The sequence below is a fragment of the Antennarius striatus genome, chromosome 13 (genome assembly GCF_040054535.1).
Source record: "Antennarius striatus isolate MH-2024 chromosome 13, ASM4005453v1, whole genome shotgun sequence".
Lineage (NCBI taxonomy): Eukaryota > Metazoa > Chordata > Actinopteri > Lophiiformes > Antennariidae > Antennarius > Antennarius striatus.
In genome coordinates this window covers 4,606,735-4,668,437 of record NC_090788.1, presented here as the reverse complement: position 1 = coordinate 4,668,437, position 61,703 = coordinate 4,606,735, and the positions used below count along the sequence as shown (strand labels likewise).

The window sequence follows — 61,703 nt, the reverse complement described above, 5'->3', positions numbered from 1 at the left end:
TCATGTTATAACAGAGCAACAAGCAGACATGATATTTTCTGTGCAACTGTAACGTTTGTAACTTGAATACGTAATAAATTCAGTTATTTAACATTAAAGTTACATCTATTTATTATACTTTACACTGAGTAACATGTAGTTACATTTATAAGTTACATCTGGCCCTTTGATTGCAGCCATTATGCTGAAAAGGAGTTTGACAGCCCTGGTCTACATCTTATTTAAAACAGCATTGTATGGGAGTTTTATTTTGCTTTGTTTTTCTTCTTCTTGCCATTAATCAATCCAGTTCATTAGAATCCGCTAATGTGAACATTACAGTGGCTTTCCAACTGTTACGGGGAGGCACTTATATTTTAATCTTGTTTTCCAATTACAGAGGTGTCACACGACGTGTGGCCACAGACCATTATTTAGTAAAGGTTAGGCGTAACTTTGGTGTATTGCCACCAGCTGAGCAGCATTTCTTCTAAATGTCACGCCTTTCAAAGTGAAGGGAAGGAGCATTTAATGGCTCCAGCATGGGGAAATGTAATTTTAAGGGTGTTTGTTTACATCCCCGGCTATTGATGATTGGCCATTTCAGGATCTATCCATCTTCTTCATGGATGATAAAGTGATGCTGCTTCTTTTACCCCCCCCCCCCACTCCCCTCTCATCAGCCTCTCTTGCAGGCTGTTGGTGTATAGTCATGTTTGTTTCAGATGGTGCAACCCCCACCACCCCAGAGCAAAGACTCCATCACTCCCATATAAATACACTCAGATTCTCATCAGGCAAATTAAAAAAAAAAGAAAAAAGGTTATTCATTCAGTGGGAATAAAACGGGAGGTGGTGACGGAGAAAGGCAGAGCGACGTGAGGAGAGGGAGGGAGGGTTTGGTGCCAAATCAGCTGCCCTCTCCTCTTCCTCATCTCCTTCATGAAGCGCGTTCCTTCCGTGTCCGACTGGAGGTTTTCATCCATCCAGCAGGACGCGCGCATCTCTGGAAAGACGGCGGCACCTTGGAGATGTTACCGGGGGCGCGGAGAGCTCTGGATCAGGCTTGATGACACCATTTGAGCTCCGGAGGCTGAAGAAGCTAGGAGGAGGAGGAGGAGGAGGAGGAAGAGGAGGAGGAAGAGTCTACATGCGGGGAAGCGGCTCCCACTGCTCCAGTTAAGGTCTGAAGCGTTTTTCTCTCCGGCGCGCACAGACGCATGCTTGTCCGGTGATAGAGGAGTCCTCTCCACTGAGAAGTTTCATCCGGACAGAAGTCTTTTACTCCACACGGTGTAGCATCGCGTTTACTTTAGAAGAATAGGGACTGGAATCATCATGAGAAGAAAGAATGGAAATGAAATACAGAATAATTGCAAATTTGGGATATTTTTAACTATGGAAAAACAGGAGCGCAAGAGGGTGAGATGCTCGTAAATTTCACACCGTTCTCTGGAAAACACCAAGTTGAGTAGTGAAATAAAAAAGGTACGTTTTGAGCTTTTACCTTTAAAGTGACCTTGATTAATTATTCCTTAAGGAATCAAGTAAGAAACAAATCGTTGTTTTTGTTGCTGGAGGATATTTGACTGACAAATGAGTTTAATCCCTGCAAATGAGGAAAAATGAGGATTAAGATGACACATACCGGGAATGTGGATCATCAACTCAACTGAAAGTGTCCAGAGTGATTTAGTGAACATTTTGTAGATTTTTTTAAATTTAAATTAAAAAAAACAAATAAAAACTGCTGTTTTATCTGCCTCTTTAGTTTGAAAAGTTGACTCCAGGTTTCCATTTCCTTGATATTTAAAATCCCAACAAGTGTGTTTGTGTGTAATCTGCATCCTGACAGCACCAGTATCAATAGTAAGTCAGGGCTCAAGGAAAATCATTCTGCATTTGAGTTCTATTTTCTGGCATCTCTTTATCTTCCTACTCTTCTTTTTAAGTTGGATGAAAAAAAATCTGTTCGAGTCAGATTGTTTGAGGTTGTTTGAGGCTGCTTCGGATCAGAAGGCAATCTCCTTTCAAGAGGACGGAATGCTGATGCAGATCAATACACAAAGCAGATCCTCCATCCAACGGCATCAGCCTACAAAGCAGGAAGTGAGTGCTATGAAGTTCCTGCTGATGGTGATGGTTCTGCCACTCCGCTGAATTACACCAAAAGAATAAACAGTAAACAGAAAACGGAGCCGATCCCAAACAGGAGTTGTTCATTTAAAGCCAAGAATAAAAATAGTGGTTGATCAGAAAGAAATATTATTTATTATTTATTATTTATTTATGATTAAAGATGTTTTTCCTTCAGTTTGAGACTCAGGAGTAAAGAACTGTTTGCAAATTCAACGACGCAGCAGTCCCAGAGAGTTTTGTCATATTTAAATCTGTGCTTGTGATTTAGGAACTCAACGTCCACCTGGTCACAGCCAATCAGAATCTTCCAGTGCTCTCTCTTCTCCTTTTTGATTGGCTGATTTATATTCACGTTCTATACATTAATATAAAGCGTTGGCACCTCCGACTGAAGAAAGCTGTTACTCCCCTGAGTGAACTGTGATGAAACTTTGGTTTAATAAACTAGTCATTAGTCATTAATATAAATTCTTTGAAGGTTTTCCCACCTCCCAAATCCCCCTCGACTCCACTACTCTGTCATAATAATCGCATGCAGCAGCAGACACCTTCATTATCAGTCCCTAAAAGAGAAGCGAATGCATCTTGATGCACTGGAACATGTACAGCATCATGTGATGGGAAGCCCCCTCCCTGTTTGTTCGGCACTCGGAGGGGGTGTGGGGGGGGGGGCTGGAGATGCAGATCTCTGTGGATAACAGCAGAGAGAGCAGCACCGTGTCTAAACGAGCCCCCCGACCCCGACCCACGATGATGAATTCACGGTTGTAAACTCAGGGTGCAACTTTCAAAGCCTCTCACTTCGGAGGCAAACAGCTGGGGAGTGTGTCGGCATCTTAATGTGTGTGTTGTTGTCAGTCAGGATTGTGATCTGAATGTACAGTAGGTGTGTGTCCCTCATCCAGATGCAGGACGTAGCCTCGGGCGGCGGTGTTCAATGCCCCTAAAAGCTCTTCTAACTTGAGGTTAAAACAGAAAGGAATGTGGTTAAGTTGAGAAAAAGATCTAAGAGGTTTGGTTCTGTTGTGACCTCTGACCTCTGACATCCAGCTGGCAGTCTCATTGCAATTACAGCTGGTTTATTGTCTGGTTTGTTGCTGACGGGTTTGTGGCTGCAGAGATTGTGTTACTTGTGTGTTAAAGGTGATTCCAATCAAAATGATTGAGAATGATTTTTTTTTTTCCAGTTTGATCCTTTTACCTCAAGCTAAGTTAAAAATCATCTCCGCGCTGCTTTAAACGCACTTTTTCTTGATGCACCTACCGTCTGCGCTGGTTTCCTGTGTGTTGATATCACCTTTTAAATGTAGAAACACAAACATTCTGGTGTCACTTCAAGGCAAAAGGAGAAGCCGCCTCATTACCGGCGACAACCGACCGCACGGAGAAACAGTTTCTCACTTTGATGGTGACAATAATTGGATTAAGCTAATTACACGCCCAACAGAATATCACTGTTTTGATGGCGGTGACTGTCATTCGCCACCGGCTGCTGATTTGCGTCGTATCACACGAGAATGTAGTAATTATGACACGGTCATACAATCATCTTCACATGATTATTACTTTGATTAGGCTCATGTTGAGTGGATTGATTCTGCGATAAGACCCATGAATTCTGATGAGTGTTGATTACCTCCAGGGAAACCAGTGTGTCATTATTTACTCCATCAATAAATGGAGTATTTAAAAAAGCAAGAAAGTGAGGATGTTAACTGAGCAAACAGCTTGTTTAGATTATTCTCAGACTCCCTGCATAATGAGAGTTTAATGTGTATGATATGTATAACTATTTAGAGCTCTTGTGTGCAGAGAATGACCTCACCTGTTTATTCTAACACCAACTTGAAATTGGTTTCATCTCATTATTCATTCAGTGAAAGATTTATTCCCAACATTGAATTGGAAGAATTTTTATTGTCTTATTTTATTTCCAAAGTTAATTCAAAGAGTGGGCTCTGACGCCGTGTTTTATTGTTGTGTAGAAATGACATAACATGTTATTTATTTATAACAGAGGCAGGAAAAACAGTCACTTAAAATGCATGACTGCAATAATTATATAATGAATATGAATAAACATGTTTATGTCTGTATATATTGACTAAAAACACATAAGTGTGCATATAAAGATGCCATAATGTGATCTAGGCATCATAATAAGTTTACTTAATGACACTGGCTCCACATGAAATGGAAAAATGATAATAAAAACTTCCCATTAATGTAGGTGACATAAATATAATTTTATTAAAGCCTTTATGTGCCTCCACATGGATTTAAAGTACTTTGTTTTTTTTCTCCTTGTGGTGACATGTTAAAGGTCATTTATTTAATACAACATGGATGTTGTTTATAAATGAGTATTTACAAGACATCTATAGTTTTATTTCACCCTAAAATATTCATTATAATCTATAGTTTTTATGTATCCTACCAGTTTCATTTTAATATTGATCTGAATTTAGTGAAAAATGTATTAAAGCTTAGAAATAGCTTTTTAAATTTTTTTTTGCTGTACTGTTGCTTTGATAATAACGTGTGCTGATGGAGTGTAAAACATGGCGCCGTCCTGACCTCATTAATACTTTTGGTGAAATGCCAAACTTCACACCATCTGTACTAGTAAACATCTCCTCAGTAATGCTTTGTAATTTCATACACCCACCTATCAAGTTACTCACTGTACCTGTTGCAAAATACCTCTGAAGAACATTCAGATGTCGGGTGTTACTATAGGGAATACCTAAAAAACAGAACGCTGAATTCACTCCCATTATTATCTTTAGTGTTTGGACTCAATTCTTTAGACGTGTTCTTGATGACTGTTCTAGTATTTGTGACCTTGAAAGACTTTAAATATTATCAGAAACTCCTCACCAATCAGTTAGAACTAAAGAAACCTGTTGGATGAGTTGATAATTCTCCTTCACCTTAACTTCATTATTTTGCAGAACTTATCCAGGCTTATGATGCACGGAAAGGCTTCCAAATATAGATTTCCTCCCCTTCTGGAAGAACTTCATTAGTGACAAGTAAATTCAATAATCATATTGCAGCACCCGTTCTAAATGTGCCGGTTCAGGAAAGATTGCCAGGCTCCTTCGTCGCCGCGCTCAGATTTAATCGCTGTGATCGACCTGCAGAGCAGGAAGGCCCACGTCGGTCCCCTCGTGGCTCCTCCACACCCACATTTCTTATTCTGAGTCCTCAGCCGACAGTACAGTCTTTGCTCCAGCCTGGAGTGGTTCTTTCCAGAAGGAGAAGTCGTGATTGGTCTGTTTGTTATTCTCACGTCTCAGAACTGACCTGACTGTGGGTTCAGAACTCCCTCACCGGCCGTCATGTGTTCCATGACCTCATGACCTCACTGGTCTCTCTTTTATGTGCTGCAAAGCAGCTAAATCCGGTTATTATTCACCGCAACGTAAACATGATTCACTTTATAGCCGCCATTGATTTAAGCACACAAATAAACATTTAAGCCTTTTATTATTAGATATTTACTGAATGGCAACATTTAAAAGCAGAATGGGACCATTTAACATTTCAAAAATGTCAAAATACTCCTTTAGAAAGCCTGTTTAGAGTTTGATATGATTATCCATGTTAAAAGCAGAAACACTGTAATCTAAAAGTATGAAAAGTTCCATAAAGGCCGAAACAGAAGCGAGCAGTCCACAGCTAACTAGCTCTCATCACACAACTCTCTGTCGTCACTTAAGTTCATCTGGAACTAGAACACGAGCTCAGAGGAGTTCACAGCTCTAATCAACATCCACCAATTATCAGCGAGAAGGCGTTGTAGTCCGTACACGCCACAGCCAGCTAAAGAAGCCATTCATTAGGGTGAATTTGCATTTTAATAGAACGCCTGCACGTCTTTCCGTATGTGACACCTTTGAGAGTGAATCGCCGTCTCATTAACGGCCGTCAGTGTGTGACGCTGAACGGAATCGTTCTGATCCTCAAGGAGATGAACAGTCGCAGTCAGAAGATCGAATACTTCAGTAATAATTCCCGTGTCTCATCCTGATCAGGTGCACGCAGACCCAGATAGTGTTTTTAATACGATGGAAATATTAATGACTGCTTGTTATTCCAGAAGAGACCTAGTACCCCAACACGCCTGAATTTAAAGGCAATTAAGTGAATCTGAGGTTGGGAAGGAGCAAACAGTCAGTAAGCATTAGGAGGAATAATGTTGTGGGCTGACTCATCATCTGTGGATCAAAATCTATAAAAGTTCAAAATTTCAAAAAATTATGAATTTGTTCAAGAAAATAGTATAATAATAATAATATAATAATAATATAATAATATAATAATAATAATAATAATAATGATAATAATACTAATAATGATAATGATAATGATAATGATAATGATAATAATAATAATAATAATAATAATAATAATAATAATAATAATAATAATAATAATAATAATACTAATACTAATACTAATAATAATAATAATAATAATAATAATAATAATAATAATAATAATAATGTGAACTGAAACGGTAACTCAAAGCGTGGCGACTTTAGCTCAGGGCAGCGTTGGTAAAGGTGAGAGTTCTCCTAGTTTGCAGGTTCTTTTCTGTAAATGTAGCTCCAGTGAATGGTATAAATGGTGATAATGGTGATAATGGTGATAATGGTGTAAATGCAGTAAATGTTTTTGCGAGCTCTCAGACTGAACAAGCAGGATGTCTGCACGCGTTTACACATTAATATCTAAAAATATCCACATCCATTGTGTGTTTGGTGGAGTCTTCACAGGCACAACGTGTTCAGATATGCAGACCGACAGAGGTGGCAGGAACTGGAACTGATTAACTCATCATTGATACAAGCTATTGATAGTCACATCAGCAGTCAGTATGGAATCCTAATCAGTCCAGTTTCAGACATAAGACATGAAATTCTTTGGTGCATTTAAATTTACTAAATCCCTCTTGCCTCCTCTCTGTCCGCTGAGGAATATTTCTACTCTGTTCTACAAGAACATGTTGAAAGCAGAGGACCCCATTCAGAGTGGCCTCCTTTCATGTGCCCGTCAGGAAACAAACCCACAATGAACAGACATGCTCTCGCTGTCTGGACCATGTGATCGTAGCTGGTTACGCCACAGATAAACAACGCCCACGTTGTGCATGGCTCTCTCAATTTTTCAAGTCCCGCTCATACCCAAGAAAGAATTCCATTTGTGGCGCTGTGACATTTTTCATGTGATTTATTCTATTGTCCTGAGTCCTCCGGCCATGGGTGCCCCTCCGCCCCGTCCCCTCGCCATCAGCTTTGACAATCCGGGCCTTTGTTTTTGCAATGAGAAGCAGCATTCTTCCAGAGGGATGACCTCCTCTGTCTCTACAGGGGCTGGCACCGGGAACAGGCTCCTTCCCGACGACGACTGCGTAGTACCAACTGGATGCTCTGAAGGAAATCTGCAAGTTGTCACCCCTCTGAAACAGACTCTCCTACCCCTCGGGAAGAGGGTTTGATGGACGTCTCTGTTTATCTCAGTGCAGCTAGGGTTTGCAACATCATCAACACCTTCATCATTAACTCAGTACAACAGGATTCGTCTGTGAAGCAAAAGTGGACCATCGCTCGTCTCTGTGAGTAAAGATCTGCTGCCGTTGCTTCAGTGCTGACTAGAGGCCCACTGCAGAAACAATACTTCTCTGTTTTGGCACAACAAATCCAAAACTGGGACACCTCCTGGAGGAAAGAAGCTGAGATGAAAGTTACTGAAGGCACTGATGTCAGAGGCCCTAAAATCCAGAAGCAGCTGAATTAGAATTCTGATCCAGCTGCACATCAACACATCAGACGCAGCGTTTACCTCCAACCCGGGTAAAAAAAAAAAAAAAGGACAGAATGAACACCGGAACCTCGTCCCCAGAAGGATAAGATCCGTTTCACCTGTCAGGAAAAAGGTACACTTAAACTGATTTACAGTGTATGTTTGAAATTGTTTTATTTATTGATCAATGGAAGAAAAAAAAAAAGAATATTATAAAATATAGTTATTACAATTCAAATTTTTATCTTTAGTTGAGTCATTAATACCCGCAAGGGATTCTCTTTTGGGAATGAAACATCTACTCCATTAAACAGATGGTATCATCAACATATCTCCATCAGCAAATAACACAGTTTACAATAATAGAAAAAATGAACCCCCCTCCAAAAAAACCCCCCCCCCAAAAACAAACCCCAGCAAAGTCAATAAACTAGGCATCGATTGAGAAGGCTGCTGTGACACCATCGCATTAAGTTAGGGTCAAACCAAAAGCATAGCAGGAACACGCAATGCATACGTGAATAATATTGACAATAACGTGTATTTATTTCCCATCATGTACTGTTAATTTTGCACCACTATGGCGTCTTTACGATTTTTCTTTCTGAACAAGAACCCTCTCCGCTTCTTTGATCTCAGTTGAGAGGTGCATTTTCGATGAGACAGTCTCCTTTCCTTTCTCCAGAAGTTGCGTATTTCACGTGTTCCTTTTCAGTGTGGATATTTCAGTAGAATTCCCAGGTGTTTAAAATCCCCTCATATTTATTACTGGGAGTTGGATTGATGAATGTTTTGGTGCTCTCATGTCACGTGGGGTCAGTGAGGATGGGTGAAGCTGCAGGAGTCGGCACCACCCCTGCCGTGTCCTCAGCCGTCCCTTCTCCATTTCCGTCTTGGTGCTCCTGATGTCTACAATGATAGAGCGTATTAGTTTGATATTTGTCTTCAGATTGTCTCTTTAAATGGTCTCTTCCCCACTAACCCAGTCTGATCCCCTGCTTCAGTGTGTGTTGGTACCTTCCTGAGCCGTGACGTCTGCTAGGCGATCAGGACATCAATGGTCGGGCTCTTGGACGTCCCCACCGTATCACAGCCTCTGAAACTCTGGTGGCAACGCCAGACGTGGCGTCGGGTCCCCCACTGGACCCCAAAGGGTTCTCTCCAAGAACCCTTTGGTTCTTGGAGAGAACACATTCACCTCAGGCGAATTGTCCGGGTTCAAATCCCCCATAGGTGTGAGTGTGCGCGTGAGTGGTTGTCTTTCTACACTGGGCTCTGCGGTGCGCTGGCATCACACCCGGAGTGTACCCTGCCTCACGCCTCCAGTCAGCTGGTATAGGTTCCAGCTCTCTGCAGAAGAAGTGGGTATAGAAAATGGATGGATGGATTTATATGATTTTACAAAACTATAGAGTTTGGGGAGCACACCGGCACACCTTGGTTCAGGATTCTCCACCCTCCTGAACAATTAGTGGTTCTACCGGTTTGATCCTGTCTAAACAATTTTTAACTTATTTTTTTGTGCCAGTGATACCACACTACACTGTACCTCTAAACTCTCTCTGTACTGGTTCACAGACGACATCTAGTTTAGTTGGGGAACATCGACTCCTGCCAGGGTGTATTACCCCAGACTTTTCGACATTTTCCCTTCCTGTCCGACTTTCTCATTATATAAAAAAAACGTATTATACTTGTTTTGAACTGGTGCCGATGGTAAGTAATCAAGCAAAATTTTACAGACCCACATGCTATGCCAGGAAAGTTATCAGGCAGAATTTAGAAATATTTCTGGATTATTGACTCTGTTGATTCCAGGTTTTGCTTTTAGGTGAACTTTTTTTGGTTAATTTTGTGGACTGCACAATTGTTGTGGAACTGGAGATGATGCTTGTGAACTATCTTAGTTCTTTATTACAGCCACGCCAAAGGAGATGGTACTTTAGCGTTGATTTCCTGACTACATTATTGCGAAGGTAACTTCATCTACTAGAAAGGAACTCGTATTATTTCAGCAATTATTTGAAACTGTGTTATCTGCTTCACTAGATACGCTGACGATGCCATCCTTTTCATAGAATATAGCTTTCATTCCCAAAAGAGAATTCCTTGTGTATTAATAACTCACCTAAAGATAAAAAGTTGACTTGTTTTATAGTTGTTATATGATTATATAATTATAGTTGTTCATCATCTAAAGGATGTCGCACCGGGATGTCGCCGCAATAATTCAGATTCTGAGACAGATTTCGAACATTTTAAAAGAAACGCCTGTTTGGATTCTAAATGTGGTTCTGACTGAGTAGTGCAGAAAACACTCATGTGGATTTCTAAGGATTTAAAAGACATATTTCTGAGATGTTTGATATCAAAAGAGACATACTTATAGTTCTCATGGTGGTGTCATACATTTTAAACAGTCAGTAAGAGGCTTCTGATCCTTTTTAAGTGCTGGGTGAGACTGCCATCATCCTCCACTTGTCCTCATCCACTCCTGGCTCTTTGATCCAGTGGAGGTCTCTCACTGCTGAGCAGCAGATTTCAATTATATTCAATTAAATATTTAACACCAGATTACTGTACAAGAACGTGAGTGTCGTCTACCATCAGGATGGGCTGACGGAAGATGATCAGGACGTCATTGTCGATAGCGGCGCTATTAACGTTTCTTTGTTTTCATCATTCATCACCTCCACAAAGGAAAGAAGTCACTATCTTGTTTTGTGGAATCCTTTGGTCTGACATCCATGTAGATTTTGTATCCATAGAGTTTCCATCATTTTAGTTGAACCACAAAATTTTTGAAAGTTCTCCTGGAATTGCTCATCCCAATCTCCTGGATTGGGATGAGCACAAAAGAGGTAATGGATTTTCCTTATATTTTTCTTTGAATATAGAAAAAAAAAACACTGAATGGATTTTGAAGGAGTGTGTGCACACTTGTTGGGGATGTGTGTGTTTCAGTTCTGGGTTTTTTGATCCTGGTTTTATTATGATGTAACCATTTTTGCCTGATATTTGTCAACGATTGACTGATTTAGTGTAAAGGTTATTATCTGTTTTCTGCTCAGTTTTTCTTTCTTGTCTGTTCTGCATTCCTTACCTACCTGCTGTGTGATTGCCTGATGATACCCACCTGCCTCTATTTGTCTCCTCTTCCTCGTGCCACCTGTTCGTCAAGGTCTCATCACTCTGTGTGTGTGTTTCAGTGCGTGTTTCTGCTCCTATTTGTCGTGATGAATGCGGATCTCAGCTCTACAAAGACGTTGCAGTGTGCACCCTTGAACGCGTTTCTGGGTTCACTCAGTAGTTGGCGCCGTCTTTCAGATGTGACCATTTTCCAACAACATCAGGTGGAATCAGGTTGAGATATCTGCTACACAATGCTGTTAAATCTGATAACATTTGGTTGTTTTTTTGTTCTCTGATCAAAATACACATAATTTAATATTATGATTTGCTGCAGAGGCAGAAAAATCCCCACAGAAATTTCCCCACTGTAGGACGAATGAAGGCTGATCTTATCTGAGGCTTATCTGACCTTAAAAGACAATCTCAGTTTTTATCAAAGTACTGAGTTTGCTGCAGTTTGTTTGTGCCAGGGCAGAAAACAAAATGAAGAGAACTGCCCTCCTTCATCTCATCTTATCTTCGGCTGTCTCTCCTCGTGACCCACCGTTGTTCAGGTCAAGTTGAAGGTTAGATTTGTGTCATCATGTCTTCTCTTCTTTGTTGTAAATGATAATTGCTTTAGAGACACATTGGGCTCTGCTTTGGGGGTGCGCCCTGCTCTTGGGGTACCACTGCCTGAAGGGATGAGCTGACTGCCAGCCTATCAGCCTAGCCTCTTGTTTTTAATACGTAATGTGATGGACAACAAAGTAAGTGCACCTTTTGTTCCCTAACAATGTAAAAATAATCACCCCGTCTGTATCAACGAATCAGTGACAAGCTGTTCAAACTTGACCCTGTTAAACACCCTGATGCAGGAATAACCTCACAGAACCTTTGATCCCTTTTAATCAAGGAATAATTCTGTCTAAAGACTTATGATCAACCAGCACATGATTTGTCTCATGAAGGGAAGGGGAACAAAAGCACACACATTGTTTGGAGCTGGTGTTATCGAGATCACAGCTGGTGTTCGTTGAAGGGAATAGAAGACCCGATGCTGGTCGTTCCCCACTATGTCATCACATAGCTGACATAAACCCTACCTGTAGAATTTGTAATCATTAGTTCGATGGTTGTTTAGGAAGAAGAATATCTCACTGTAATAAACCACATGGTTTTTGAATTGTGTGGTTTAGTTTGTCATGAAATTAATAGACAACAATACATTTCTGGTTAAATAAAAGAGGTGAAATCAACAGAAATCAAACTCAAAGGACAAAGTCGACTCCAGCAGAGCCTTTAAACAGACTGATCAGAACAATTAAATAGAAAAAGGTGACATAAAACATAAAGACCTCGAATTGTACAAAAGAATCACCACACAGTTGTCAGTCTTTATAGATGAAAGCATATAATCATTCTTAGAACCAAATATTTACTTTATTTAAGATGTTCCCGGATATATGAAAGTTATTTAAATGTATAGCTGCAGATTAGCAGCACAGCGAACCTGTCAAACATATTCCGCCCTCGTTGTTATTTCTGCACAGGATTAATCTGGACTGTTTTACTAAATGATGAGTGACACCCACGTGTTGACGTTAAGCATAGGCAGGTTTGTATTATTGACTTGTTGTTTTTTTATAATCTATTTAACATTTAAGGTGGTGTCCAAACACCTGTGACAGGTGAATAAGAGGAGCCATCCTTGGTTACGGGTTTCGCTCCAGAGCCAAAGCCGTCTATATATGACGTACTGTCAATTCTGATATCGACTTTTTAGCTGTTTCAGAGCTCTTTGAGCCATTAGCTCATATGTTCTGTTTTCTTTCATATTGCCTTTCCAAACACAATTCCAGGTTTGAGATTTGTGTCTCACATCTAGTGTATTTTGATTCTTTGGGATTGGGAATTGAATTAACATAAATGATGGGTCATCGGATTAAGAAACTGTCAACTGTCCTGAGGTTGAAGATAGCATGCTAAATACAACCACCGCCGTTTAATTTAGAAGTGATCGCTTTCAAGGAGGCGATGAAACACACTTTAAATGCATATTTTTTTGGCAATAAAAGTCATTTTAAACATAATTCTATAATCAAATACTTACACAGTTGCAATCAGCTCTCTTAATCCGCTCTAAACCATCTTCATTATTCAATAAGTGACATGTAAAATCTGGAAAATACCATTTCTAAAAGTCACTTCAGGTGACATGGGCTGAACTCTGGAGACGGATGACTGACAGGCCTCCACCCTCCGCTTCACGGCATCCTGTGTGTGTGTGTGTGTGTGTTCTGTGTTGTGTGCCTCACAGGTAGTGGCATGACTCAGGACCGACCCTGGAGATGCCGAAGAGACGAGACATTGTTGCCATAGTGTTGATCGTGTTGCCGTGGACACTGCTCATCACCGTTTGGCACCAGAGCACCATCACTCTGCTCGCGCCTCGAAAAGGCAAGAGTAAAAATAACCTTATTGTTGTTTGGTTTGATGAGATGAAGGAACAGTTTGCCCCGTGGTGAAGTCTTACTTAAATTATCTCTGGTGTTATTGGAATTCTGGGGTGAAATTCTTCACTCCACAAGACGTATGTGGTGCTTTGCAGCGAGACAGTCGAGCTGCATTCAGAGACCACAGACTGCCGCCAAAGGCTGAGCACAAAAAAATGTTCTTAGCCAGCAAAGATTTCAAATTTTACATCCAAGAATATGAAATTATCTTCTTTAAAATTGTAATTATTAATTTGTTCATCTCTATTTGTGAACTGGAACCAACTTTTCATGACGTTTGCTGTATAGATGGGTAATTTCACTTCTTTTAAGCCATTTTTTTTCTCCACAAATACGGTGTTTATTTCTCCTGTTTTCTTTCAAAGTGTGTCTTAAACCTTGGAGTTACATTCCCATTTATACAAAACATCTGAATCTTGATTCTTCCAACCTTTAAACAGGATGTTAATAATCCTTTCAGATCAGTTTGAGATTTACATGATTTTGTAGACATGGATTGTTCTGTAATGGATGCAAAGAGTTATTGAATCCACGCGGTCTCACTCCACTCGTTCCACCTCTAGATGACAAACAAGAAGGTGGCTTAAATTTTGCCCTGAAGGAGTCGTGCTCGCTTCACAATCGGGACATCATCGAAGTGGTTCGCACCGAGTACGTGTACAGCCGTCCGCCGCCCTGGTCCGACCTCCTGCCCACCATCCACGTCATCACCCCCACCTACAGCCGGCCGGTGCAGAAAGCAGAGCTGACGCGTCTCTCCAACACCTTCCTGCACGTTCCCAACCTGCACTGGATCCTGGTGGAGGACTCCCAGAGGAGGACGGCTCTGGTCAGCCGTCTCCTCCAGGACACAGGACTCAACTACACCCACCTCAACGTGGAGACGCCCAGGAACTACAAGATCCGTCCAGACGCTAAGGACCCCAGGATACCGCGGGGTACCATACAGAGGAACCTGGCCCTGCGGTTGCTCCGCGAGACCTTCACTGTGAACAACAGCCAGCCGGGGGTCGTCTTCTTTGCAGATGATGACAACACCTACAGCCTGGAGCTGTTTGAGGAGGTACTGCAAAGCAAAAACCCCCACCTGACAGATTCGATTTGGGATTTGTGTCTTCAGTTTTAGTTAAATCTGTTTTGTGGATGATCTCTTTTCCACCTCCAGATGCGTTCCACCAAGAAGGTGTCCGTTTGGCCCGTGGCCTTTGTGGGCGGCTTGCGGTACGAATCACCTAAAGTCAACAACTTAGGCAAAGTGTACGGCTGGAAGACGGTGTTTGACCCACACCGGCCCTTCGCCATCGACATGGCGGGGTTTGCAGTGAACCTGCACCTCATCCTGTCCAAACCTCAGGCTTATTTCAAGTTACGAGGGGTGAAGGGAGGCTATCAGGAGAGCAGTTTGCTCAAGGAGCTGGTTGACCTGAATGACTTGGAGCCCAAAGCTGCTAATTGCACTAAGGTAAGAAAACGAAGCTATATGCGTGTTCAATTTCACACGCTTACATCTGTAAACATCGTTAAAAGTATGAAAGAGCGGTCGTCCTTCAGCCGCATATCTGTTTCCAGCTAATTAAAAGTGTGCAACGTTCTGCCTTTAACTTTGTATAGCATGTGTGGTTCCTGTATCGTAAAATGCAAATAAGAATTTGTGTTTAAAGGTTCCATCAAACTGAATATTTCTGCTCATCGCCATCCCTTCCCCGCTGCCTGCAGGTATTAGTGTGGCACACACGGACGGAGAAGCCCGTGCTGGTGAACGAGGGCAAGAAAGGATTTACAGACTCTAATGTGGAGATATGACACTTTTCATCTGACACAGGTAATAACTACAGATTTACACATGCAAAATGAATGTGCACCCCCCCCCCACACACACACACACACAGTGATTATTTGGGGGACGGACCAAAAGCTCTGTGCAGCAGGAAAGCAACGTCTGACCTTTTTTAAAACATGTTTAAATGATTGTTTCCATGCAGAACAAGAGTTTGTGTGGGTTCTTTCCAGGTTTTCTGCCACCCCCACCTCCAAAAACATGCAATTTAGACTCTGATCGGTTGTACTTTGTTTGAACCTGCATCCCTTCACCTTGTGCTGTTGTCGTTCCAGGGAGGGATTCTGTCTGAGCTCGAACCACGCGGCTCGCAGCGCCGTGAAGCCAAAGCCATGGTCACAAACACAACCACAGCGTGGCGGCTGCAGCTTAGAGGTGGAGGCACACACACACACCTGTCCAGCCTTGGGATGGGGTGGGGGGGGGGGCGATGTAGGCCGTGCGTGGGAATCGACCCGTTGCATCAAAGCACGACTGCACAACAAAAAAGCTTGTTCCGCTCGGAGCACACGCTGATGCTGGAAGCTGCCGGGAGTCGCCAAAAAGAAGCTCGCCCGCCTGAAACTGCAGGAAGAGATGGCACGGCTAGCGATAAAGAGCCCTCTGAGCGCAGACAACACCAGCCAACCATCCAATTAGCATTAAATCGGAGCCCTTTGTTCTGATGGGAGCTGGCTGTCTGGCACAGGGCTGCACCGAGGAATAAAAGGGATCCTTGTCTGAAGTGAGTCGGCGCTGACTGACGGACAGCACTGAGGGGATCTGAGCCCTCCCCGTTCGTACTGTACAAAAGTGAGCTATTTAGATAGCATCCTGACTAATTAGGAGTCCCGCTCCTCCTCAGAAGGCATTCACATGCTGAGCGCTTGAAGAGCCCAGAGGCCTTCAAAGACAGAATTTATTACAGCAGAATGCTCTCAAGAAGTTGTTTACCCCCAAGCTCTTGTTTATTCCCGATATGCTGTAACAGACCAGGTATACTCATATTTAAGAGTCAGCATTCCGAGGCTTCTACCTAAGCTAATAAAAACTCCACTGAGAGAAGGAAAGAATTATTTATTGTTTTACAGTTATTCTCACCGAGGATGGCCGGTTTGTAAGTCATGATTGAATCTCCGATCTGACTGAAAACCTGCTTCTGTTTCATTTGAATCACTGCTATTTTTTTTTATTTATTTTTTTTTAAAAACCAATTGCCATAAAAATAAACATTCATTCAAATACCAGGCATGATTTTCTTCCCAATGCAGAAAATTAAAAATGTATTAACTTAAAATGAGTTTAAAGATGTAAAAAAAAAAAGTCACTGTAATTGAAGGAAATGTATGTACAGTATATGGCTATAAACAGCTCGCGCTGAAACACGTCTCTGTGTCTATGTCTATATGTCAACATTATTAGAAATGACCATATTGACAAAACATGTCCCTGAATTTTATAATTTAATGTAAAAACAATTTTATAAATATTTGTCAAAAGAACCACGTTTACACAAACACACACACACACACACGCACACACACAAAAAAAATCCAGGTGGTGATGTCACTGGATGTCCGCTGCCATGCCGAGATCAGGTGTTTCTTCAAAGTGGACCTTGTAGTCGCCCTCCTGCTCCTCAAACACGATCACCTGCATTTGGAGGAAAAAGGTTGAGACAAAGGAGAGACGCTTAGATTCAGGAGGTAGAGCCGCCGTCCTCTTATCCAAAAGTCGGTCCAACAGCAAACTGCTCAATCCCAGTTGTTCCACTGGTGATTGTGTGCTGGTGTGAATGTGGATGAGCCTCAGGAACACAAGCAGGAAATGAAGGAAGTAGCTCCCCCGTGTGGCGAATCAAAGAAATTACAGCTAACTAGTACGTCCAGTCTGCGTTCTCCTCTTCACACCAGCAGGAGTAACGTTTAACAGCTTTCAATCTCATTTAAAGCACATACATGAACACGTCACACATTTTTATACATTTTTACCCCACCTGATTGATTCCACTGTTGAGGAAAGGACCCGGGAGGTAAAGGTTCTGCTGGGGGCCGATGGACCAGTAGCGGCCCAGATTCGCCCCGTTGATGAACACCACACCTTTCTGCCAGCCCTGGGAGATAATTTACAATCTGATTTTTTTTTTCTGCACAAAAAATATACCTAGGATGAAAAACTATATGATTTAATCTACTTACTGGAAGTTTGACAAATGTGTCGCTCGGGTATCCGTAGGCAAATAGCCTCCCCATGAAAAAACTTGGGAAGGTTGGCGATTCAGGCAGAGGTTTCCAAGCTGCCTGGTAAAGACTGAAATAAGGGATCCACTTCAAATGCATTATCACAGCAAAACAAATTTTTTTTATATGTGATGCTTTAGATTCAATAAAGTGTTCAAACCTATCAATAAAGCTGGGTTTCATTTCCAGGCTGTATATTGTAAAATCCCTCAAGGGGATATTGTTTAATAAAATGTCTCCCACAAGGCCTGCAAGAATACAAATAAAAATTGGCCTGTATGCTATTGACTGAGTGCTTGACTGATTTAATAGCAGGCAAAGCAATGAGCTGCTCATCGTCTGTCGATCACCTTTATGTTGTTTATCAAGGTTCTTTCCTCGGTGAACTCGTCCACAGTTTTCCACCAGTAAACTTAAAGTACGCCGACCCTGCAGAGAGTGATGGATTTAAAAGTCATTTGCAACTTTCCACGGCTGTCATTTCAGCATTCATCACATCGGATGAGCGCCTTCATCGTCCAGGATGATGCCGTACCTTCTCATCAGAAACAGCCAGCTCCAGGCTTTGCCGCTTGAAAAGGCCGATGTAGCTCCTGTCTACAAAAACCTGAAGGGAAAAGCTTAAAATATAATTGGCCTATGATTCAAAATGATTGAAGTAAGGATTTTTTTAAATTCAATAACGCTGAAGGTACTTTACGAACCATCTCTGGCGTTTTTTAAAAATTAATTCTAATGAATAAAAAAATAAAAAAATAAAGACTTTTTCTAAAGACAGAAGTGTTTTATCTGGCCCTCAATAGCTAGAGAAACATTAGAGAGATCTACACTTCGGACTGCCTCTCTAATATTTTATTTGTGCTGTCTGACACTGGTGAAATATCTCTGAAAGCACTGCTCATGGCGGAAATTGCCAAGAATACCACAATCTGTCACTTGGTCTTTCAGGGCAGCAAAAATAGAAATATAACACCTACACCCAAAAGGGTGCAAGACTAAGAATATCTTCACAATTCTCTGTGAAATCTGCTCAATAATTTTTAGAGTAACTAATAGTAATGGATAAAACTAGGAAAATGATTTCCGTGTCATCGTGTACACTGAGAACTCACCAGGGCTCGGTCTCGGACGTTGTCTCCAGACTTTAACAGCCCTCCGCTGGTGATGCTGGTCTCATACAGCGTGTATCCATAGGACTGACCGTTCTTATTGTTCACGGGGAGATTCTCCATGCTTATTGGCTTGGGTGACTTAAATGGCTTTGCAAGAAAAACAACATAAAAATGACCACCTTGATTGAAAAAAACTAAAGAAATTTCATTGCAAATTTAGGCGAAATGTAATCTTACATAAAACGTACTCCCTCAGTGAAGCTCAGAGCATCCCATAATGACAGGTGCTGGTACATGATGGCCGGCTCATAAGCCTCCTTGTAATGCTGTGCTGGCATGTCAGGTAAATGGTCTTCTTCTGCACAGACAGGTCAAACATGGGGTCAAGCAGAGGTTAGTCAGTCACACAGTAAGTCACAGGCGACTTACTGTTATATCGAGACAGCAAATCCTTCAGCAGGTGGTACTTTGGTGTGTATTCCCCAGCTTCAGACAAGGGAGCATCATAATCTGGAAAGAGATGAGTTTTCAGGTGCTGCCATCTGCTGGAGATTAAAGGTCACTGCTGTTCTGTGCAGAATAAGGACCATGTTCTCTCACTCTGACACAGCAGTGCCTCAGCATTATAATAAAGTCTTTGTACATTTGCATTCAAAAGACAGCTGGTTTGTTTGCTTTGGAGCACATGACGGAGGAACCAACCGTAGCTGGGGACGAGCGCTTTGTAGGACGGATCGCCGACCGCTCCGCTCACGAAGCCGAAACTGGAGCCTCCGTGGAACATGTATAGGTTGATAGAGAATCCTCGCCTCAGCATCTCTCTCACGGTGGACATCATGTCTGCCAAAAAAGTTCAACATGTTCACTCTAAATAGAAACCGAACGTTCCCTGCTGAGAAGAAACCACAGAACAGTTGTGAAATAAAAAAAAAAAAACAAGACATCCTTTGATTGCCTGTTTCTGAGCTGGTGCCAAATTCAAAAGGGACAAGAGGTTGGAAACACACATTTGCATTTATATTTACATTGTTGGCTGCTGGTGCTGCTACTGTAAAAAAGCAAAGCAGAAGAAAAATAAACAAGCCCCCAGAGGGAGACAGGGTGATTTTTCTTTAAAGCAGCTGAGAGTGACTTTTTCGAGATTCGACAATGTGACCAGTTTGTGATTCCCATTCCCAATATCTGATTTTTAAGTCAATGGTTTATTTCAACTCAAAACAACAATTTTCAACTTTCTGGGTGGTTAGTGGTGTAGAAAACTAAAAGAAGAGATAAAGAAGAGCTACCAGAATACACATTTAACCCAAGACTTGACCTCATCCTGGGTTCAGTTGTGCACAAACAAAAAAACTTGTCTTCAGCCAACAACAAACCCTGGAGTGTCCCAGTCTCCTTAAAAGCACGAGCATCGATAAAAAAATATTTTTATCTACAAGAAATTCCGTCCATACCCTCTGGTGGAAGCACATGGTGGAGTTCACCCCACACATCATACCACCCGGTCCAGTAGTCCATCACTATAGTGGGGCTGTTGGGCTGACAAATAATGCAGAAAAAAGTCACATGACTATCTGAATAGACCCGGACCTGCTGAACTGATCTAGATAGGTGGGATTTATACCTGGATGGCGCTCAGAGCCTGGATGTCTCTCTGGCTTAATTTCTGCAACTTCACTGATCTGACAGCTGCAAGATAAGATACAGAGGTGTGTATGTGTTTGCTTATGTGTGTGTGTGTGTGTGTGTGTGTGTGTGGTAATAATACCTCCATCCACGCCCCCAGACTTTAATGAGTCCTGGTTGTCTGCTGTGAGCAGGAGCTCGCTGATCCCTCTGGACTGTAATGCCTTTCAAATAAGTTATATCATTTTATCAATAGCAATCCCTATTAGCACATGCATGCTATGATGTGTTGTTAAGACGGCACTGCAATCAACCAATCACATCACCTCCTTAATGAAAACCATGTAACTGTCATCCTTTGCAAAGGATCCGTACTCATTTTCAACCTGCACGGCGATGATGGGACCTCCTTTCTTGAACTGAAAAAGAGAAACATTTTATTTCATTGACAATGTGTTGAATAAGCCGTAAAAAAAGATTCAGTGAGGGAAAAGTGACCTGCAACGGAACAATTTTTGGTATGAGTTTGTCAAAAAAAGTGTTGACGGCCTGAGTGAAGCCCGGATGCGTCGTCCTCAGTCTCATGCTGCCGTCTCTGAGGAGCCAGCTGCAAAGAGCCAGGAAACAAGTCAGAGTACATATGATATCCTCCAGCTGCAGCATCTCTCTGATCAAATACTTTTAAGGCAGTGTGAGTCAAATGTAAAATTTTGTTACTGCAGAATCTTCTTGGGTAAAGTGTTTTCACACTCATGATCTGGTGCAGCGTTCAGCTCCATAGATATAGTTTGTGAACAGGAAGTGTCAGCCATACTGTTTCCTGTATCCTTTGATATATGGAGGCTGAAAAAAAACCCTCATAAAAACTAGGAAGTGTTGATCAGATATGAGTCGTGGTTCAGTTTGTTGTGCCATTGAACAGTCTGTAGTTGTACAAATAAAGCCAATCAGGGTTTATAAACACAATGATGCACACGTTTACCTTGGCAGTCCTCCTAGGTCCAGCTCAGAAGAAATATAGGGCCCTGGACGTAAAATCACCCACAACCCCAAGTCAGCTGCAAGACTGATGTAAGCTCTGAAAACACAGGAGACAATCAGTGAAGATCTACCTGCACAAACAGCAGGTTTCAGTCCCCAGAGATCCCATCTCTTTGTTTCAGCAGTGTGAAATGCGCTTGGTAACAACAGCAGTGCTGGATGAAGGTGTTACATCCCCCTTTACTCATCACCGCAGTTGTTAACGTCTTGCCAAGTTGCTATCGTTGAGGAAACGTCGCCGTTGTCAGGTGGGACCTCTCTGCATCGAACTTCTCCCCTGAGGCCTTGAGGCTTCAGGTGATGAGAAGAAGAGCAGAGTATTCCAATCTAGAGACATCCTGCAAGGCTTTTTCCTTCTTATACCTGGACATTTTCAGTTGGTTTAATGATAGCGGATTAATCGGGATTTCCTTACTCTAAATCCAGCTGTGAGTGAAAGATGAAAAGCTTTTTCTCCGGCTGGTGCAGACTCCACGGCACATACCTGCAACAATCCGGGATGATCTCTGTTAACAGTCAGTCTAACAGCCGGTCAAAGTCAAACACATCCAGAACAGTTTGCCTACGTAGTGAGGGTGTTGATACCACAGGCCTTCATTTTCAACAGGCGATCCCTCCAATACGCCCTGGGCACACGGAAGTAGTGGATGGATCCCCCCAGGATTTGGAAGGGCTTTCCCCCCAAGTTGAGTTGGGATGAGTTGGCGCTCAGTCCCACCATCCTGCTCATTCTCCGTCGCCCTGCTGGCATGCTGGAAGAGGAGCAGCAGCTCAAATAATACTGTTAGGCTATTGTGCTTGAACGGACCACATGACATGCTACACAGGAATTTGAAGAGGTCCTGTGTAGAGAAATACAATTACAAAAGAGCAGAAAGGAACATATTTAAATTTAGAGGCAACATAAGGGGATTATGACTTATTCTAACCTATAGTGTATCATTTCAACACATATCTATTATAGTATATCTGTATTTATAGTATGTGATGATTTTTGTGTCTGGGACAATGTACAGTACAGTATGTGTTGTTTTTCTTCAGACTTAAAGTATTGACATGATAATAAGTTAATGCAAAAATGCAGGAAGAGCCTCACATTGTTTATATCTGACATAAACTAAATAATATGAAGACCTAAACTCACCTGATGTATCTGTACATGACGATGACGGCGATGCAGAGGCAGATAAGGACATATTTCCTTTTGTGTGCGTTTCGTATCCGCAAGGCAACCATGGATGGGATGTCAGATGTTTTCCAGTGACATTTGCTGAAGTCCACGCAAGTTTTACAGAAGCGTATGTAACGCATGACAGCCGCGTAAACAACGCGCCGCCTCCTGGGAGTGCCCCGGTACAGAGTTATGAATATGTAACACACCCCTGCTTTGCAAAAAAAAAAAAAAAAACTGCATTGAGCTGATAATGACAACATTTCTTCATCGAATTTGCTTATTTTCCTGAAAGACATATTTGTTTGTAAATACACTCGGGGGGGGGGATAAAAACTGGTTACCTGTAATTTAAAAAATAAAATAATATGCTGAAACATGTCTTATAATTGCCTTCTTTAAAACGCTTAGGAGATAAATGAGGTGTAAACTCCGTTTTAATTCGTCTTCCGCTTACGACTACATTTCCCATGATCCCCGGAAGTAGGAGTTTGCGCAATATGTTTTCAACGGCCCTGGCTTCTGGTCCTGTTTGTTTGGTGCTGGTATAATTAAAGGGACAAAAAAAAAAAGAACAATTAACAAATTTATTTTAACGTCTAGCCTGACGCATGAGGTAAGAAATACCCTGCGATTCTTTACATGTCTCGTATTTAATTCCACAGACTAGCTTGAAGTGTTGTCGTGATGAAAAACAAAGTAAAATTAATTGTAGAGCGTAAATAGTTCTCGCTAGCTAGCTAGCAACACAGACAAACAAGCTAGCAAACGAGCTGTAAACAAAACAACAAAAATCAAAGATTAGGACATAACGGGCATCACGATGACCAGAATAATAACACCATGAAGAGGTTGTTCACATACGAGATTATTAAGACTCGTCAGCTAACACTGACTTTACGCTAGTCCTAAATTGAGCTAACTCGCTGACTCAACTTGCTAACGTAAGTGGGCACAGACAGTGTCAACAAAACAATGACTAAATGAGGTCCTCATTCTGCTTTGTTGTTAAGGTGAGATGATTGAGACACTCGGTGGTTTGTTGAGATTCAAAAGAAGTCAGATGAGGGTATTTAGTCATCAGATAATGACGTTAGGGATCTGTCTCTATTTACAAGAGTCATTGTCAGAACAGTAAGCGACAAGTAAGGGAGAATGTCTTGTTCTTTTGTTTGTCGGTGAGTATCTTTACATTTTGCCCTGCTAAGAAGGAAATGATAAAACAAAGATTCCAGAACGTGGAAAAACCACAAAATCACCACAACATTATTTTTTTCTTACGTAGTGTGTGGTTTTATCAACTGTATCAGTTATGAATGAACACAAAACAGAAGTTACTGCAAGTAGGTCTTAAAGCTGGAGTTGTTTTTTGTCACGTGATTACGTTCTTTGTTATATATGCAGACACAATGTGCCAAATATCATTTACTTCTTAAAGCACTGAAAGTGAAATTTCATCACAGATATGGTCAACTCAGTCCATTTGGATAAAACTGACATGTATGAGAAATTAAATGAAGTCAATCCACTTACAACTGCAAACTGAATCTAGATCTACTGAAGAATGCCCCCTACCTGTGTCGTCAACAATGTTGGGGCTGTTGTTTAGTCAGTGTTTTCACATTTATAGGTGGAACTCTGACCTGAAGCTCCTGTTTTTAGTTGTTTTTGTCATACAGTAGGTGTTCAAGAAAGTCCAAACACGTAGTTTGCTGTGGTATGAATTTATTATACATTCAGGTGGTGACCCTGAGTCCAAGTTGACCCACAGTAAATATATTTATGCAGTGCACACAATGTAAATAGTGACCAAAGGGTGAGGGACAGTAGATGGGGGATGTTAACACAAAGAGACACGGAGGGGGACATTTGCATTCAAGCAAATAACCAAAGGCAGAGAGGCAGGGCACGGAGAGTTAAACAGTGGGGGGCTAGAAATGTGAGCAACACCCACAGGCTTGATTAGTAAGTCCTTGTCATAAGAAGTGAAGTCAACTGTGCTTGTGTACTGCAGGTTCCTGGGTGAGTCCCTCCCTGCCATGAAAGCTGCCCATCAGGTCACCAGCTCCCCGTCCTTCTGCAGTTGATGGATCTGCAGCTGGTCCAGAGATGACAGACAGCGTCAGGGCCTTCCTCCGCAATGTTGCGATGGTAAGCAACACGATTTTTGTATTTTTAAATACACAAAGATATTTGTTCAAATAGATGTAAAGTAATTAATAATCTTCTTTAGGGGATCAAAGATTCCATATTGGGGATTGGAACAATCTCCAAGCTGGATGCTCGCATTCAGCAGAAGAGGGAAGAGCAGCGGAGGAGAAGGGCTTGTGGGGCCCTGGCACAGAGACGAGCACAGAGTGCGGAGCGCAAACCGGACAAGTACGCTGCTGTCTCACTCATTTTCCTTCTTAAACAGTCAGAAATTCTCATTGATTATATTTATTTGCGTGATCTATCAGCAGCTGTTCTGAAAAAGCTCAGAATGCTCCTCCTACATTTTCCCTTTCACCCCCTTTACTGTATTTTTGTTATCAATAGCTGTGATTGTAAGATGTTTGTTCTTTTTCAGTGATCCTAAAGTAGCAAGTAGGATTTTTCAGTGCTGTGCCTGGAATGGAGGAGTGTTCTGGGTAAGTTTAAAGTATTAGATTAAAGCTCATCATCCATGTGCTTCTTAGACGGAATTATTAACACAGCTGCAACTTTTGACATTCAAATATATAAGTTGTATAAAGAAACGGATCCTTCATTTGCTGTCTGAGAACCCTGAGAACTTTGACTTTGACCTGTTGTGTGGGAAGCATATGTTTCGAAATTGTAACATCAGCCTTTGGTTTTCTCAATCCAGCTCAGTCTGTTTCTCTTCTACCGGGTGTTTATTCCACTGCTGCAGACTCTCACAGCAAAAATCATCGGTATGTTTGGCTGCTAATGAAAACGGAAAAGGTTCTGTAGCTCGTTGGGAATCAGTTGGTCAAAAGTCTGCTTTTGCTGCAGGTGACCCCTCCCTCCATGGCAGTGTGTGGTCATGGTTGGAGTTCATTCTCACCTCTGTCTTCAGTGCTCTCTGGGTGCTCCCTCTGTTCGTCCTCAGCAAGATTGTCAACGCCATCTGGTTCCAGGTGAGGGCGTGCTTTTCAGGGCGTTAGAAAGAAATGCTCCAGAACTGGTTTGTGGACTGAGAAACTTCACCCCGCTTTCTGTCAGCATGAAGAAGAGTAGATAACGCTGGAACTTTTTTTAAAAAAAAGTAAATGGCTTTTGTCTCCTCTCCCACATAATACACAGTAATCAATTTTCTGCAGTGTTAAAAACTTATTACTTATCAGCAAAATACAGTGAATTGATTCCCTTTTATTCAAGGCTTTCAGTTTGACTCCTGTCACTTCAGTCAGTTCCTGAGAAAAAACTTGTAGCAGCTAGAAATCTGATAAAAAAGAAAAGGTGACGCTTCACCTCAGGCTGTCTCTTCTGACCTGTTGCGTCTGCAGATAACAACAACAACATTCACGCATTTTAACTTGTTTATGAAGAGAATGATTTATACCTCATTGTTTTCATGTTGGAGGATCAGGATGTAATGATACAAAATACCTAAAAATGAGTGTCATCGAAGTAACTACACAGAAACAGCAGTCTGTCAGCTCATATCCATGTCACAATGCTGAAGTGATTTTTGTTCTCTTTCTGTTGCAGGACATAGCTGACCTAGCGTTTGAAGTATCTGGATGTAAAGTGCAGCCATTCCCCAGCGTCAGTAAAATCATCGCAGACATGCTCTTCAATCTGCTCCTTCAGGCGCTCTTCCTCATTCAGGTATGACTCAGCGCACACCTATTGTCTTTAATGTTTAAGGACTGTGTTTCTCTGCTCCAGTAAGTCATATGCAAGTTATGACAAATTTCACACAAGTGTCTAACAGAATAAAATGACCCCATGATGTTCCGTTATTATTAACAGTATAACTGAAGACTGTATTTCACATTTATTGACACGTATCTTTTGTGTCCAGTTTCTTACTGGAATCATACATCTCAATAAAATGTATTAAATTGCTTCAATCTTCACTATAATGTGAATTGAAGAACAAAGGATTTAAATGGGAGCACGAGCACACAACATCTGCTGCGTGTTGAATCTAACTTGTGGTTATTCTATGGTCTAGGGTATGATCGTGAGTCTCTTCCCCATCGATGCCATAGGGCAGATGGTCAGCCTCCTCCACATGTCTCTGCTCTACTCCCTGTACTGCTTCGAGTACCGCTGGTTCAACAACGGTGAGCGGCTCAACCTTTCTTTCAGTCTGAATTATATCCTCCGGGTTAACTTAATCATCTGCTTTGGTTTTTTTTTGTTTTTTTTATATGTTTATCAAGGCATTGAGATGCATCAGCGGCTTTCCAACATCGAGAGGAACTGGCCGTATTACTTTGGCTTCGGTTTGCCCATGGCTCTGCTGACTGCCCTGCCCTCCTCCTATATCATCAGGTAGCTATCGGTGAGAGAGTTCAACAAAAAACAGGTTTGTGTCGTCGTTGACCGTGTTCTTTGTCCTTCTTTTGTGTCTATCCAGTGGCTGCTTATTCTCCATCCTCTTCCCACTCTTCATCATCAGTGCTAATGAGGCCAAGACGCCGACAAAGTTGTAGTGAGTGTGAAATAAGCTTTTTAAATTCAAAACAAAATGTCATTGATTTCATGGCGTCACCGATCTCTGATGTGTCCTGCAGCCACTTCCAGCTGCGTCTCTTCTCGCTGGTCGTCCTGATCAGCAACAAGTTGTTCCACAAGACGGTCCACCTGCAGTCAGCCCTGACGTCCTCCACCTCCTCGGACCGGCTGACATCGCCCCATATCTCCCCCACCCGCCACAGACCTCCACCCACCCAGTGATGATGATGAGAGGCTTGACTCAATGTGATTCGTTTAGTGCAGATGACCTGGTGTCACAAAGGGTTTACATGTTGTTTTTCTCTGGTGGCCCTTTGCTTCTTCATTTGCTGCTCCCACCGGACACATTTTCAGTGTGACACAATAATCGACAACTCTGTGCCTCACACACAAAAAATTTTACGTACCCTTGTTTTTGTATGTGAAATTTTTTTGTACAATGTGCCATTTCAGTAAGTCTCCTTTTAATAAATTAGAGCACAAGAAATTGCGTAGTTTTAATGTTTAAGCAAACTTGTGACTCAAGAAGGATTTAATTTTTTACTTTGAAGGGCAAAGCACAGTTTTGTTTTACCGTTGCTACATGGTTTTTTTGTTTTGTTTTGTTTTTTTTATGTTGCGAGTCAAAGATCGAATGCTGTCTTGACACGGATGTGTTTCTGTCCATTGACGATGTCCTAGCAGTCCCAAGAAATTGAGACTTTTTATTCCGAGAGTGCTTCGTTTGTAGTCGTATCCATATGTGAGTCTTGTGTGTTGCCTTATGGTTTGCTTGGAGTTTCATCCCACTTTAAAATCTCCCAGTCACCGACTTTTCTGTCACGCATCACTTCAAGGCCACAGTGTGACGCCCTGATGCCTGTTTATTGCAAGGAGAACATAATGTTTGTGCAGACGAATACTTGAGTGATGTTTTGTAAAGATGATCTGATTTCAATAAAAACTGGTCAGGTTCCATAATTTCATTGCTGTATTCAAGGTTTGCTATCATGGTGAGGATGGGATGTGTCAAAACCAAAAATGAAACAACGTCATGATTTAGCTAGAGACAGAAGTGGATGTTTCAAGCTGGTTGCCGAGTTGAACATCCAGTATAATGGTGTAATAAAGACTGAAATAAATGGGCATTGAAGCTGAGCATCCACAATATATAATGTTATTTTATGGTGAGTTTTGTTATGATGAAAGAAGCTGGCGCTGTACTGACATCCTGAAAAGGAAGAAGATGCACATCAACATTTGAGGCATCAAACATTGTCTTAATTTCTCAGTGGTAACAGCAATTCTAGATATTCAGAGTAGAGAGTAGAGTAGGACTTCATTCATCCCTTCAGGAGGTTCCATCAGGGAAATTAATTTCACAAGGTGTTTTTGGATTTAATAGAATTCCAAACCAACTTATTCATGATGCAATTTGCATAAGGCCTCTAGAGTTAATGCCCCGTGTACTCCATATTGATCATCGTGTCAGTAAATCACAAACTCAATTACAGATGTAAAATGCACTTAAAAATGAAATATTTGATACCAAGGATTATATTGGTTAGTTGAAATATTTTTTTAACGAGAAAAATTCATTTTAAAAAAAGCATGTGTGACAGAAATGCAAGTCTGCAATCAGAATTTAATTTTGGTCATAAAAATGAATAAAAGGTTGCCCTATGTTGTAATTTCTTAAATTTCTGGAAAGGACACAGAACCCGAGAGTGAAAAACTTACAGTTAGCCATTCTGATCTTTCGAGAAATTATCGATATGACTGCTAATATTGATTTATCATTGAGTTGTTAAGAGTTAATACCGTATTCAGCTTTGGTTGTAACGCTGAAATTACCTGGTACTGTATTCAAAGTTTCACACCAGTAGGGGGCAGTAGTTGTATTTCTTCTCTAAGGACACGTCACTAAACCATAGTCGTAAGGAAGGGAACTCAGTTTGAGTGACAGCCAGGAAACCAATCAGATTTTTATACGATTGCGAGTGACTGTGGCTCTACCAATAAAGATACCGTATGTCATGAACAGGGCGGGATTAGGTTACAGCGAAGGTTGTGTGTGAATAGTGAATGAGTATCAGGAGAAGAGCGGGTGAGTCTGACAGAACATTTCATATTGAACATTTTGAGTCATGTAGAAGTCATAATTGTGTATTTTACAATAATTTCACTTTGCAACATGTGAATTTGTCACTTATGTTTTTAAATCAGAAAAGATGTGCGGGTTTAGGGTGTCCAATAACGGTATACAGCCGCTAAAGTGTTAGCTTAGTTGCTAGCTACTCACACTTTTTTTACTGTATGGAAGCAGCATCAACTCAACCGGCCTGATGCCTACAAGATAAAAGATGCACTCACTTTAGACATGCATGCGACATCTCACTGTGTGAGCAGCTATTAGCTTCTGTTCGTATTCTTGTCCTGTGAGGTTTGAGTATTTACTGTCAGTACTTACAAGGCTCGCTCTGAATCGCACTCTTAAAGTCAGCATTTAATCAGCTCCAGAGTTTTGCTAAATTTGATGGACTGTGTTTTCCTTTGAAACCATTTAAAAAAAACCTTTGAATCACTGGAAAAATCCCTGCACAAGTTTTCCAGTGCGAGTGCTTCCTGGTTCCTGACGCCACATCTTCGTGCGTGGCCCTATGTGGTTGGGCTGGACTTGGAAGTTGTCTCCAAGTGGCAGACGCTGATTTTTCTATGGAATCTGACTTTCATTTTATTTTATCATATTGCATTTTACCAATGCTTGTGTTCCCCTCATTAGGTAGTACGGTAGTCTCCCTTACCTTTCCAAAATGACCAAGTTGGGCTTCCTGCGCTTGTCCTATGAGAAGCAGGACACGCTGCTGAAGCTGCTCATCCTGTCCATGGCTGCTGTCCTCTGTGAGTCTTTTATTTCCACATCCAAAATGCTCCATCCTAACCTACCTGCTGGAATCAAGTCTAACACACTGATCCATCTTTGCCCTCAGCGTTCTCCACCAGACTCTTTTCTGTTTTGAGGTTTGAGAGTGTCATCCATGAGTTTGATCCGTAAGTGTTGTTACCGTAAAAAGTCCGTGTTTCCAAGCATGAACAGAAATCCCCTGTAAAGTAAATGTCTAATTTTTACCTTCAGGTACTTCAACTACCGTACCACCCGCTTCCTAGCAGAAGAAGGATTTTATAAATTTCACAACTGGTTTGATGATAGGGCATGGTATCCTCTGGGAAGGATTATCGGTGGCACAATTTATCCAGGTATGATTCAGGTAGAAAAAAGTAATTACAAAGTAGTACTAGTAGATGAATGTGCCCTTATAAACTTAATTCTGGGTTGTTAAAAACAATTCACCTTTGCCTTTATTTGCTCACTTGGAGACCATTTCTATTTTCCTTGTCACCAGGACTGATGGTCACCTCAGCCGTCCTGTACCACGTCCTACATTTTTTCCACATCACCATCGACATCCGCAATGTCTGCGTCTTCCTGGCTCCCTTGTTTTCATCCTTCACAGCAATTGTCACCTATCACTTCACCAAGGAACTAAAGGTAAAGAGGCAAACCTGGTTTTCTTCACTTTAAAATCAAGCAGTGAGATTTAAAATGAAGGATCAATACTAAAACTATGATGAAAGGAGCGAAAAAGTAAGGACGCTTTTGTTCCCAGTTGATCTACAATCTAATAGTTTAATAACCTGCTTCTTTTGGCCTGTTCTGCCTGGTAATGCATATTTAAGAGTCTTAAACCCAGTCAGAGGTTATTTGAGGTTTCTGACAGACTTAAGAATGTTTTCCAACAGGACTTTGCACATCCACTTTTACGTGTTGTTTGTACAAACAGCAAAGTGCTTCTTTAGAATGTTTTGCTTGAATCTGGTTTAACTTTATTAGAGATGCACATGCATACATTCCAATCATGTGATCAAGAAATAGTTTTAGTGGCCGACTAGGAAAAACTTTATTTAAAAAGAGGGGGCTGTGCTGTTATGGAGAAGCCTGTTATAAATTTGAGCAGAGCTTGCTGTTGTCGAACTTCTGCCCCTGGTGTAGATGGCTGAATACAATCTATTTCTTGCGACCCTTCTTTGGGTGAGGGTGAGGATGTTACTACTTGGGTTTTTATTTCGCAGGATGCAGGTGCTGGGCTCCTGGCTGCTGCCATGATTGCAGTGGTGCCAGGTTACATCTCTCGTTCAGTCGCTGGCTCCTATGATAACGAGGGTATGTATAGCAATGTTATATATATTCAGTACTAGTGAGTTAAAACATCACTAACAGATTGTTACTGAAATCTCTCTGTGTTATTTCACCCAGGCATTGCCATCTTCTGCATGCTGTTGACCTATTACATGTGGATTAAGGCGGTGAAAACAGGCTCTGTGTATTGGTCATCCGTGTGCGCACTGGCTTACTTCTACATGGTGAGGAGGTCTAAAGACGGGCACGTTTTACTGAGCTCATCCTGCGTTTCTGGTTTTTGATAATGTGTTTTTGTGTTTCTAGGTTTCCTCCTGGGGTGGTTATGTGTTCCTGATCAACCTCATCCCACTCCACGTTCTAGTTCTGATGCTCACAGGCCGATTCTCTCACCGCATCTATGTGGCTTACTGCACAGTCTACTGTTTGGGCACCATCCTGTCCATGCAGATCTCTTTTGTTGGGTTCCAGGTGAGGTGATGGGAATATAGTTCTATCTTATCATAAGGTGCTCTGGTGTCACTTCATCTTACAGACATAGATCGCAGTAAAGAAAAATACTCACTAGACTTGTAAAGCTAAATTTCAAAGAGTCAAAAGAAGGTAAAAAAAAAGGTCGTTTCTTATGATATAAAGAAAGATTTGCTCTGTTTTGTGAGACCTGGCTCACATCCCTGTCCTCCTCCTCTCATCTTTTTCTCAGCCGGTGCAATCTTCAGAGCACATGGCAGCCTTTGGTGTGTTTGGCTTGTGCCAGATTCACGCCTTTGTGGACTACCTGCGCAGCAAACTCAATGCCCAGCAATTTGAGGTGTTGTTCAAGAGCGTCATCTCTTTAGTCGGCTTCATCCTGCTGTCTGTGGGCGCTGTTCTCATGCTGACTGGTAAGAGTGATGAGGCAGACCCGTTCTGACCTCCTTTTTTCCTGTTTTGAGAAACTGCTATGCTGTAGTTTTGCTTCGGACAGACCAGAAGTGTGTTTCCTTTCAGGTAAGATCTCTCCATGGACGGGTCGTTTCTACTCCCTGCTGGATCCGTCCTACGCCAAGAACAACATTCCAATCATTGCCTCTGTCTCTGAGCATCAGCCAACGACCTGGTCCTCATACTACTTTGACCTCCAGCTGCTGGTCTTCATGTTTCCAGGCAAGTGTGAACAGTTAGTTCAAGCTCTATTATCAACCCATTTGAAGAACATAAAGCTCACAGCTCAGCCTGTTTTTTGTTTTTTTTTACATCCCACCTCAAAGCGGTGATGTATTGTGATTGTCAGTGTTCGTTCGTTCGTCCACCAAAAATCTTTGCAACCGTTTCAGATAGAAAGATGAAACAAAAAGCACTTTACTCGGGCGACAGAGTGGATGAAAATGAGATGATGACCTTGAGAAAAGTAGTTCAAGGTCAAATCTCAACTTTTGTACACTCAGGAACCAGATGAGATAGAAAGACGAGGGAGAAGGCCAGTGTGTGTAAGACCATAGATCAAAACAAGTTAGCAACCTGATGTACGAAATGATGTGCTTTGATCTATGCAAGTAGTTCAGAGCACTAGTTTTGATCTTTGACCTATGCAAGTAGGTCAGGGTAAAATTTTGAATTGAGGGGTGTCGCGGGATGTTTCAGTCTGTGACTGCTTTGGTTCTAGTTGTTTTTGTTTGTGACTGTTACCTTCCTCTTCTTCATAGTTGGTCTGTATTACTGTTTCAACAACCTGTCGGACGCCAGGATCTTCATCATCATGTATGGAGTCACCAGCATGTACTTCTCAGCCGTCATGGTACGTCCTGTAAAGAACCTCGCATAGGTGTCAAAGGACTTTCTAGAAAGCCTTTGAAGAAGTATTATACAAGGCTGATATTAGTGGGGGGAAAATGTATTTAGGGAAGTCAATTAGCCCCTGTTTCGTACATCACGCAGGTTGCTAACTTGTTTTTTTCCTCAGGTGCGTCTGATGTTGGTCCTGGCTCCGGTCATGTGTATACTTTCGGGCATCGGTGTGTCCCAGGTGTTAACCACCTACATGAAGAACCTGGATGTGAGCCGGCCGGATAAGAAGAGCAAGAAGCAGCAGGACTCCACCTACCCCATTAAGAATGAGGTGAGTCTGAGACGCTGGTTCAGAGAGGGTGGTGTCTTCCTGTCTGCCATGTGATTTAATATGAGACACAAATAGATGTATTATATACACTATAAACCACTTTAATATTTAATATTTGGACTACACCTACCAGGTTGCCAGTGGGATGATTCTGGTCATGGCCTTCTTCCTCATCACGTACACCTTCCACTCTACCTGGGTGACCAGCGAAGCCTACTCCTCTCCTTCAATCGTCCTGTCGGCCCGCGGAGGCGACGGCAGCCGCATCATCTTCGATGACTTCAGAGAGGCCTACTACTGGCTCCGCCACAACACCCCTGAGGTCCAATGTCAGATTCATAAAGGAGTTAGAGATCTGAATGTAGAAATGGCTTCATACAGTTTTAACAGTTGTGTTTTGCGTTTCCAGGATGCCAAAGTCATGTCTTGGTGGGATTACGGTTATCAGATAACAGCCATGGCCAATCGAACCATTCTGGTGGACAACAACACGTGGAATAACACACACATCTCCAGAGTGGGGCAGGTGAGCCGGGCGAACATGAAGGTAATAGTGCTTTAAAGGCGCTGCTGCGTTAACTGTGCTGGTGTGTGTTCTGAAGGCAATGGCATCTACAGAGGAGAGGGCCTATGAGATTATGAGGGAGCTGGATGTCAGCTACGTCCTGGTCATCTTTGGAGGACTGACGGGATATTCCTCTGATGGTACGGCTCAATAACATAAATATTCTTCCGCACTGCCACAAAATTAGATTTTTGCATAATTATGTCTTATTTATTTCTGCTTGCATCGTAGATATCAACAAATTCCTGTGGATGGTCCGAATCGGAGGAAGCACAGACACGGGCAAACACATCAAGGAGCACGACTACTACACCCCCACTGGAGAGTTCCGGGTGGACCGTGAGGGCTCGCCCGTCCTACTCAACTGCCTCATGTACAAGATGTGCTACTATCGCTTCGGCCAGGTCTACACAGAAGCCAGTGAGTGTGATCCTTCCGCCGTCACACGTGAACCACATCTGTCTCATCGATGCTGTAGTTCTGACCGTTTTAACCATCTCGTCTGCAGAGCGCCCGCCCGGCTACGACCGCGTGAGGAACGCTGAGATTGGAAACAAAGACTTTGAACTGGATGTGCTGGAGGAGGCCTACACGACAGAGCACTGGCTGGTTAGGATATACAAGGTAAAACCTTCGCTCCTTGACCCACTCGTTGAGAAATTACAGGATTTAACGATTGTTTTCTCTCTTTGGATGATCTGATCTTCTAGAAATCAAAGAATAAATTAAAAAATGTGTTTGTTTTTTCAACCTGAACGTCATACTGTACATTCATGTGGATAAATGACGGCCTGACTGACGAGTTGCAGTGAATGCTGTATAAATTTGGAATAATTCAGTTTTAACATTTGCTTTATGATCAGGAACTTTGTATGAAGTCATGCTGTCTGTACTTCTCTAACGGGGTCCTGTGGTCCGTGTTTCAGGTGAAAGATCTGGACAACCGGGGACTTTCTAGGACATAGAACCTTGAAGCAGCAGTGGAAACAGCCTTTTAGCACACAGCACTGAACACCTTACCCCCTGGTCTGCAGATGAGTGACAAGAGTGCTTTTTTTAAAAAAAAAAAAATTTGTTTGAGGAACAAAGGTTGGGAAGCGATTATTCTTTTTGGGGTAGGTGGATTTTTTTTTTTTTGTTATAAAGAATCTTCTCATTTGTGATCAAAAAGAGCTGGTGTCAAAACGTCCACCTCGATGTCAGGAAATGTAATTTTTGCCAAAAGTCAGAGGAAGCAGTGTTTATTCAAGTTTTTTTTTAAGTGTGGTCAATTAAAAGAGGGATTAAATGTCTGTCGTCTGGCTTTTTTTTTTTTTTAAATAAAGAAAAAGATGTGAAGCTGCTCAAGGAGCAACTAAATCTACACGAAGCCCACTTGTTGAGGATAAGTTGCTAAAACACAACTTCATTTGTAACCATGGAAACTGGACCAAATTCCACAATAAACAAGATTCCAGTGTGACGTAATTGAGACTCCTTTATTTGCCATGCATATATTTTCAACCTCACACTCGTTCCTGGAACAACTCAATTTACACACCTGCTCCCAAAAAGACACTATATAACATAACATAACATTGAGATAAAACTCTTTTATTGTACAAACAATTCAACATTTCAACTTTAGTATTCAGAGAACGACTGTAGAAAAACTGAAAAGGAGTAATCCTCCAAGAAAAAAACGTGACAGTTAAAATTGTTAAATCTGACACGTTCAGATTAGTAAAAATTATAAAGTGTCCATTAACTGCAGTTTGTCTTTTTTAAGTACAGTATATGACCTTGCACACACCCCCCCCTCTCACTCTCTGGTCTGGTCGGGCAGCTCCTCCAGCAGAGATGGATTTTTCCTGTAAATGTAGGCGTTGGATTCGTCATCCAGCTTCACCAGCTCAGCCAGTGATGACACACAGGGATCGTGATCGTGCAGCATCGACGGCAGGTGGGAGGATTTGCGTTGGATACGGCAAGAACGGCGTACCGGCGTGAGAAACTTCAGATCTTTGATGTTGCTCTTCCTCTTGGATGAGTTTGCGCAGGCATCATCTGCAATTGTTTTCTTGACACTGAAGAAAAATTAGTGTAAAAAAACACCGTATTACAAATAGAATTACTAATACGTGATTTAATGAACTAACTTTCCTTGCATTGCCGCACACACACCTTTGCAGGTATGGGGTGGTCTTCACACTGTACTTTATTAAAGAAGCGACCTCCTTCTGTGGAGACGTCTCCATCACACACTCATCGCTTTGCACTTCCTCATCTGTCCCCTCCTCATCCTTCACTTGTTCAACCTTCAGCTGCTCACTAACATCCTTTATCTCCTCTTTTTGACATCCATCCTTTGGTTTGCTTTCCTCTACTTTAACATCACCACATCCATCCATCACCTGCAACAGGTCTGTTGGAAACAACAATGACAGGGGATTAAACAGAAGCGCGTTTCAAGAACAACTATTAGCAAACTTTAGAGCAAAAATACAAGAGACCTGAGCAGATAATGAAGAAATAACCAACAACAGTCGACCTTACCATCATTACATCTCGAGGGTGTCACCATGGCCTCCAGTGCATCACAAAGATTCACAACAATCTGCAAAACAATGAATGCAGAAGATTATAGCACTGTTGAAAAGAAACATTGATACAGCCAACAGTCTGTTTCCTTACATCGTTCACTTCCTCCTGGGGGTCACCAGGGTCTGCATGAGAGGCATCAAGCAGGTCTAGAGAAGTCTCCATGATCCCTGATGTTGTGCTGTGTGTGGTCGACTTTGCTCTCAGGGGGTCTGCTTCTGCATGGGGTTCATTTTGGGGGTTGCACTGTGAAGCCAGCTGCAGCTTCGCTTCGGGATCAGCTTTAGGTTTCGCAGACGCAGAGGTTTTTGAAGGTGCTGCTGTTGTCATGGCCGGTCTCTTTAAAGTCTTGCCCTTGGAAGCCTTCCACTCTGCCAGTTTAGCTCTGCAGGGGGAACACATACATTTCTGAACGGGTCTGAAATAAACCAATTGCAATGCAAACAAAGTGTAATGTAAAATATTACCTTTTTTCCTCAGCAGTCTCCGTGGTTAATCTGTACTGGCTGAGGGTGGTTGAGACAGGAGGTTTTTTGACCTTCCTGTCCGTCACTGGAATCTCCAGCTTTGAGCTTTGAGCACCATTCCTCTTGTTGGAAATCACACCAGTGTTTCTGGAACTGGCAGTGGTGGATGCTGCTGGAATGGTTTTAGCAGTAGGGCGAGCAGACCAAGATTTGGCAAGACGATGGCTGGTGGCAGCCTGAACAGGTCGATTTACCACCAACTTGGGCCTCGTTTGTGCAGATTTTTGTCCAGGAAGGTGACCAACAGATTCAGACCTCACCTTTCTCACCCTTTGGCTCTCGGGTTTCATATCGGCATCTTGCACATTAGCACTTGACTTCCAAATGGCACCAATTTTGGACTGGACAATCTTGCCTTTGTACATACCAGGAGCTGGTTTTGATGAGGGCACAGCAGCCGGTGGCTTCGGGACATGTGCAACTGTTTTGTCTTTTGCAGGCTGTTCTTTGAGAGAGGTCTGACTACCCAGGCGTCGATGTTTGGCTTCAGCGGTAACTCTAAGTTTCACATCACTCTGCACAGTCATGACCTTTTTCAGATCCCCACTCGTCTTTGACCTTGCCTCTGCAATTTTGCCCTTGGATTTAGAAGGATCATTTTTTGCTTTGGTTTCATCTTTTTTGTTGCTTTTCAGTTGGAAAGGAGGGTTAGATGTTTTCTCACTTTTAACAAGGGACTTGTACCCTTTCACTGGCTGAGTGTTTTCTTTATTTTCCTAATACAAAAAAAAATTTTTTAGGCTGGAACATTTTAAATATTGAGTTTATGCGTGTGTAATCAACAAAGTGAGCGATCAACACAACAGAAGTATTTCACATGATGCATTAACCTACTAGTTTACGATTTCGTCTTGAAACTGCAACGTTGTCCATCGTGAAGCCTCAAGATAAATACAGTAAATGGAAGTTTCTGGGTGGAGAAAAAAAAAATTCAAATGTACTTTATATTAGGTAAAGGCATAGGTAAGGCTTTAGACCCATCAGCTACATAAACAAACTCACAAAACTTTAAAGTACAATATGAGGAAAAATATAAATTTTTAATTGCCCCTTTGGAACAAATATTCAATTTCGAATTGAATATCTACTGTTTATCCGTTTTCAGATTTTAAAACAATCTACAAGAGACATGTATAGAACAACATGCATTCATAAAGTTTAACAAACTAAGATAACAAACGTGAGCGCTGCTGACATGGCGAGGGGGAAAAAAGAAGCTAAATTACGTTTAATTTTACCGCGGACGTTAGCTGTCCGTTTGGGCATCGTTGCTGTTCAAGTTCTCGAACTGTATCAAAAGGTCTTTTTTAAAACAAAAAGAAAAAATAAGCTATATTTTACCTTGTTGTGGTTTCTGATTGTCCTGTTTGCACGTCCGAAGCAGATCAATTCAACAAAACGGGTTAGTCCAGTTCCCTCAAAACCCATTCAATTTGACCGCGTTGCACCGCTGCGATTGGCTACTCAATTCTCGCGAGATTACAATGTTAACCAATCGGATGTCTGGAAAATAAAAACCAGGACGCAAGAAGACTGGGCGCGTTCTGTCATGGCACTGTCCTCTGCTCCGTTTGAATGTTTGAACCCAAATAGAATTCCATTAATACCGGTCCACACACACACCCAACACGTGACAAACACTCTAAAACATGCGGCTGAGGCAGACTTCCGGCGGACTGGACTCCCATCAGAGAAACGACATTTATGATGACCATTAAATATTTCCAGAAACCTGTATATAATGATATGTTTATGTATTGTGTAACTAAACCGATGTAAACCATACATCCATAGTTATAATAAAAGCAGAATCAACATTATTGATTCCCCTAAGTGGAAATTGTTTTTGTATTATTTGTCACACGTGTATAAATATGTCAATCTTGAAGACCAAATATCCATATGTTAACAGGGAATCTTCAACCTTTGGAATTTCAAAAGAGTGCAGAGCATTATGGGAAAAGAGCGAAAAGCGCGCGGTTCAACTCGTGAACGTCATCAAACTCATCAAGCACAGCAAACATGTTTCAAGAAAGGAATGCACCTTCAAAATAAAAGACCCCACTTGCAATAAATGATCCCATATTATGAAAAAATGATTCAACAAAGATGTTTGTTTCTGGCTATATTGCATGTTGAGTTGACAACCTAACAAGGCTTGTCAAAGTTATCAATACGTTTTTTTTTAGTAAAAGAAGTGAAGCTCAAAATACTGATATCCCTTCCAAACTGTTTAATCATCATCAATAAATAAATTTGTTGGTACGTGTTGAGAAACATTTTCATGCACCATCACACTGTTCAAACAATTTTAATAAAACCAATATCTCTAATTTCATGTGGATTCGTTTTATTTATACTGTGGTATCAAATGGTTTACAGTATATGATACTGAATGTCTGCAGTAAGCGGTTTTTTTTCCCGGACAAAACGTGTGAAGTATGTTTCTACACAAACGATAAATAATATCAAGATATTTTATTTTGAAGGCGAAAATCGGAAGTTGTTGCTTTTTGATAAACAATACCAGCTAATAGCGTTAGCCATATTGTTTGCTAGCCTTGAAACGATTTCAGCGCGAAAACTGCAAAACTGTCGCACAGTAAAAATGCACAATTGTTGTGCTGTTCCGAATTGTTCCAGTAGCAAATTTGACCCGGGCCCACTCTTCAGGTTTCCGCATGACCCAGAAAGGTAACTAATGCTAATGCTTTTGCTAAACAAACAGGAAGCTCTCAAGCTAACAAACTCCACCGTCGCGGTTTTATTTGATGACAAGGCGTACAGTTCAAAACTGGAATAAAACAAGTTAAATGCTCCATTTATTCAGCAATATGTATGTATAAAATCAATCTTTCGTTATTAACTCGTTACAAAATGTCGTTAGCGTGGAAGGATGTACTGATTGTTTCTGCAGTCACGTTTGATTAAAGAATACATCGTGAGGAAGATGCATGGAAACACAAATCCATAATCCTCACATTCATCACACGACTGAATTCTGATGATGTATTTGCTTTTTTTTTTTTTGGTCACAGTGAGAAGAAGATCCTCACCACTAACCAGTAAAGCCCTAAATTTGCTTTAAATATTGTTTTCTTTCAGGTCTAAAACGTGGATTGAAAAATGTCAGAGGCAAGATCTCCAGGATAAACCACCCGATCAGTTGTTCAGATGCTACAGAATTTGTGGGAAACACTTTGAAGCGACATCATTTCAGAATGTAAGCAGTGTTGTCATATCTTCATGCTGTATTTATGAACACACAGAGGATCTTGAGTCTAAATTATGGCATATTATATGGGAAACATTTGTTTAATACTAATCAGAATGAGTAGTATTTAAATAAATGTCTGTATTCTTAAGTTCATGAACATTTCTGACTTGACATTTTCTGCAGGACGTTGAGAGGTCAGTGTTGAAGGAGGACGCCATACCGACAATTTTTGATGCCCAAAGCCAAACTCAAAATGAGAAGGTGAAGCGCTGTAAAGAAACGGTGAGTAAAGCACATTTCAACTGTTTATAAATGTGTGAAAAGAAATTGAAATTTCAGTAACTGATAAGTTTTTTTGTTTTTTTAAAATATTTCTTTATTTATACCAAGGATGAGACAGAGGTTAAGGGGAGAAAAAGTAAGTATCGACACACACATGTTCATTACTCAGCCCTGAAACAAATCACTTTCACCAATTGCATTTTCACAAAATTAATTTTTGTTCAATGATTCTGAATCTTGCAAATTTTTACTTTTAGAAATCAAAAAGTCTCAACCAGAGATGTCCAAGGAAGACATCCAATCACTCTCAGAGGAAGATGAGTACAAGGAGTATCTGAAGTCATTATTTGAAGTCATTATACTGTTGGGAGAGCAAAACATTCCTCCAACAAAGCCTGGTGACGATAAACAGGATGGCTTCAAGTCAAGTAACTTTCAGGCGTTGCTAGAATATCGCATGACTTGTGGAGATCAAGCCCTCAAGAAACGGTACGATGAGAACAAGGAGTGCTGCTCCTTAACTTGCCTCAATCAAATGATTGAGGTGTTTGAGAAACACATCCACAGTAAGCTGACGGAGGAAGTCAAACAAAATGGCTTTTTCTCTTTACTTACTGAAAATTTGGTGAAGATCTCAGGAGAATGGTGCCTCCCTGTTTTCATCCGTTTTATGGACCAGTCTGACTGCCAGAAGGAGAGGTTTTTGGGATTTGTGTCCTTTGAAGGAGATGGAGATGACTTGGCGGAGAAAATTCTGTCTGAAATCACCGACAAATGGGGCTTGGATATGGAAAAATGTAGAGGTCAAGCACACTCCTGTTCTGGGACGCATTTCAGTAAATTTAAAACATTTTCTACCAAAGTGGTGGAGAGGTACCCGATGGCAATGTTGACGCTGAAATCTACTTGTACGTTGAATGCGTCATTGGCAAACGGCATGGCTTTGTCGGGGGTCCAGCTTGTCCTGTCAATCTTAAAGAAGATCGATTCATTTTTCAGTCAGTCCTCTTTACTGCAGCTGGAGTTGGAACATGCTATTTCCATTTTCTTTGCCGACAGAGAGGGAAAAGCCAAAGAGCTGAGGGAGATCTGTCAAACCAGCTGGACAGGACGAAATGACACGTTTGAGGTGGCGGCGGAAATCCTAGAAGCATTGCTGCTCTGTGTGGACAGCGTGCACGACAATGAGGACATGCGATGGAGCGATGAGGTCACACACGGCGCCCTAGAGATTTCAAGAGCACTGGCTAATTTTGAGTTCATCATGGCGCTGGTGGTGTTGAAAAATATTATGACGCTGACGCAGGCATTTGGGAAGAATGTGCAAGGGACTGTGATCGATACACACTTTGCTACAACCAGTTTAAAAGCGGTATTGCACTCCCTTCAGGAAGTGTCTGACAACATCGACGTGTACCACGAGTTCTGGACCGATGAGGCGGTCAACCTCGCTACAGCCATGGAGATCCCAGTTAAGGTTCCTCGTTCAGTTTTGAGAAAGCATCAGTCTCAATCTGGAATCATTCGACCAGAGATTTACTACAAAGATCACCTGTCTGTTCCTGTGGTGAACCACATCATCAAAGAAATAAACAACCTGTTCTCGGAGAACCACCTGAGGGCTCTGAGGTGTCTCTCACTGGTCCCTGCTGTCATTGAGCATCAAAAGTCTGCAGAACCTGAAGAAGAGAGCGTCCAACTGTTCAAAACTGACATCCCCAATGCAGCATCCCTCTCTGCCGAACTGCACTGCTGGTGGGTGAAATGGAGCAAAAAGGTCAAAGGAGAGATTACACCATCCAGTCTTCACCAAACGCTGCAGCTGGCTGACGTGAAGTTCTTCCCAAACATGCTTGCAGTCCTGAGGCTGGTTGGCGTCCTGCCTACCCTGGCTCTGGAGAATGGCTGTAATGTGGCTTATAAGCGCTTTCAGATGTACATGGAGAACACGCCTGACAGGTTCAAGTCAAAAAGTCTGGCTTTTTTGAACATTAACTATGATATTGGATATGATCTGGATGCATTAGTGGAGGATTACATAAAGACATACCCAGACAGGCTATGATGAGTCATGATATGGTGGCTCACCTCCACATTGATAATCCACAGCTTTTTTGATTATTTGTTCAAACTTTTTAAATGTTTTTTGGGGGGACAGTTCTTCACCTTCATGCTGATGTAGCATCCTGAATCTTTTTTATATGTGCTGAAGTGTAAATAATGAGCTGAACTAAAATGTGTGATAGACTCAGTGATGAAAACCAGACCTGAACTTTTGCTTCTTGTCATTCATGCTGAACTCCTGATAGTATTGACTTCTGCAAATGGACTGATTTCTCCTTATGTTGTATTTTGTTCCTTCTGTTCTTCTTCTTCTACAAATACATTTTGAATTGTTAAATGTTTGAAAGGCTTAAGTTTTAAAGGTAAGCCTTGTTTTTACTGAGTCATCCAGTACACTGTTCAGATGTAACAATTTGATAAGGTCGGTACCTTCCTGTGTGTTAATAAACAGCTAGTCTTTTCAGTTTGGTAAACATTTGTCATCATTTATCAGAAGCAGTATTTCATGTTTTTTAAACAACAGAATGAATGAGAAAGAATATAATTTAAATTTTCAATTTGTGTTACTCTTTATAACTTATTATGGGTTTTTGTGTTGATGAAACTTGATATTTTGAAGGATTAACATGAATCTTACTTTCGCTAGCTGTAGTGAATCACATCAATCGTCAGGTATTTTTTTAGTTGAAATGTTCCTGACCGTTTCTATTGTGGAGGAAGAGGATCTCCATCAGAAGTACTGTATTATAATTCACAAACACAAATAGTTTAAAATATATATTCTTAATTGTTGAAAATAGCAACAAAAATCAAAGAAAGGAAGTGAATTTAGATAATGGATCTGCAAAATCCAAAGTGGCATACTACAAATAAAACAGTTCTGCAGTTTAAGATGCCAACAATCAATTAAAAATCCATAGAAATTACTAATAATTATTAAATTGAGATAATTTATATATATATTTTTTTTAAAACTTGAATAAGTTTAATTGTCAAAAAGACAAAACTTTTCGTCATCTTATATAACATCTGAGTAAATAACATGAGGTCCATGATTACACAAACGTTGTGATCAATCATTTTATTAAAACAAGGATAGACATGAACGAGCTGGCATTGTGACTCTGGGTACCTCTGGTCATGTTGCGCCATCATTGTTCGACAGAGAAAAAAGTGACTTATTGACAATGAAAGTGAGCGGACGGACGGCTCGGTTCTGCCCTCTAGCGGCGCACGTCCTCGTTGCACAACCCAGTTCCTGGTTGATGGGATAACACGCTGTCGGCGACTGTTAGCGCACCACGCAACATTAACTTTTCATAGCATGGAATTAATATGTTCTTAGTTTGTTAAGGAGATATTGGGCGAAAATAACACTGAAAGTCCACTGTGTCGGCTCAAGGCTTCGGTGAAGGCATGACGCGGTAGACTCCTGCAGGTTTTCTCATAGTAGGCTTTCCAGCTTGCAACCAACAGCTAAGCTAGCTAACTTGCTAGCTACCTACTTTGCCAAGATGACTGACTGCTGCGCCGCAGCGAATTGTAATTCCCAACAAGGGGAATCAGAAAACTCCGTAGCTCTTTTCAGCTTTCCTTTGGACCCGGAGCGGTAAGTGCGATTATTTCATTGAGATATAATTAAAAATTAGCCACTTAGCATGCGATATGAAGCTGTTAGCTTTCCATCGTTAGCACTGGCGCTAGCTTAACATCATGTTGGCATTAGCACAAGTCCGTCGAAAATGGCGCAGACCAGCGATACTCCTCAAAGAAAAGTCGGCGTGAAAAACATTCCGTTCACTCATTCAGCCTCGGAGTTCGACACAAATGCACTAATAGTGACTCCATCTGTTTGTCCTGAGCGTCGAGGCATTGCACAAACCAAAGGAAATTAAAGTTTAAAACTTTCTGTTCTGTAAGCTAATTTCTATCGCTATCGATACGCGACACTCGCTAATGTAGCGACGCTGGTAATTATGACTGACGCGGGCTTAGCACGAATGAAACGCCTCCCATTTAGAAAACTATTCCGCTAAATTTAATATTATATTATTCAAAGTTCATCGTTTTGCATCACAATCAAGCAATTAAATAATTTAAAATTGTAATCGACCTTTTCTATTATGTGTCTCATGAACTACTAGTCTGGCGCCTTCAGCTGCCTCTCCATGGGTCCCTGTTTTATCTCACTTTAAAAAATTCCTGTAATCTTGTGCAAAATTATGATTCGTAAAATCGAATTTATCGATTTATTGTCGGTTGGGACAATCGATCTCAACATGTGACTTCGCTTCCAGCCTCACAAAGAGTTTTTTTTTCTGTTTGCACTATCTGCTTTTAAACCTGCATAACATGTCCTCCTTGCGTTAGGGCTGCAGCATGCACATGCAAATAACTATCATTACCACCTGAGGTGAATGGAGACATTCCAGGATTTCATTTCATTAGAACGTAAATGTCTTAGCAGTGAATTGCATAATCATAGCAATTGACTATTTTGCAGACAAGCAGTATTTTTAGAGGCAGGGATCAATATTTGTGTCTCAGTCTGCATATGTCGCCATATGTAAATACTGTTGTCCTTCATTCTTGATAAAGTTCTCTGCGTCTGCTTTATCATACCTGAACCGACTACACCAAGAACAAAGCACAGATCTGGAACTTTTAAAGTGTTGGGTACACCCCCTTATGTAAAACTATGGTTTTTCATGATTTAACTATTTATTAAAGAGTTAGAGCAGCTCTACCATAATGCTTACCTACTATCACAGAGTTCCAGCATAATAGTGGGTGATAACATGCTGCTGTACATGCGTCAAAAAATCTATTATCAAAAAAAAGTTTTTAATTGAGAATCGCCTAAAAAAATAAACATGTGTACCTCATTTAGACCAGCTCAGGTGCAGTTGTTAAAGTGTAAAGATAAAATGACACTCAGAGGCTGGATGTTGTCACGTTGAGAAACTTGCTGGAGGATGACAGACAGAAGGGAAGCCTGGTGTGAGCGATCGATAGTGAGCGACAAATAGTTCACTGACAATAGAGTAGTGTGAAATTTAGAAACCCATAAAAGACATTTACAGATGGGGAAATGTTAAAGGAGTACACGGATGTTTATAAAAATGTTTCTAGATTAAAAAAACAATGAAGACGAGCAGAAAATTGATGTAAGTTTTATTAAAGATTTTTTTTTTTTTTCCAGGAAGTGGTTAGAAGAAAAACATGTTTTCTCGTCTGTTAGCAGAATTAGAGCTATGAACAGATCTGGTTACAGCATTTTTTTAAATGTTTCTTTTTTTCTGATAGGTAAGTGAAGGAGAAATCCGTTAGATTTGGTGGTGATCAAGATCATCTGCTGGATCCAGAATATTTTTTTAGATCTGATTCTTTACCATTGTAGTAGAAGGACAATTACAATTTTTGCTTCTGGGTTTGTGGCCCAGACAAATTCACTGCAGTTATCAAACTAATAATGTCACCAATGTGATTCCAAATTCCATTGTTAACTCTGCTATCTTGTGATGTTCTGTCTTGTGATTGAGGAGTTGCTATCATGACATGTTATTGGATTCAGCCTGATCCAATCGACATGCTACACAAATAGTGAAATCGTCTGAGCCACGGTGTGAAATCTCCATGTCCAGCAACTTCAGTATGAAGATTGTGCCAAATCTTTATGGACACTAATACATCAAAATCATTCTCGCATTATCCAAACATCATTGGTGCCCTCACCATAAATGGGTTGGAACACGCACTTGAAACACAAGCAAACATTTTTTCACTCTTTGGCAATTTATGTCTGTTTAGTCATCATTTATTGCATTTATGATATAGAAGATTTATGTATCTTTGATTTGTTGTCTATATTAACCATTAAGCTGTGTGACCAAACACTTTATGCCTTTTCTTTCCCATGTTTTTCAGCTGCAATCAGTGGTTGGTTAACTGCTGTCGCCAAGATTTGGCATCAGAGCCTCCAGAGCAGCTGCATGGGCTCTACAGACTTTGCTCAAAGCACTTTGAGCCCTCTATGATCTCTCATCAGGTGAGAAGCGGATCTGTTGTCTAATATTAGAAGTACTCGTTTGCAATATGTAGATTTAATGCAGTTCAGCAGAATTCCACTCATGACTACTGTGAACTTGGTGAAAACTCAGTATTTCATGCAGTATGTAGAGGAAAAGCAGAAGTGTGACCCAGGGTTTTTCCTTTTTCAGAGTGCCTCTATCTGTGTCTTAAGCGAAGACGCTGTTCCAACAATATTTGACTTTGCAATGCCTGTGAATAATCAATCGTCCTGCAACAGAAAGAGAGCCAGAGATCCTGTAAGTGTTTTATGTTTAAAGAGTTCAGCTTTTCTTTTCTTTTTTTAATCAGGCATTAAAGCACACAATTCAAATCTGTAATTATCTTTTCCTTCTTAGTCGGAAGAAGAACCGACTTCTGTGAAGAAAACAAAAGGTGCAGTAAATTATTTCATTCTTTGTTTGTAAATGTTTTAAGTTGTAGTCATTTCAGCATTTTAATCCGTTGTTTTTCTACCCAATTAGAAGCAACTGAAGCAGAAGTACCTCAAGAAATGACAGAAGTTTCTGCAGAGAACAGTGCGACACCCCAACTTCAAAACGATAACCAAACCCAGGGGGACACAGCCGGCTCCAAAGCAAAAGAAACCCTGAAAGTTTATTTCAAGGAAATCCTTGCGCTGACCGGGTTCAGCATCAACGGCGTTAACATCAACACCGACGAGCCGATCGGCGGCGCCAGAGGTCAGCAAGCTCTCAATCGCATCTGTGTGGAAAAAATCGACAAGAAGGAAATCCTCCAGTTCAGCGAAGACCTGATGAGGGAGGAGATCCAAAACAGCCTCCGACTGGCACGATTCTTCTCCGTCCTGCTTCAGGACGCGACAAGCATAGAGGGAAAGGATCAGATCCCAATTTTCATCAGGTCCGTCACGGTCGACGGGTTCCCACAAAAGCACCTCATCGGGTTCTTACCGTGTGACTTAGATTCAGAGAATTTATTTTATATGCTTCTGTCTGAGTTGCGAAACAAGTGGGGGTTGAGGATGGAGCACTGCAGAGGACTGAGCTACCTGGTCACAGGTGGCATGTGTCAGAAAATGCGAGACCTCACCTGCAGGATCCTGCAGGAGTTTCCTCAAGTGGTTTTGTCTCCCAGTGACCCGTATGCCTTCAACATATGGATTATCCGCTGCATGCCCGTGCCCTCCATTCAAAACGTTGCAGACACTGTAGAAGAGGTGGCGTCGTTACTCAGGAGAACCCCAGAACTGTGGAAAAGACTGGAGGGAAAGATCCAGATGACGTACGGTCACGTCAAAGGGGAAGCGGAGCGAGTGAAGGCCGCTGCCAGTGAGAACTGGGAACACGGAACCGACGCGTTCCAGACCATGCTGGAAATTCTGGAGCCGTTCTTGAACTGCATCAATGAGATGATTTCCAAAGTCGATGAAGATACCGCCCAGCAGATGGCCAAGCTCAAGCCCATTATGAAGAATTTCAACTTCATCATCACACTGGTTGTTCTGAAGAACACTCTCTGTTGTGTGAGCATACTCAACTCCAGTCTCAGGGGAATAATCAGCATCAGCAGTACCTTGCAGTACACAATTTCCAATGCCTTAAAGCTGGTAAGCAAATACCAACAAGATATCGCCGTGTTGCACAGGAAGTGGTTTTCAGATGCGGTGGGAAGAGCAAAGAAGCTGGGGGTGGAGGTCACCAAACCGGAGATGGCTCAAGGGGAGGCGGCCGAAATGCCGTTGGACGACTTTTACCGCGAGAGCCTGAGCCGGCCCATCCTGCAGTATCTGGTCGCAGAGGTGAAAAGAGTCTTCAGCACGGAGATGGTGAGGATCCTCCGCTGGCTTTCGTTGGTGCCGTCGTACATGGCCGACCACAATTTCAGCATCCGCAGGGATAAAGTGGCCGACGCCAACTTGAACAACCTGGCCAGGCCCGACACGTTTTACGAAGAGCTCGGTTCGTGGGAGGTGAAGTGGAGACACGCCAGCAAGCGTCGGATCCTCCCCACCACCGTGTTCGCCACGCTCAAGATTCCTGATATTGGCTTTTACCCAAACGTGCAGAGCTTGCTGAGGGTGTTGGGTACCGTTCCATGTGTAAACGCAGAAGCGGACGTGTACGGGCAGTACCATATGGTACTGGAGCGATGCCACTCCTACCTGAAAGCCACACCAGATGAACAAAGACGCTGCAGCATGGCGTACATCTACGTCAACCAGGATGTCCATTTCAGCGTTGAAGAGATGGTGGAGTTATACGTCCAGAAACATCCAGACATCCTGCAGCTGCTGCAGATTGTGAGTCTGTTTTCACGTCTAGAGTGTCGTCTGTGTGGGTTCTCGTTTATCCAGGTCAGCATTAACCAAAGCTGTTTAAATAAATCCACTGGAGTTTAAGAAAGTTCCTTGAAAACATTTACGTTAAGAAGCTGAGACGAGACCAACAAGCACCAGAACTGAAGAAGCCTTTTGCATGAGAAGCGAAACGTTATCAAGGAACTTTCTTAAAAGTCCAATGGGTTAATTTAAACAACTTTGGATAACTAGAGTTAAAATGTTGTCTTCGTAAACAGAAAATGTATATTCTTCTTAAAATTGCATTAAATTTGTGTTTCAGGATGACAACGCTAAGGAGAAGCCTCCCAAAGGTAAGAGGACATGATCCATCACACGGATAGCGCCTCGTGTAACCAGCATGAGAATACAGTATTTTCTGCACTATAAGGCGCACTGGACTATAAGGCCTAATTTTAAAGCTGTTTTCATCTATAAGGAACACTGTCGGCTTTTGAGAAAATTAATGGCTTTCAGGTGCGTCTTATAGTGCAGAAAATACTGTAGCTAAACGGTAGTAAAATCAGTTTATTGTCATGATGTTAATTATAATAATCACAGAATAAGAGCAGGTTTGGTGATGATGATATGACTCATGATAAACTTTGGTTATATCATAAATCCTGCATACACAATATATTTATACTACATTCTTGGGAAGTAGCACACTCTCTAGTGTGCTTAATGTGTTTGTTTTTCCCCTTGTTGTCATTTCAGTGGCGTCACATGGGAACCACGCTGAAAAGGATACTGAAGAAGAGCTGCAGCTCATAAACCTGGAGATGGATGCTGAGAGGCTGGTGGAGATGAAGTGTGCCGAGACGGATCGAGAGGCTCTTAAATCCGCTCTGCAGGCCACGGTGACGGCCGCCTACGGCAGCCAGAGCAGGAACCACGGTGACGCGTCCGCTCAGGACGGAGAGGTTGAGTACGTGACCAAGTCTGAGATGAAAGAGGTGCTCACCGTGTGCGAGAACGCCGTGCGGGAGGGAATCCTCATGGAGGTGGGGAGTTCGTTCTTCTCTCTGTTCATCGATCGTGTGGTGAAGCTGGGAGAGAAGGACCACCTTCCTCTCTTCTTGAGGTTCGTGGACAGTTTCGATGTCATGCGGTTGGAGTTGTTGGGATTCCTCGAGGCGGATCTGGATTGCGACACTATGGTCCAGCGTCTCCTGGAGATCGTGACAGAAAAGTGGCATCTCGACTTGAATAACTGCAGAGGTCAAGCGTACCTCGGCTCCGGCGATGTTTCTTATAAGCTGAAAGCCTTCGCCTGCAAAGTCCAGGAGAAGTATCCTCTGGCTATCAGCACGCACTGCTCTTCCTACTCTTTTAACACGTGGTGGTCGAGATCTCTGCCGGTACCCGCCGTGAAGAGAGCGTTGGATATATTCGAAGAGGTCATGATGTTTTTCGGCACCAGCGTTACCCTTCAGAAACAGCTGGACCATGTGATCGCCGTCGGTCTGAGAGAAAGCTACGAGAAGGTCCAGGAGCTGCAGGGGAAGTTCTGCGGCGTCTGGCAGGAGAAGCACGACTCGTACGAGGTGTTCGTCCAGATGCTGGAGGCGTTGGTGGACTGTCTGGAGAGATTCAAGAACAACCCGCAGAGATGGAAAAGCTTCGTGTCCGAACAAGCCGGGGCACTCCTCCGCAAGGTGATGGAGTTCGACTTCATCATCGCCATGGTGGCCTTGAAGAACGCCTCGTCCTTCACCAGGGAGCTGAGCGCAGCTCTGCAGAAGGACCACTTCAGCGCCGCCTCACAGCTTTGCCAAATCAACGGCATCGTGGCCACGCTGAACAGAGTGAAAACCAACATGAAGGTGTTCCACCAGAGCTGGTTCGATGAGGCGTGTGCGATCGCACAGAGTCTGAGAGTTCAGGTCGAACTGCCTGAAGGCGCTTTGCCAAGAGACGGGATGATAAAACCGGTCAGCTTTTACAAGGATAGCTTAAGCGTGCCTCTAGTAGATAACCTCATCACCGCCGTTAAGGATCATTTCTCTGAGGACCACAAAGAAGCACTCAACTTCCTGTCGCTGGTTCCGTGTTCGGTCACCGTGAGCTACATGTTCGAGAGCCTGAAGTCGAAGCTTCCGCTCTACAGCAGCGATCTTCCCGACGCCGACAACTTCTTCACGGAGCTGTGCTGCTGGAGAGTGACGTGGAAGACCAAAGTTGCTTCCGTGACCATACCGGGCACCATTTTTCACACGCTGCGTCTGCCGCTCATGCAGTACTTTGGAAACATCAACGCCCTCCTGAGGATCATGTCCGTGCTGCCCAGCACGGCGCTGGAGGACTGCGGGGTGGTGATGCGCCACAAAAAGTTCCAAGAGTACTTAAGGAACACGAATCCCTCGGACCGATCCCCCTGCCTGGCGATGCTGCAGGTGAGCACGGACTTCAGCCGAGACCTGGACCGCATGGTGACCCAGTGTCTGAAGGTCACCCCCCAGGCCCTGGAGGGAATCTGTCTGGTAGGTGTTTTTAGTCATAAGAGCAAAATGGTCAATTTTCTCTGAATCATATTAATTATCCGAATACATTCTAATTCCATGGATTTCTTTGCAGGACAAGGAATCCAAAAGTCTCATCAAGAACCCTGAAAACAACATGGAAGGTACGGTTGATGAGACGCCTGTTTTTATTACATTTTCTTACGTCTTCGTCGAGTTATCGAAAGTGCGACAACAGTTGTTCCCAAAAGTGTTCAGACACATCATCAGTCATAAATTAAAATCAGAAGACGTCACAAAGATGAGATTACCTGTGTTCAAACTATTAAACTTCTTATTTAACAGACGTTTGAATATTTTTTGGCAGGACGTTGTTTATTTAAATTAAAGTGGACCAGTGAAGGTCTGATCCAGTGTGTCAGTGGGCAGAAGAGAAGCATACCCGTTTTAGAACAGCTTATTCTGCACTCAATATGACTTTTTTTGTACATATACTGTACATGTACCTTTTTTTAAACTTTTTATATTATGATTGAAAATATAAAGAAAAAATGTGATGTAAAGAGGAAAATATTATGAAAATATGTAGACAAAATACCATTGAGAACAAAGGAACTCAGTCATTCCAAGTGTGAAAATGATCCCATTTCACTTTCACATTTTGAGAAATTGGCATCCTTACAGGGTTTTTAAAGAATAGATAAAAAATCAAAGTTTTAGACTAGAATGAGTACAAAACTAGATCACTTTGAAAATGAAATATCTTTGTGCTGTTCTTTATTCCATTCAGTTCGACATAGGACGTTTTGAATGTTTTAAACTTATACATTTGTTTGACGCGTGATTCGTGAGCCGTAGTTTGAATATTGGTCATAACTTCTTTTGTTGTCATTTTATTCCGACCCTTAACCCGTTTAGTTGATTCTGTCGAAGAGGAAACGGAAGATCTTGGCACCCAGCGATCTCCTGAGAAGATCGAGGACGGAGACGTGAAGCTGGTAGATGAGAACGGACATTCAGGAGATAATCGCCAGAGCTTCGCGACGGTATTCCAAGTGGCTGCTCTCCTGGGGAAAAAGAACAGCAGCTTCTCTGAGCTGTCGGAAGAGGACAGAACTTCGATCGTCCAGGAGCTGTCCGCCTGCCACTGGTTTTGGAATCCGAGCCGAAGCGCACCTCGTATGAGCGGCGATGAAACGATGAGCCTTCTCATCAAGGGAGTCAGAGACGTCATCCTCAAGGAGATCCAGCTGTCGCCGTTCTTCTCTCTTATTATAGACAAACCTGTGAACATAGTTGAGAACACCTATCTACCTGTTTTTGTCAGGTACGTCGGAGGATCTGCTCCCAAAGTGGAGCTCATGGGGTTCTTACCCTTTGATGAAAGCAGTCATGTTGAAACACAAGCAAATAAGCTGGCTAAAGTCCTCACTGAAGACTGGGCTCTGCCGATGTCTCAGTGTCGAGGACAAGCCTTCATGCCCCTGGGCTCAGGTTATCAAAGCCTGAAGAAGATGTCTTTGGATTTCCTCAAGGGTTATCCCCTCGCTGTCCAAACACCTAGTGAGTCTTGTGGACTCGCCCATTGGCTGGCGAGAAGTGTACCGTGTCCCTCAGTAGCAAAAATGTTGGATATCACAGAAGATCTGCTGTTGTTCTTTGATGAGTCCCCTCATCTAGAGGGACAGCTGGCCCACGCCGTCGACGGGCTCCTCAACATGCCGAGAGAGGCGTTAGAAGAAATCCCAGAAACGTGTTGCTCCAGGTGGAAGAAGAGAGAAGACTTCTTTGACATACTGGTCGATACTTTAGAGGGCGTTCTCAGCTGTTTAGATTCCGTTAGCACAACCGCCGTGGGTTCCAAGTCCATGCATGCGCAGGTTCTGTCCACCGCTCTGAGAAAAGTGGATTTCATCATCACCCTCGTGATTCTGAAGAACGCTTGCGCTCCTCTTCGTAACTGCAGCACGGTGTTTCGCTGTGGAAACCCCGCCGACATTCTCTGCGAAGTGGAAAAAATCCCCTCCATCATATCGACCCTCGACAAAATGTTAGAGAACGTGAACGCCGCTCACTCCTCCTGGTTCGAGCAGGCGTTCCAGTTGGCGAACAAAGTAGCTCCGGAACACGTGTGGTTCTCGGAGGAAGCTAGCAATTACGAATCCCCAGAGATATATTACAGAGAGAACCTGAGCGTCCCCCTCCTCAGGAGTCTCATCGATGAGATGAAGTACAGCTTCTCAGACGGCCACTTGAAGGCCTTATCGGTTCTCTCTTTGCTCCCCTCCTGCAATCCCATGCTGTCGGAGTCTACCGACAAACCGTTCAGTCTCTACCTGACGGATCTCCCCGAGCCCGAAGCGGTAGAACAAGACATCAACGCCTGGGCTTCTGTGTGGAGAGAAAAATACCAGGATGTAACCCCTCCGACGTCCATCGCCGAAACCCTAGCCCACCCCGAGTCAGCCAACCACCCCACCGTCACCTTACTGCTGAGACAAGTAGCCGTTTTGCCGAGTGTCAGCATGGAGTGTGACCTGATGAAGACCACTCTGAACTCCACGAGGGACCTGTTAAAACACACTGTGTGCAAAGGCAAAGTATTGGATCGAGTGGTCCTCCTGTCTCACAGCGCGACGTTGCAGAGGCTGCCGGAAGTCTTTGAGAAGAGTGTGGAGCTCGACCCGGAGATCGATTCCTTCCTTTCGCTGGTAAAGATTTTTGTTTTTCCCTTTTCTGTGGAGTCATTTTAACATAAAACAATATAACCGTATTTTACAGCCCGTCTGATCACTGTTACCTTTCTGTAGGTGATGGAGGCTATACAAAGACTAAAGCTGGACAGTGGTGAGTTCCTTTATGTTAATCTAGTCAGAAAAGCACCGTGTTTAAGCCTGTATTGTGTATAGATGACAGAAAACTGCTCCGATCTAGACCCTCCTTTAGGGCTTTGTCTATTTACTCTGAACAAACCAGTGAGGGCATAATCCCACGCCATTGTTTGATTTTGCTTTCTACTTTTGCTCTTGAAATAAACCCAGCAGATCCATCAGAATCTCCTGCCGCCGATGGTGCGGAGAAGCCGGCTGAAGAAGACGACACACCGGCGATGGACGTTGCTCAAGAGCCCAGAAAAACCATGTCCTTCTACGAACCGCAGCTGCGTGAGGAAATGCTCAAGGAACTCTGGGACTCGCAGTTCTTCACCTTTATAACTGAGCAAGCTGTTAAGATTGACGGTGAGGACTATGTGCCGCTGTGCATCCGATACTTGAGCAAGGAGGACATCCAGTGTGAAGAAACACTGGCTTTCATCCCGTTTGGGGAAGACCCGCTTGTCCTCGCTGTTGCCGTTGAAACAGCGTTGTCTGAGAAGTGGGGGCTGAACATGGAGTACTGTAGAGGACAGTCCTTGTTAAGTGTCGGTAAAGTAGGAGCTCAGATGAGGGCTGTGAGTTCAACTATCGCTCAGAAATACCCCCAGGCTACCAGAACGTTCAGCTCCGCTTTGTCCCTGAATGTGTGGTTGGCCAGATCGTCCCCCGTTGAGGAAATCGCCACCGGGTCGAACCTCATCGGCCAATTATTGCATTGGCTCACGGGGGACCCGGAGCGACAGAACAGACTGGAAGACGTTATCATCCACGTGTTCCGGCACGACGAGGGAAAGGGCAGCGAGCTGAGGGACAAACTGGTTCGAAACTGGCAGAAGAGTCACGACATGCACGAGGTGCTCTTAGAGATCTCAGAAGCCGTCATGCTCTGTTTGAACGAGCTCAAAAGAGAAGGGAGTCCTCCAGACCGGCAGCAAGCGTCGCGCTTCTTCGACGCCATTAGAAACTTTGAGTTCATCTTGTCAGCGGTGGTGCAAAAGAACATCCTTAGCGTGACTCAGAAAGTGAGTGAGTCTCTTCAGGGTAAGCCTTTAGATATGTTACATGCCGTCAATATTTTGCCCGATTTGAAAGCGGCTCTCGATAACCTGAAGAGCGACGTGGACGCCCACCACAAGGCCTGGTTCGAGGAAGCCGTCGCGCTGGCGTCTAAACTCCACGTGACCATGCTGCATTCGGTGCTTCTAGAACCGCTGAGCGAGTTTTACAAAGAATCCATCAGCGTGAAAGCGGTGGAGCACTCGATTTCCGAAATTGACGACCTCTTCACGGACAAGGTCCTGGATACCTTGAGGTGTCTGGAGATTGTGCCTTACGCAATGTCCAAAGTAGAAACCAGCGTTCTGAGCGGTCTGGTGTTCCGCCTGTACAAGGAGGACTTACCAGATCAGGCGTCCCTTCACCCCGAGATGAAGTCATGGAAGGAGAAGTGGTTGGACCCCATGGCGGGCTACCTCCCCCAGACTGTCCTCGACACGCTCAAGACGTCTCAGATAAGAAGTTTCAGTAACGTCGAAACTCTCCTCAGACTTCTGGTCATTTTGCCGTTTTCAAGAAGGGAGAGCAGCTTCAAGCAGGGTAAAAGAAGCTTACAGGAGTTCATGCAGCAGGACAGACGATCCCTCACCGAGCTGCACCCGCTGTAGGAGTCCCTTTCCTGTCAGGACTAGTAGATTTAAGCAATGCTTCTCGGATGTCACCCCCATTGAATTAAGAATCAGCGTCTCAAGCCTAATCCAAGGCCTGGACTCAATATTTTCGTGTACATTATTGATATAAGTTCTTGAATTTTTTCCTTTGTTACCCTGCAAACTAAGTCCTATGATATGTTTTTTGTTTTTTATCCTGTAGTTTGTACAGTTGTACGACCCAATGGGACCAGAGTCTTGGCAAACAAACAAAAAAAAATCAACGCTCCATCGGTTATCAAAGCTTGTGTGCCTTGATGCAGAAAACAAACAGTTCAGATGTATCACAATAACATGGATGATGAATCGTGTCCCATTGGAGTTGACTGACCTCTATACAGTTGTCCTGAATGAATTCTAATTCTGAAAATGCACCCTTACCTTTCCTGGGCACAAATAGAAATGGTTAGATCCATCTTGTCTTCGGATGATTTCTCATGTTTCCTGTCTCTTTGCAGGAAAGATTTTTTGCTGTAAACGTATCTTTGAAAGAGTGTTTCCTTTATAGGAAAACCTTCATATATATTTGTCAAAAAAGTAATAAAAATCTACAAAAAGATTCCTGTTTTGTTGCTTGTTTTTACATCTGTGGGATTCTATTGGTTATGTCTCTAATGGACCACGAGGTGGCGCAGTGAGGCTGTAATTCACCTTCAGAGGAACTGAATAGATGAAAATCCATGTTTAAAGATTTAATATTTGCAATAATAACTCAAACTGGGTTCTTTTCCACCAGCTATAGCTGACTCACTAGCTGCTAAAACTAAAAAAAATTATTTTTAATTTATGAAAATGAATCCCTTTCAGTTTTGCTCCAAACATTAATTGATTTGCAACCAAGGCTGCCGGTGTTAATGATTACTGCATGAAAATGGGCCGTTCACTAGTTGAGGCTCTGATCTATAAAAATTCCTTTCACGATTCATTTACTGATCGAGCAAGGCTCTGGGTTTATAGGCTTGGGTCATCAAGGTCATATAAAATCATCTCTGGATGTCTGGTAAATATTTTACAGTGGCCTCATTTTGCAAAATCTCTGACCTGCCAGGTATGCATGACAAACAAAGTTGAACATCGTTTCCCTGTGATGCAAATCAATGCGTTGGGGCCCCATTCTGACCATTGTGGTTGGGTTAATATTTAATTTCCAAGAACAAGTGCATTCTGTGGCTCAGCTCTGGGTGGTCAATTATTTGCTCAGAATTCCAATCTGGAGTATAAACTTTTAAAAAGCAGAATTTTGATAGCAGGTACTTGTTTGACTCAGACTTTAAAATTTAAAGTCAGTCAAAATAATTTAAAGTTTATTAAACACACGTGGAGATATTGGATTGTTTCAAAGATCCACAGCTTTTTGCACATTATTTTAATCTGATTCATTCTACTAGAATCTGATAGTCTTCTTACATCCACTTTAAATTCAAATTAAAGACCTGATCCCACTTTATCAGTCCTTTCTCTTAGTATTCCGTCACACTCTGGTGACGTGAGGCCGGCTGATCTCCACTGATAACCCCACTGGGTGCGCTTGTTTTTGAAGACACAGGTTTTCTTCCTGTGCGCTGGGACAGCAAATGCCCCCCCCCCCCCTCCCCCCCTTCCCTGACAAAAGCCGTGATTGTCGGTGCTCAGCTCAGTGTGAAAGGAGCGTCTCCCGGTCGGATCTGCGTCAGCGGCGCTCGGAGGCCTCCCTGACGCATGCGTGCGCAACGCAGGATGGTGCGCAACGCAGGAGGACCAGGCCAAAACTCAACCCGCACGACTACCACCAGCAGAATGTTTGGTTTTCATTATGAGGATGTCAACATGTTGATTGTACTCTTTAGAGTACACTCAGTTTTGACTTGGAATTTTAAAGTTTGAACAGGTAAAGTTTAAAGATTGTTAATGATGAGGCATCTATAAGAGATGCTCCAGTCATCAGGCAGAGGGCCCAGAACAAAAACCTCCATACATCTTTATTTCCCAGAGCAACGATCAAAAGCTTTTGTAATCTTTATAGAAATAAGCTTTAATCATTTATATACATGCCGTGTTGGTCTCACGCCCCCGCCAACTTCAATCAAATGGGGGGAGGGAATAAATTCATAAGAACCAGATGTATCTGCACAATTTATCTGTTGAGCGGCTCATGGAGGCCTGGTGCCCGTCCTCTTGTTTCCTCTATCGCGTTCTGTTTACCAGTGGATGTCTGTAGATGAATGGACTCTGCTGAAGTCATCACCCCACCCGCATGGTTCACCTCAGCCCCCACCTCCACCCTCAACACCCTTTGCTCCTCTTCAGCAACACCTCTTCAGAGGCAGTGATGTGGCCTGAAAAAGGTGATGAAGGAGCTGTAATGTCGCCGCGTGAAAGAATGTTTTTTTTCTTCTTCTTTTAAATAAGGAAAATAGATCCAAAAAAATAAGTCATGTAATTTTGAAATGATGCATTTCTCTGTTTTAATTCAGCTTTTGGATTAGATGGATGGTAAACAGTGGGGCTGTAGTGATGATGTCATGAGACACATCCTGCAGCTGCGACATAAATGATAAATAAAAGAACCCCCCCCCCCACACACACACACACACACACACGACATTTTAGTGGATTATAGACAGATCCTCCAATTCACAGCCAGGATTCAAAGCATAACGCACTTGGATGAGAAGAAAGTTTCCACTTTTCCTTTCAGGGTTAGTTAAACAAATCATGTCGAATGATGAAATAATCAATGAATGTCTTGATTTTCTCAATTCCAGCTTGGAAGCTGTGGTTTGTGTTAAAATGACAAAAATCACAGGAGGAGAGAAAAACGATGAATCATCTTCTCTTTTGGGGGGGGGGGGTTTAAAGTAATCTGGATTGAATGCGACGATAAAACTCATTCAGATCACAGAAACCTAAGAATGACCTATATTTTATATTCTAGATTCTATACCACAGATGTTAATATTCTACTTTTCCCTGCATGTACATAACCGTGTCAACAGGTACTTATTATTAATAAAATATAAAAATTAGCAATGAAAAATGCATGTAGCTCTTAAACCTGGGAGCGTTCCACACAATTATTTCAGTTTATTTATCTGAGTCTGATCATCCATCACTGGGGTGTAACAGTGCTTCCTTAACCTTTTCATATCAGGGGCCCCAAACAGATCCAGCATAGATCTGTAATGATGAAATGATTTGTTTTTAGATATTTTATTACATAAAATATATGAAAACTGTTCAAATTTTCCATAAATTTATCAAATATGAGTGAAATCATTCTGAAAATAAAAGCCTTTCTTTTTTGATCTAGAACCAGGGATCCCCTGAGACAACCCCGCACCCCCCTCCCTCAGTGACACCTGGGAGTCCGTCCGACCCCACTTTGAAAACCAACGTCCCACAGGAGATCACATGACGTGTTCAAAAGTAGCACCCATCTGTCACTTGAAAGAAGTCAGTCTTCCAATCACAATAGAGACAGAGGTTATAAACAAATGGCATACAAAGATGTGGGTCCACTCAGACAGATTGGACGGAGCTTGTTGTTTCTGTGGCGACCCCCACAGTGAGCTGTGGCATCCCTCACAGGAGGGACACCGGAGGGTGATGGGATTTTCACGTGGCCGATCCAAAGCCGTCTGCAGGTCTGATTTGACAGTTTTTACCCCAATAATGAACCGAGATATCAGGAATCCTGGACACTAAGCAGGAGAAGAAGCATGAACTTTGAACTGCTTTGTTGTATTTATAAAGACTAATATTAAAATCCTGGTTTTAAATGTGATTGGAAACCTATCTATGAGGTCGAATGGCTTCAGCTGGTCGTAGAAGATGTACTCGATCGGGTGTAAAGGAAGAGGAATGAATGGATTTTAAAAAAACGAAAGCAGAAGTTTGAAAAAATTGGCATTAAAACTGAGCTGTGTTGACAACATCTACATTATTTCTGTTTTTCTTTCTTTTATGTCATCTTAAAACAGCTAAAACAACAAAGATTCTTAACAAGAAAAAAAAAAAAAAGGGATCTTGAATGTTTCCTTTCTGGTTCTTTTTATGGATTTTCAGAATCCAGCTTGGCTTCAAGGGGATCCTGACAGGCCTGATGGGAGCAGTTTCTCAAGGGGGGGGGGGGGGGGCAGTTTCCCAGGGGGGTATTAAAGCACCTGCTCTCCTTTGTGGCTCCAAACCTCCTGTAGGGAAAGATTATTCCCACCTGTGAGCTTCCACTTTTGTGATATCGGCCCGATCCTCCATAGATCCAAAGGACGACGGCACAAACAGCCTGATGTTCATTCATCCAAACATTAATGCTACATTCAGGGACTGCTGGGATAAATCCAATATTACTGAGATATAAAGTTTCTACATGTAGTTTTTAACCAAAGGTAAACAAATGATTTATTTTTATGCATACTTACATTTTGGGCTCACTTTAGCTGTAATAACCAATAATCTGAAGCGATTCATCACGTTTTTTGATTATATTCCCCTCAAAGAGATGCCCAAACTGCATCTGGATTAAATGATGGCGTTGTAAAAAGAGGCAATAAATGCAATTTCTTTTTTCAAATCATTCCAACATGTGAAAAAGATTATTGGGACGGTCAAAAAGGACAATGTATAACAATATCTCTGCAAAGCTGGTTTCGATTGTAGGAGCGGAATATCTATCATAACTCATCTCTGGTTCTGCTGTTCTGAGTCATTTCATTATCGTGACCTCTAGTGGCTCCCCCCTCTCCCCCGTCCGCCTCCCTCACAAGGTGTCCTTCCTCTGGCGGGTGAAGAGGTGAAGATCTAGAAGCTGTGTGCTGATGCGGAAGGTTTCTCTGTCTGGTCCTGCATGCTGGAAGCTCCAGGACTCCCACAGATGTTCCACCGTGTGCCCGTTCCCAGTTTGACCACCGTGTGAGACACATGGAGCTCCTCTGGAACCGGATTCACCTCCTTCTGTAAATAATATACATACAGCCCGACCACACTTTGTGGAAAAGGTTGCTCGGCACCCTGTTTGGCAGCAGATCTAGACAGACACCGGATCTGGGTGTTCCCAGAGGAAGTGGGATTGTTGAGGTCTGTAAACGTGCCGTCTCCAGAGACAGCAGCGATGACACCTGATCCGCTGGTCCCAGCGGAGCCGGGTCGGCCTGTGTTAGCTATACCAGTCACAAGGTCAAGGTCTGGACCACAGCTCACTCTTGGCTTTGTCTGAAGGCTGGAGGTGCAGCAGATTCTCAGGGAAACGATCCCATACCCACAGCTTCCCACAGCTGGCCCTGCAGCGTATCGCTTACAGTGTGGTTAATATTAGAGGAAATCAAGCGGTACAGAAGAACTCTCTGTAACGTTAAGAGAGATTTATTTAAAAAGCTTCAGGGACATATGTTGTGTATTAGATGTGCTCCTAATGTCACATTCCATTACAGTATATAGTGACCATTACACAGTATCAACACTAATTATTTTATCAGTCATGTTTTCTCAGAGGATTGTTTCCAATATGAAGTATATTTTTCTATTTGCTGTGTGTCAGAGCAATAAACACAGAACAT

The 61,703-nt window shown here is 42.5% G+C and overlaps 7 protein-coding genes across 19 annotated transcripts; 5 read left to right on the top strand and 2 right to left on the bottom strand.

The window, feature by feature from the left end:
* The first annotated feature begins 962 nt into the window (after positions 1–962).
* Positions 963–15,804, top strand: b3gat1b (beta-1,3-glucuronyltransferase 1 (glucuronosyltransferase P) b). Of its 8 annotated transcripts, XM_068330650.1 has the most exons (9): positions 1,189–1,467; positions 7,497–8,062; positions 11,139–11,282; positions 11,616–11,627; positions 13,361–13,500; positions 14,120–14,619; positions 14,722–15,018; positions 15,273–15,378; positions 15,669–15,804. In XM_068330650.1, exons 5-8 carry the CDS (start codon positions 13,392–13,394, stop codon positions 15,357–15,359), a joined length of 993 nt encoding a protein of 330 aa, XP_068186751.1. In that variant the 5' UTR covers positions 1,189–1,467; positions 7,497–8,062; positions 11,139–11,282; positions 11,616–11,627; positions 13,361–13,391; the 3' UTR covers positions 15,360–15,378; positions 15,669–15,804. The 8 variants fall into 8 exon arrangements, with proteins under 8 accessions (XP_068186755.1, XP_068186750.1, XP_068186751.1 ...); XM_068330651.1 differs by lacking the exon at positions 11,616–11,627; XM_068330649.1 differs by lacking the exons at positions 1,189–1,467; positions 11,139–11,282; positions 11,616–11,627 and adding an exon at positions 964–1,163.
* Positions 15,805–16,872: 1,068 nt separating this feature from the next.
* LOC137605827 (beta-galactosidase-1-like protein 2) lies at positions 16,873–22,774 on the bottom strand. 2 transcript variants are annotated; one of them, XM_068330643.1, is made up of 19 exons: positions 22,533–22,774; positions 21,955–22,140; positions 21,804–21,872; positions 21,330–21,425; positions 20,846–20,954; positions 20,674–20,766; positions 20,490–20,571; positions 20,346–20,410; positions 20,176–20,260; positions 19,427–19,564; positions 19,154–19,234; positions 18,973–19,082; positions 18,725–18,871; positions 18,148–18,219; positions 17,963–18,041; positions 17,773–17,860; positions 17,571–17,682; positions 17,369–17,485; positions 16,890–17,025 (listed from the first exon to the last, which is right to left on the bottom strand). In XM_068330643.1, exons 1-19 carry the CDS (start codon positions 22,697–22,699, stop codon positions 16,939–16,941), a joined length of 1,983 nt encoding a protein of 660 aa, XP_068186744.1. In that variant the 5' UTR covers positions 22,700–22,774; the 3' UTR covers positions 16,890–16,938. The 2 variants fall into 2 exon arrangements, with proteins under 2 accessions (XP_068186745.1, XP_068186744.1); XM_068330644.1 differs by lacking the exon at positions 17,773–17,860 and having other exon boundaries at positions 16,873–17,025.
* A 276-nt stretch (positions 22,775–23,050) lies between these two features.
* ei24 (EI24 autophagy associated transmembrane protein) lies at positions 23,051–28,195 on the top strand. Its single transcript, XM_068330645.1, has 11 exons — positions 23,051–23,175; positions 24,574–24,710; positions 24,793–24,938; positions 25,129–25,189; positions 25,408–25,474; positions 25,557–25,681; positions 26,256–26,375; positions 26,725–26,836; positions 26,936–27,047; positions 27,133–27,207; positions 27,290–28,195. The coding sequence occupies exons 2-11, from the start codon at positions 24,669–24,671 to the stop codon at positions 27,450–27,452; spliced, it is 1,023 nt and encodes a 340-aa protein (XP_068186746.1). The 5' UTR covers positions 23,051–23,175; positions 24,574–24,668; the 3' UTR covers positions 27,453–28,195.
* Positions 28,196–29,270: 1,075 nt separating this feature from the next.
* stt3a (STT3 oligosaccharyltransferase complex catalytic subunit A) lies at positions 29,271–35,390 on the top strand. Its single transcript, XM_068331749.1, has 18 exons — positions 29,271–29,316; positions 29,992–30,110; positions 30,200–30,260; positions 30,346–30,467; positions 30,614–30,759; positions 31,341–31,431; positions 31,525–31,631; positions 31,714–31,878; positions 32,111–32,291; positions 32,398–32,553; positions 33,093–33,184; positions 33,350–33,505; positions 33,639–33,827; positions 33,915–34,031; positions 34,108–34,210; positions 34,302–34,490; positions 34,579–34,694; positions 34,997–35,390. Exons 2-18 carry the CDS (start codon positions 30,023–30,025, stop codon positions 35,033–35,035), a joined length of 2,118 nt encoding a protein of 705 aa, XP_068187850.1. The 5' UTR covers positions 29,271–29,316; positions 29,992–30,022; the 3' UTR covers positions 35,036–35,390.
* A 143-nt stretch (positions 35,391–35,533) lies between these two features.
* Positions 35,534–38,752, bottom strand: si:ch211-266i6.3 (cytoskeleton-associated protein 2). Its single transcript, XM_068331750.1, has 7 exons — positions 38,519–38,752; positions 38,012–38,087; positions 37,118–37,893; positions 36,744–37,035; positions 36,606–36,666; positions 36,234–36,474; positions 35,534–36,136 (listed from the first exon to the last, which is right to left on the bottom strand). Exons 2-7 carry the CDS (start codon positions 38,048–38,050, stop codon positions 35,872–35,874), a joined length of 1,674 nt encoding a protein of 557 aa, XP_068187851.1. The 5' UTR covers positions 38,051–38,087; positions 38,519–38,752; the 3' UTR covers positions 35,534–35,871.
* Positions 38,753–39,715: 963 nt separating this feature from the next.
* thap12a (THAP domain containing 12a) lies at positions 39,716–43,186 on the top strand. 3 transcript variants are annotated; one of them, XM_068331513.1, is made up of 5 exons: positions 39,716–39,871; positions 40,283–40,400; positions 40,578–40,676; positions 40,785–40,812; positions 40,934–43,186. In XM_068331513.1, exons 1-5 carry the CDS (start codon positions 39,786–39,788, stop codon positions 42,739–42,741), a joined length of 2,139 nt encoding a protein of 712 aa, XP_068187614.1. In that variant the 5' UTR covers positions 39,716–39,785; the 3' UTR covers positions 42,742–43,186. The 3 variants fall into 3 exon arrangements, with proteins under 3 accessions (XP_068187614.1, XP_068187615.1, XP_068187616.1); XM_068331514.1 differs by lacking the exon at positions 39,716–39,871 and adding an exon at positions 39,923–40,013; XM_068331515.1 differs by lacking the exon at positions 39,716–39,871 and adding an exon at positions 40,026–40,186.
* A 737-nt stretch (positions 43,187–43,923) lies between these two features.
* On the top strand, positions 43,924–56,731 carry si:dkey-250d21.1 (uncharacterized). Of its 3 annotated transcripts, none has more exons than XM_068331616.1 (11): positions 43,924–44,349; positions 46,668–46,788; positions 46,961–47,068; positions 47,168–47,204; positions 47,297–49,092; positions 49,412–49,442; positions 49,846–51,611; positions 51,706–51,754; positions 52,509–54,301; positions 54,401–54,437; positions 54,632–56,731. In XM_068331616.1, exons 1-11 carry the CDS (start codon positions 44,255–44,257, stop codon positions 56,128–56,130), a joined length of 7,332 nt encoding a protein of 2,443 aa, XP_068187717.1. In that variant the 5' UTR covers positions 43,924–44,254; the 3' UTR covers positions 56,131–56,731. The 3 variants fall into 3 exon arrangements, with proteins under 3 accessions (XP_068187717.1, XP_068187718.1, XP_068187716.1); XM_068331617.1 differs by having other exon boundaries at positions 47,294–49,092; positions 54,635–56,731; XM_068331615.1 differs by having other exon boundaries at positions 47,294–49,092.
* Positions 56,732–61,703: the final 4,972 nt, after the last annotated feature.

Excerpts from the sequence above, each read along its gene's own strand:
- b3gat1b (XM_068330654.1), top strand. The coding sequence starts at position 13,392 with ATGCCGAAGAGACGAGACATTGTTGCCATAGTGTTGATCGTGTTGCCG. Across the intron at positions 14,620-14,721 it reads GCCTGGAGCTGTTTGAGGAG|ATGCGTTCCACCAAGAAGGT; the intron begins GTACTGCAAAGC and ends TTCCACCTCCAG. Across the intron at positions 15,019-15,272 it reads AAGCTGCTAATTGCACTAAG|GTATTAGTGTGGCACACACG; the intron begins GTAAGAAAACGA and ends CGCTGCCTGCAG.
- LOC137605827 (XM_068330643.1), bottom strand. The coding sequence starts at position 22,699 with ATGCGTTACATACGCTTCTGTAAAACTTGCGTGGACTTCAGCAAATGT. Across the intron at positions 20,955-21,329 it reads GACCTAGGAGGACTGCCAAG|CTGGCTCCTCAGAGACGGCA; the intron begins GTAAACGTGTGC and ends GGCTCTTTGCAG. Across the intron at positions 19,565-20,175 it reads CCATGTGCTTCCACCAGAGG|ACATGATGTCCACCGTGAGA; the intron begins GTATGGACGGAA and ends CTTTTTTGGCAG.
- ei24 (XM_068330645.1), top strand. The coding sequence starts at position 24,669 with ATGACAGACAGCGTCAGGGCCTTCCTCCGCAATGTTGCGATG. Across the intron at positions 27,048-27,132 it reads CCCTCCTCCTATATCATCAG|TGGCTGCTTATTCTCCATCC; the intron begins GTAGCTATCGGT and ends GTGTCTATCCAG. Across the intron at positions 27,208-27,289 it reads AAGACGCCGACAAAGTTGTA|CCACTTCCAGCTGCGTCTCT; the intron begins GTGAGTGTGAAA and ends TGTGTCCTGCAG.
- stt3a (XM_068331749.1), top strand. The coding sequence starts at position 30,023 with ATGACCAAGTTGGGCTTCCTGCGCTTGTCCTATGAGAAGCAGGACACG. Across the intron at positions 33,185-33,349 it reads TGTACTTCTCAGCCGTCATG|GTGCGTCTGATGTTGGTCCT; the intron begins GTACGTCCTGTA and ends TTTTTTCCTCAG. Across the intron at positions 33,506-33,638 it reads CCTACCCCATTAAGAATGAG|GTTGCCAGTGGGATGATTCT; the intron begins GTGAGTCTGAGA and ends TACACCTACCAG.
- si:ch211-266i6.3 (XM_068331750.1), bottom strand. The coding sequence starts at position 38,050 with ATGGACAACGTTGCAGTTTCAAGACGAAATCGTAAACTA. Across the intron at positions 36,667-36,743 it reads CCCAGGAGGAAGTGAACGAT|ATTGTTGTGAATCTTTGTGA; the intron begins GTAAGGAAACAG and ends ATTGTTTTGCAG. Across the intron at positions 36,137-36,233 it reads ACCACCCCATACCTGCAAAG|TGTCAAGAAAACAATTGCAG; the intron begins GTGTGTGTGCGG and ends ATTTTTCTTCAG.
- thap12a (XM_068331513.1), top strand. The coding sequence starts at position 39,786 with ATGCACAATTGTTGTGCTGTTCCGAATTGTTCCAGTAGCAAATTTGAC. Across the intron at positions 39,872-40,282 it reads TTTCCGCATGACCCAGAAAG|GTCTAAAACGTGGATTGAAA; the intron begins GTAACTAATGCT and ends GTTTTCTTTCAG. Across the intron at positions 40,677-40,784 it reads TGAAGCGCTGTAAAGAAACG|GATGAGACAGAGGTTAAGGG; the intron begins GTGAGTAAAGCA and ends ATTTATACCAAG.
- si:dkey-250d21.1 (XM_068331615.1), top strand. The coding sequence starts at position 44,255 with ATGACTGACTGCTGCGCCGCAGCGAATTGTAATTCCCAACAAGGGGAA. Across the intron at positions 44,350-46,667 it reads TTTCCTTTGGACCCGGAGCG|CTGCAATCAGTGGTTGGTTA; the intron begins GTAAGTGCGATT and ends CATGTTTTTCAG. Across the intron at positions 46,789-46,960 it reads CCTCTATGATCTCTCATCAG|AGTGCCTCTATCTGTGTCTT; the intron begins GTGAGAAGCGGA and ends TTCCTTTTTCAG.